This window comes from Triticum urartu, chromosome 2A (assembly GCF_056163025.1).
Source record: "Triticum urartu cultivar PI428250 chromosome 2A, HENAU_Tu73, whole genome shotgun sequence".
Lineage (NCBI taxonomy): Eukaryota > Viridiplantae > Streptophyta > Magnoliopsida > Poales > Poaceae > Triticum > Triticum urartu.
Genome location: NC_141874.1, coordinates 664,427,589 through 664,499,677, shown reverse-complemented (window position 1 = coordinate 664,499,677; position 72,089 = coordinate 664,427,589). Strand labels below are relative to the sequence as shown.

General features: G+C 45.2%; 2 pseudogenes; both read left to right on the top strand.

Moving 5' to 3' along the window:
* Positions 1-5,391: 5,391 nt before the first annotated feature.
* Positions 5,392-6,300, top strand: LOC125533950 (vacuolar iron transporter homolog 5-like; annotated as a pseudogene).
* A 52,518-nt stretch (positions 6,301-58,818) lies between these two features.
* Positions 58,819-59,505, top strand: LOC125533949 (vacuolar iron transporter homolog 5-like; annotated as a pseudogene).
* Positions 59,506-72,089: the final 12,584 nt, after the last annotated feature.

The window sequence follows — 72,089 nt, the reverse complement described above, 5'->3', positions numbered from 1 at the left end:
ATTCTTCTTCTAACACTTTGGCACAATTTTCCTTTCCATCATACTCATGAAAGATATTAAAAAGATGAAGCGTATGAGGCAAACTCAATTCCATATTTTTTTGTAGTTTTATTTTATAAACTAAACTAGTTCTAAAACATGAAACAAAAAGATTCGATTGCAAGATCTAAAGATATACCTTCAAGCGCTAACCTCCACCTCCCCGGCAACAGCGCCAGAAAAGAGCTTGATGTCTACTACACAACCTTCTTCTTGTAGACGTTGTTGGGCCTCCAAGTGCAGAGGTTTGTAGGACAGTAGCAAATTTCCCTCAAGTGGATGACCTAAGGTTTATCAATCCGTGGGAGGCGTAGAATGAAGATGGTCTCTCTCAAGCAACCCTGCAACCAAATAACAAAGAGTCTCTTGTGTCCCCAACACACCCAATACAATGGTAAATTGTATAGGTGCACTAGTTCGGCGAAGAGATGGTGATACAAGTGCAATATGGATAGTAGATAATGATTTTTGTAATCTAAAAATATAAAAACAACAAGGTAACTAATGATAAAAGTGAGCACGAACGGTATTGCCACGAACGGTATTGCAATGCATTGAAACAAGGCCTAGGGTTCATACTTTCACTAGTGCAAGTTCCCTCAACAATAATAACATAATTGGATTATATAACTATCCCTCAACATGCAACAAAGAGTCACTCCAAAGTCACTAATAGCGAAGAACAAACGAAGACATTATGGTAGGGTATGAAACCACCTCAAAGTTATCCTTTCTGATCGATCGATTCAAGAGTCCGTAGTAAAATAACATGAAGCTATTCTTTCCATTCAATCTATCATAGAGTTCGTACTAGAATAACACATTAAGACACAAATCAACCAAAACCCTAATGTCACTAGATACTCCAATGTCACCTCAAGTATCCATGGGTATGATTATACGATATGCATCACACAATCTCAGATTCATCTATTCAAACCAACACAAAGCACTTCAAAGAGTGCCCCAAAGATTCTACCAGAGTCAAGATGAAAACGTGTGCCAACCCCTATGCATAGGTTCATGGGCGGAACCCGCAAGTTGATGACCAAAACATACATCAAGTGGATCAATAGAATACCCCATTATCACCACGGGTATCCCATGCAAGACATACATCAAGTGTTCTCAAATCCTTAAAGACTCAATCCGATAAGATAACTTCAAAGGGAAAACTCAATCCATTACAAGAGAGTAGAGGGGGAGAAACATCATAAGATCCAACTATAATAGCAAAGCTCGTGATACATCAAGATCGTACCACCTCAAGAACACGAGAGAGAGAGAGAGGGATCAAACACATAGCTACTTGTACATACCCTCAGCCCCGAGGGAGGACTACTCCCTCCTCGTCATGGAGAGCACCGGGATGATGAAGATGGCCACCGGAGAGGGATTCCCCCTCTGGCAGGGTGCCGGAACGGGTCTAAATTGGCTTTGGGTGGCTACGGAGGCTTCTGGCGGCGGAACTCCCGATCTATTGTGCTCCCCGAAGTTTTTAGGGTATATGGATATATATAGGAGGAAGAAGTACGTCGGTTGATCTCCGGGCTGTCCACGAGGCAGGGGGGCGCACCCAGGGGGGTGGGCACGCCCGCCACCCTCGTGGGCAGCCCGGGACTCTCCTGGTCCATCTCCGATACTCCGTGGGCTTCTTTTGGTCCAAAAATAAGTTCCGTGAAGTTTCAGGTCAATTGGACTCCGTTTGATTTTCCTTTTCTGCGATACTCTAAAACAAGGAAAAAAACAGAAACTAGCACTGGGCTCTAGGTTAATAGGTTAGTCCCAAAAATAATATAAAAGTGTTTAGTAAAGTCCATAAACATCCAAAAGAGATAATATAATAGCATGAATACTTCATAAATTATAGATACGCTGGAGACGTATCAGCGGCCAGCCCTTGGCTGCTCCCTCTCTCTCTCCCTTAAGGCCCAATAAGGCCCATAACTTCCCCGGTGGTTCTGATAACACTTCCGGCACTCCGATAAATACCCGATACACCTCGGAACCATTTCGGTGTCCAAATATAATCATTCAATATATCAATCTTTATGTCTAGACCATTTCGAGACTCCTTGTCATGTTCGTGATCTAATCCGGGACTCCGATCTACCTTCGGTACATCAAAACACATAAACTCATAATACCGATCGTCATCGAACGTTAAGCGTGCGGACCCTATGGGTTCGAGAACTATGTAGACATGATCGAGACTCATCGCCGGCCAATAACCAATAGCAGAACCTCGATGCTCATATTGGTTCCTACATATTCTACGAAGATCTTTATCGGTCAAACCGCATAACAACATACGTTGTTCCCTTTGTCATCAATATGTTTACTTGCCCGAGATTCGATCGTCGGTATCATCATACCTAGTTCAATCTCATTACCGGCAAGTCTCTTTACTCGTTCTGTAATGCATCATCCCTTGACTAACTCATTAGTCACATTGCTTGCAAGGCTTATAGTGATGTGCATTACCGAGAGGGCCCAGAGATACCTCTCCGACAATTCGAGTGACATATCCTAATCTCGATCTATGCCAACTCAACAAATACCATCGGAGACACCTGTATAGCATCTTTATAATTACCAAATTACGTTGTAACGTTTGATAGCACACTAAGTGTTCCTACGGTATTCGGGAGTTGCATAATCTCATAGTCATAGGAACATGTATAAGTCATGAAGAAACCAATAGCAATAATCTAAACGATCATAGTGCTAAGCTAACGGATGGGTCCAGTCCATCACATCATTCTCTAATGATGTGATCCCGTTTATCAAATGACAACACATGTCCATGGCTAGGAAACTTAACCATCTTTGATTAACGAGCTAGTCAAGTAGAGGCATACTAGGGACACTCTGTTTGTCTATGTATTCACACATGTATTAAGTTTCCGGTTAATATAATTCTAGCATAAATAATAAAAATTTATCATGATATAAGGAAATATAAATAACAACTTTATTATTGCCTCTAGGACATATTTCCTTCAGAGAGGCACCGGTATACGACACCATGGGCTCCATTAGAAGGGTAGTTGGGAAGGTGGCAGAAAGCCATCAAGGGACGCTTTTTTACGCGGTTGCTGGCTTGCTCACATACCTCCTAGCCTCACCAACAATCTAGGAGATGGTGATGCGTGGTGACCATCTCACGGTCTGCCACGGGAACCCGAGGAGGCAGCCACGTCATTTATTTGCCATGCGGTTGATGGTCACCCCCCCCCCCCAGCCGATGGTGCATGGTTGGTCGTGTTGCTTCAAATCCTACATATAGCGTGAGGAGGAAGAGATGAAACTTCCCTCTCATACTGTCAGTTGGGTTTGGAGCGAGTTGCAAACATGGCTTCCACAACCTCCAAATTTGGAGGTTATGTGGTCGTTTTTGGAGCGAGATCCATAACACATGGCTATCGCGGCACATATGGTGACTTTCTAGAGTGCTATTTTGTGTGATGACCGACATACTAGCGGTTATTATAGTGATCGACCACATATGGAGCATCTGCTAGATTTACTCTTAATGCTTAGCTAGGTCCAATCTGGGTGGCCGCCCCTAGCCCTAGGAGATTTTATTTGACTACCTTTAATGGATGGCATGTATAACAAGTGAAAATCATCCCAAATCTTGATGGTCGCTCGCAGTCTATCATCCCTCCAAGATTTTGCCCATGCGCCGCCATTGTGCCTCTCTCCTTGGTCCCCGCCCTCCATGTTTCCATAAGTACATCAATGATTATCCAGTTGACACCCTATTTCATAGTACGCCTAGCATGTGTCTACTCCTTCGATAGCGTGATGTGGGAGGCTATATCTACCTCTTTTGTGTGGTGTTGTCGTGGCTGCCTCCGTATACAAAGTCGTCGGGTGTTGTGGATTACTCATGATGCGTTATAGGTGTGCCTGCCTCTGATCCTGGCCACCAGTGTCAATTGTTTCTGAAGCAACGAACATTCTCACCGGTTTTCGTGAAACAAACCACCCACAACATTAGTGTGGACAATACATGCACATTTTCATTATGTATTTTTATGGAAGCAGGTTTTGATTTAATTACTGGATTTTACTATTGGGTGGGTAAAATCTTGGATGGGATATATCCTGAAACTTTAGGCTAGATCCATTTTTGGATCACTTTTTTGGGTTAATCCGACCTTCTTTCACATGCATTTTTAATGGTTATAATGCGTAAGAAAGATAGAAAAAGATCAACATATAGCGAGTATGGAGTCCACATTTTATGAGAAGAGATTATCTCGAAGTCTCTACAAAGGTGTTTCTTTTTAACAATGTCAATTGTTTTCCTAGGAATCCGAGAAAAGTGTTTTCTCAGGAAGCGGTTTCACTGTTTCTAATGCAACTGGAAAGTAAATACTCCCTCAACCATAGTTCAAAACGGTGATGCTTATTTTGAATCGGAGGGAGTAGTATTTTTGAGTCCATACTAAGAACCACCTAATCTGAGCGTTAAAGTTCATGCAAGTTTAATTGAACGAACTAATCTTCATTGAATGACTATTGGGTTTCCCTTAAAATATTTCAGCAATTGCGGTAGTATACACAAATTATTTGGTAAGATCTCAATAAAATTCGAATAGAAAATTTGGTTCCATGACCGAAATGATAACCGAAATGGCTAAAATTCAACCCAGTGATTCGAATGTAGCTAAAAAAAAATTTGAAACTAAAATTTAAAACCATTTGTAGCATGTAGGAGCAAGCAAGCACATAGTTGAAAATATAGAATGAGATGAGAAATGAATAATTTTAACCTTTATCTTTTGTCAGTAGATGTGATAAATTAGTATATGACGCGCTTTCTCCCGCGACTTCGGTCAGTAGTCCTTTCACTTTTGACGAAAGGGTCGGAGCCAATTTCGCGGAGGGTGCCCTAAACCCCCAAACTGCTCGGATTCCATCTCTGTCAACGGATGAAATGATTCATATTTTTTTCATAATTTCTATCATTTGAATTCTTGTAATTATTATTGTTATATGTATATGCTTACTTTTCATAATTCCTTATTGTTAGCTGATTTTTCGTGGTCTATATCACATGCGAGTTAATGACTATAAGGAACCAACGACCAAATTATCGCTAGTCATTGTAAACGCCTTGCATATGATGTACACTCAGCAAGCACAATGCATCGATTTATGTAGGTGTGTGCTCGTGGTGGCCACGGGCGCGCAATACCAGAGGAAAAGATGTGGCGGCGTGTATGCACTAGCCATAGCGGCATGAAAGGTCAAAAAGGAAGACCGGCAATGCCCACAGCAACACACGAACACAAGGCACGACCCTCATGGCTCCTCAAATTCACTATAAAACCACGCCAGGGGAGCGTGTGTTCGCCACACTACCGCTACCACTACTACTACCACCCCGAACCCAACCATCTCCATCCATCTCGCTAGCTCCCAGTCGCCATGGCCGTGAACAACGCCAAGCTGGCCGCCGTGGTCGACGCCGAGAACCCGGCCGTGATGTGCGGCTACGTCGACAACTCCGAGTCGTCCATCGACTTTGCCGGGCGCGCCAACTGGCTGCGCGCGGCGGTGCTGGGCGCCAACGACGGGCTTGTCTCCACGGCCTCCCTCATGCTCGGCGTCAGCGCCGTCAAGCCCGACGCGCGGGCCATGGTCGTGTCCGGGTTCGCGGGACTACTGGCCGGGGCCTGCAGCATGGCCATCGGAGAGTAGGTGTCCGTCTGCTCCCAGCGCGACGTGGAGATCGCGGAGCTGGACCAGGCCGGCAAGCGTGGCGGCGACGAGGAGAAGGCACTGCCAAGCCCGGCACAGGCCGCCGCGGCCTCAGCGCTGGCTTTCTCCGTCGGGGCGCTCCTACCGCTGCTGGCCGCCGGGTTCATCGTGGGCTACAACCTGCGGGTGGCCGTGGTGGTCGTCGTGGCGACGTTGGCGCTGGCCGCGTTCGGATGCGTGGGCGCCGTGCTGGGGCGGGCCCCCGTGGCGAGGTCGTGCGCGCGGGAGGTGGTTGGCGGACTGGCCGCCATGACCGTCACCTTTGGGTTCATGAGGCTCTTCCGAGCCAGCGGCGTATGAGAAACTGACATGGACACGTGGTCTTGGTCGCCGTCCTCGCGTGCGTAGGTCATGTGCGGGCATCGTCCATACTCTTCTCGGAATAAAGTACCCAGTACTAGCCACCGTACTTGCACCTACGGCTGACTTATTTTCTTCCTTGTAATAGTAATCAAATGGCAAATGAAAACGTTTAAATTCGTACTATAGTACCAAGTGATTTTCATTCCTCTCCGTGCATGCCCTATTGTTTGAAAGGATGTGACACAACATATTCAATCGGCCAAAAGTTTGCCGCTCTACGGGGCTGTTTGGTTTTAGGATTAGTATTGCCATACTTTGCCATACATTTTTGCCAAACTTGCCTAAGGTTGGTTCATCAAAATAAGAACCACAAGTTAGCAAGCCTAAGGGAATCTTGCCACACTTTTTCTGTGTATGCCATGTGGGGCACAAGTGTGGCTTGCCTAAGGTGTGGCTTGAACCAAACACTCATCTAAGTTGGTCAAACTTGCCAAACCTTAGGTATGGCAATCTTTGGCAAAGTTAGTCACAAACCAAACAACCTCTATGTTCTTCGGTCAGGAACACCACTAGCCCCCCCCCCCCCCCCCCCCAACATGCGCCTCAACCGTCAAGCAACCACTAGTAGAAAAAGGACCATTTATCCCGGTTCATAAGGCCCATCTGTCCCGGTTGGGGAACCGGGACTAAATGGTCGTTACTAATACCTAGGCCTTTAGTCCCGGTTCTTATACTAACCGGGACAGATAGGCCTCCACGTGGCCGCTCCGGCGAGCCCAGGCACGAGGGCCTTTGGTCCCGGTTGGTAGCACCAACCGGGACCAATAAGCTTCCACGCGTCAGCATTTCAGGGGCTGTTTTTTTAAAGGAGGTGGTTTAGGGGTTTTGGGGGTTAATTTAGGTTGATATAGGTAGCTAATAGAGAGATGTGTCCTCTCTTATCTCCATGCTACTGCTATGTCTAAACATGACTTAGAATGAAGTGAGGCAACATGTGGTGCATGTCGAAAGTAATACTAATCCTAACTTGATCAAGTTTGGATTGTACTACTTTCGACATGCACCACATGCATGTTGCCTTCACTTCAATCCAATCCATGTTCATTTCACCCACAGATATATAATAACTCTTCATGCTCGCATCATGCATCATCATAATAACAAGTCCTACTAATCATCATCATACAACTTCTACTCGTTATTAATAACAAGTCATACGATCATCTTCCTGATAGTCATCGAACCAACCTTACTTAATTGTTCTTAGCACATGATCATCAGTATTAGGTAGAACCTAAATACCCTCTTTAAGGTAAAATAGCATAAAATAATATAGACCCTGACTCTCCATTATGGAGAATGGAGATCATCCTGTCTCCAATTCTTGCGCTTCACTTCCTTTTGCTTCCAAGAACCTCCTTACGACTGTCCATACATTTTTTCCATTTTTTGATTAGCATGTCTCCACTTCTTTGAGAAATCCGGTATGGACGGTTGAGATTCGCAGGATGACCTGGATATATGTTCAAAACACGAAGGCTGCCATTCTGAGACATCAAATGAGGCACACAATCCTCTGGGATTCTCTGTTGAAAAACATAGTAATAACTTCATAGTTAGCAATGATGTACTAGTTTTAGAAGTATGCAAAAGATGCACGGATGTCGTAATAGTAAAAAATCTTACCAGGGTATCTCCATGGTGGTTACCGTAGTTCAACACGTGCACTAGTGGCACGTATTGACCATAATGTTGAGGAGTTTGATTGTAGATATTGTAATTCTCAATATCAGTACAAAATCCGACCAGATGATTTTTCTCCTGATAAGTTGATTTGGAGTCATCGGTGTAGTGGATTTTGTCTTCCATCTCCCGCACATTCTTTGAAGAATGAAAATAAGCTGTCAATGGAAATAAGCTGTCAACTATTTTGAAATAAACAATATAAATTAGCTACTAACTATGTTTGAGAAACTCATATAGCGGTAGAATTGGAGGCGTATCAACAAGGACCCAAATGTCCATATTGTCTTGCTCGATTTCAGGATCACCAAGATCCATGGTGACAAGCATACCCTCATCAAAACCATACATCTTGCAAAGTGCTTCCCATTTTTTGCAACCAAAATAGGTTTCACTCTCAGAATTGTATAGCTTTACTTCAAAATCCACATCATGATGAGTCCTTAGGTGAATTTTCTTTGTTTCGAAACTTTCATGGTCTTCAAAATCCATCCTCTCCAAGACATAGCGTCTTGCATGGCATGAGATAAGCTACTCGAATTGTAAAAGATGAAAATTACACGTTGAAATAGTTGTAGTCATGCTTAATTACGAAAAAAACACTTGTCGTCATTGCGTACCGTTTCAACATCGAAGGTCTCCTCGAGCTTAATGCTGAAGCGCCGATCGTCGTCCAGGTGAGACCTGCCGCACAGACCTCGATCGTTGTGGCACCAGCTGCACTCCACCGGGAGACTTTCGTCGTCTGATGATGACATTTCCAACGTTCATAATTCAAATATTAAACTTGTACAATTAGATATATGTACTACAAAAACTAAGTTAGATCATTATTATTCATCACGGGTTGACTATCGGTCTGTCGAGTCTTTTTTTGAAAACTCTCAACTCACGTGGTGTATATATTCGACTCTCGGTGATGGTCGCTCCTCACTTCGTCCCCGAGTGCATTACACCAAAATGTCTAGCACACGGGAACGAAGGAGAAGCGACCCCCACGGCAACAGTCGGGATTCTTCGTCCTCTCATATATATATGGTGGAACTCTCCCTCACTGATTCCTCTCTGAAATTTGCAACCGTCAGTGATGGTCGTTACTCCTTCTTCCCCTAGTGCATAACAAAGGTCTAGCACCCGGAGAAGAAGGAGAAACGACCCCCACGACAACAGTCGGGCTTCTTCGTCCTCTCATATATGGTGGAGACTCGACAGACTTAAAGTCGACCCGAAATATCGTTTAATTATCTTTATAAAAAGGATTTGGCTGGTCTCACCTCGAGGTCGGAGGGGGTCGGTGACGGGGACGACGGCGGGGATGATGGAGGGGGGCTCCTAGATTTCCGTGAAAACAAAAACTTTATAAGCTATCACCCAATCATATGCATACGCCTTACATAGTGCTTTTCAATTTTAGCATTCAAAGTAGAAGTAGTTTTCCAATTTGAGCATTCAATAAGCAAAATCAAATCGCAAAATAAAGTAGTGTTCAAATTAGGATGCATTCAATTATAAGAAAAACTACATCATCTCTTGCGTCCGTACATCATTATCAATAATACACCTCGAATACTATCATACATATAACATCGCTAGTACATCTAGAACCGTAGCGCCCGATGGGTATCAGCACGGTGAGATCCCTGAAGAACCTGCCAGGTATTGTCGAACCTGCCCTCCAACGCAACCATGTAGTGACGGAAATGCTCGTCCTCCTCCCTGACACAGTGACGTACCACCTCCGCGGTGTCCGGAAGCCTCGGCACCGTCACTGGCCCACGCGACCGCCACCAAACAAGGATTGCGTCAACGACGAGCTGGCTCCTCACCAACCTACGCCCCCCCGGAAGGTAGCACATCCCAAAACCATCCCGACGGAGCCCAGTCCCGGACATGGCCCCTCTGATCAAGCCGGCCTCTGATACGTCTCCAACGTATCTATAATTTTTGATTGTTCCATGCTATTATATTATCAACCTTGGATGTTTTACATGCATTTATATGCTATTTTATATGATTTTCGGGACTAACCTATTAACCTAGAGCCCAGTGCCAGTTTCTGTTTTTTTCCTTGTTTTAGAGTATCGCAGAAAAGGAAAATCAAACGAAGTCCAATTAACCTGAAACTTCACGGAATTTATTTTTGGATCAGAAGAAGCTCAGAAGATTTGGAGTGCATGTTAGGGGATCTACGAGGAGGCCACGAGGCAGGGGGCGCGCCCTCCACCCTCGTAGGCCCCTCGTGGGCCCCTCGTGGCCCCCCTGACGTACTTCTTCCGCTTATATATCTCCATATACCCTAAAAACATCGGGGAACACAATAGATCGGGAGTTCCGCCGCCAGAAGCCTTCGTAGCCACCGAAAACCAATCTAGACCCGTTCTGGCACCCTGCCGGAGGTGGAATCCCTCTCCGGTGGCCATCTTCATCATCCCGGTGCTCTCCATGACGAGGAGGGAGTAGTTCTCCCTCAGGGCTGAGGGTATGTACCATTAGCTATGTGTTTGATCTCTCTCTCTCTATCTCTCTCTCTTTCTCTCTCTCTCTCTCTCTCGTGTTCTTGATTTGGCACGATCTTGATGTATCGCGAGCTTTGTTATTATAGTTGGATCTTATGGTTCTCCTCCCCCTCTACTCTCTTGTAATGGATTGAGTTTCCCCTTTGAAGTTATCTTATCGGATTGAGTCTTTAAAGATTTGAGAACACTTGATGTATGTCTTGCCGTGCATATCTGTGGTGACAATGGGATATCACGTGATTCACTTGATGTATGTTTTGGTGATCAACTTGTGGGTTCCGCCCATGAACCTATGCATAGGGGTTGGCACACGTTTTCGTCGTGATTCTCCGGTAGAAACTTTGGGGCACACTTTGAGGTTCTATGTGTTGGTTGAATATATGAATCTGAGATTGTGTGATGCATATCATATAATCATGCCCACGGATACTTGAGGTGACATTGGAGTATCTAGGTGACATTAGGGTTTTGATTGATTTGTGTCTTAAGGTGTTATTCTAGTACAAATTCTAGGGCTGTTTGTGACATCTATAGGAATAGCCCAACGAATTGATTGGAAAGAATAACTTTGAGGTGGTTTAGTACCCTACCATAATCTCTTCGTTTGTTCTCCGCTATTAGTGACTTTGGAGTGACTCTTTGTTGCATGTTGAGGGATAGTTATGTGATCCAATTATGTTATCATTGTTGAGGGAACTTGCACTAGCGAAAGTATGAACCCTAGGCATTGTTTCCTATCATTGCAATACCGTTTATGCTCACTTTTACCATTAGTTACCTTGCTGTTTTTATAATTTCAGATTACAAAAACCTTTATCTACTATCCATATACCACTTGTATCACCATCTCTTCGCCGAACTAGTGCACCTATACAATTTACCATTGTATTGGGTGTGTTGGGGACACAAGAGACTCTTTGTTATTTGGTTGCAGGGTTGCTTGAGAGAGACCATCTTCATCCTACGCCTCCTACGGATTGATAAACCTTAGGTCATCCACTTGAGGGAAATTTGCTACTGTCCTACAAACCTCTGCACTTGGAGGCCCAACAACATCTACAAGAAGAAGGTTGTGTAGTAGACATCAAGCTCTTTTCTGGCGCCGTTGCCGGGGAGGTGAGTGCTTGAAGGTATATCTTTAGATCTTGCAATCGAGTCTTTTAGTTTCTTATTTTATCACTAGTTTAGTTTATAAAAGAAAACTATAAAAAAATGGAATTGAGTTTGTCTCATACGCTTCATCTTTTTAATATCTTTCGTGAGTATGATGGAAAGGAAAATTGTGCCAAAGTGTTAGAAGAAGAATGCATTAAAATGTTTGGCACTAAATCTTTGAATGATGAGCATGATTGCAATGTTGTTAGTATGAACTCCTTGAATATCCATGGTACTAATGATGATTGCACTAGTTATGATGAAAATGTCTCCTATAAACATGTCAATTTTTGTGGAGTGCATTGGGTTTGTAAGTACACACCAAATAGGGAAGATAGATATTGCAAGAGGCATAAGCACTTAGAAACTAAATTGTTGCAAGAAAGGCTAGATGATTGTGCTGAAAATTTAAATTTTCTTTGCCGTACTTGTGGACTTTGCAATGAAAGTGGTCATTTAGCTATCTGATGCAAATTGTTTCATGATCTAATCGTGTCCAAAAATTGTGATGAGTTGATTTCCCTTGCACATTATAATGAACTTAGCTTGCTTATGGGTTGCGAAGAAATGAAACATATAACTAATCATCTTCCTGAATTTGCCCGTTATAAACTTCTTGGTTTTGATCTAGAGGAAATTTATATGTATTGTGCGGTGAATTGCATTGAAAATCCTTATATTGCCAATTACATAAAGAAAATAAAGCAAATAGAAGATGAAGAGAATACTAATGAAAGGGAAGAAACTTCCCAATACCCTCCTATTATTTCTTATGATGAGTCAGGTAACGAGGGGGAGTCTCCTATTCAACCAATCTCATTAATAAGGAGCTCCAAAAAGAGGATTTAACCCACACATGATGTGGTGAAGAAGAAGAAAAGAAAAAGGAAGAGAGGTAAAAAGATATCTCCCCCAAATAATGCTGCTCCTATTACTATTGTGCCTCATGAAAATATAATTGTGGAAGATAATGATACTTCTTATGATCTTGAAAATCTTTTTGGCACTTTCTTAGAAGAATATGATAATTGCTATACTATTGGTGCTATCCATACTATTAATTATGAGAGTGATTATGCTTATGATATGAAAAGGCCCAAGCTTGGGGATGCTATGTTTGATGAAGATGATGTTTTTGAGAATATATTTGCTGCAATTAATGTTTGTCCCAAGCTTAGGGATGCTATGTTTAATGAAGATGATATTTTTAGTCTCCCAAGTTTCGATATGCAAATTTATAATGATGATAGCATACCTCCTACTTATGATGATTATTGTGATGATACTTATGCTATAAAAAGTAGTGAAACTTGTCATGATTATGGTTACCCCTTTTCTGAACATTACTCTTTTAATGTGGAAACAATTTATAGTATTCGAGTTTCTTATGATACTCCCACTATTCCGAATGAGAAGAATTTTGCTTATGTGGAGAGTAGTAAATTTTCTATGCTTGTACATCATGAAAAGAATTCTTTAGGTGCTGGTTATATTGTTGAATTAATTCATGATGCTACTGAAAATTATTATGAGGGAGGAATGTATGCTTGTAGGAATTGCAATAATATCAAGTTTCCTCTCTCTGTGCTTAAAGTTTTGAAGTTATGCTTGTTTTGCCCTCCTATGCTAGTTGATTATTGTTCCCACAAGTTGTTTGATCACAAAATCCCTATGCATAGGAAGTGGGTTAGACTTAAATGTGCTAGTAATATTCTTCATAATGCTCTCTTTATCTTTCAATTCTTGTCTTTTATGTGAGCATCGTTGAAATCATCATGCCTAGCTAGGGGCGTTAAACGATAGCTCTTGTTGGGAGGCAACCCAACTTTATTTTTGTTCCTTGATTTTTGCTCCTTTTTAGTAATAAATAATTTATCTAGCCTCTGTTATTATTGAGTTTTTATGTTTTGAATAAGTGTTTGTGCCAAGTAGAACCTTTGGGAAGACTTGAGGAAAGTCTTTGCGATCATGCTGTAAAAAACATAAACTTTAGCGCTCACGAGAATTGCTGCCATTTTTTTATTGGAGAGCGATATTTAGTTAATTCTTTTTGCACATGATTAATAGACAAATTACTCAGTTCCACCAATTTATTTTAGAATTTTATGAGTTCCATAAGTATACGTTTGATCCAGATTACTACAGACTGTTCTGTTTTTGACAGATTCTGTTTTCTATGTGTTGTTTGCTTATTTTGATGAATCTATGAGTAGTATCGGAGGGTATAAACCATAGAGAAGTTGGAATACAGTAGTTTTAACACCAATATAAATAAATAATGAGTTCATTACAGTACCTTGAAGTGGTGTTTTGTTTTCTTTCGTTAACGGAGCTTACGAGTTTTCTGTTAAGTTTTGTGTTGTGAAGTTTTCAAGTTTTGGGTAAATATTCGATGGACTATGGAATAAGGAATGGCAAGAGCCTAAGCTTGGGGATTCCCAAGGCACCCCAAGGTAATATTCAAAGACATCCAAGAGCCTAAGCTTGGGGATGCCCCGGAAGGCATCCCCTCTTTCGTCTTCGTTCATCGGTAACTTTACTTGGAGCTATATTTTTATTTACCACATAATATGTGTTTTGCTTGGAGCGTCATTTTATTTTCTTTTGTTTTGCTTGCTGTTTGAATAAAATACCAAGATCTGAAATTATTAAATGTTAGAGAGTCTTCACATAGTTGCATAATTATTCAACTACTCATTGATCTTCACTTATATCTTTCGGAGTAGTTTGTCATTTGCTCTAGTACTTCACTTATATCTTTTTAGAGCACGGTGGTAGTCTTATTTTGTAGAAATAAATGAACTCTCATGCTTCACTTATATCATTTTGAGAGTCTTTATAACAGCATGGTAATTTGCTTTGGTTATGAAATTAGGCCTAATATGATGGGCATCCAAGAGGGATATAATAAAAACTTTCATATAAAGTGCATTGAATACTATGAGAAGTTTGATACTTGATGATTGTTTTGAGATATGAAGATGGTGATATTAGAGTCATGCTAGTTGAGTAGTTGTGAATTTGAGAGATACTTGTGTTGAAGTTTGTGATTCCCCTAGCATGCACGTATGGTGAACCGTTATGTGATGAAGTCGGAGCATGATTTATTTATTGATTGTCTTCCTTATGAGTGGCGGTCGGGAACGAGCGATGGTCTTTTCCTACCAATCTATCCCCCTAGGATCATGCATGTAGTACTTTGTTTCGATAACTAATAAATTTTTGCAATAAGTATGTGAGTTCTTTATGACTAATGTTGAGTCCATGGATTATACGCACTCCCACCCTTCCACCATTGCTAGCCTCTCTAATACCGCGCACCTTTCACCGGTATCATAAACCCACCATATACCTTCCTCAAAACAGCCACCATACCTACCTATTATGGCATTTCCATAGCCATTCCGAGATATATTGCCATGCAACTTTCCACCATTCCGTTTATTATGACACGCTTCACCATTGTCATATTGCTTTGCATGATCATGTAGTTGACATTGTATTTGTGGCAAAGCCACCGTTCATAATTCTTTCTTACATGTCACTCATGAGTCATTGCACATCCCGGTACACCGCCGGAGGCATTCATATAGAGTCATATCTTGTTCTAAGTATCGAGTTGTAATTCTTGAGTTGTAAGTAAATAAAAGTGTGATGATCATCATTATTAGAGCATTATCCCAGTGAGGAGAGGATGATGGAGACTATGATTCCCCCACAAGTCGGGATGAGACTTCGGACAAAAATAAATAAATAAAAGATTCCAAAGAAGCCCAAATAAAAAAAGAGAAAAGAGGCCATAAAAAAGGAGATGGCCCAAATAAAAAAAATGAGAGAAAAAGAGAGAAGGGGCAATGCTACTATCCTTTTACCACACTTGTGCTTCAAAGTAGCACCATGATCTTCATGATAGAGGGTCTCCTATGTTGTCACTTCCATATACTAGTGGGAATCTTTTATTATAGAACTTGGCTTGTATATTCCAATGATGGGCTTCCTCAAAATGCCCTAGGTCTTCGTGAGCAAGCAAGTTGGATGCACACCCACTAGTTTCTTTTGTTGAGCTTTCATATACTTATAGCTCTAGTGCATCCGTTGCATGGCAATCCCTACTCACTCACATTGATATCTATTGATGGGCATCTCCATAGCCTGTTGATATGCCTAGTTGATGTGAGACTATCTTCTCCTTTTTTTCTTCTCCACAACCACCATTCTATTCCACCTATAGTGCAATGTCCATGGCTCATGCTCATGTATTGCGTGAAGATTGAAAAAGATTGAGAACATCAAAAGTATGAAACAATTTCTTGTCTTGTCATCGGGGTTGTGCATGATTTAAATACTTTTTGTGGTGAAGATGGAGCATAGCCAGACTATATGATTTTGTAGGGATAGCTTTCTTTGGCCATGTTATTTTGAGGAGACATGATTGCTTAGTTAGTATGCTTGAAGTATTATTATTTTTATGTCAATATTAAACTTTTGTCTTGAATCTTATGGATCTGAATATTCTTGCCACAATAACGAGAATTACATGGATAAATATGTTAGGTAGCATTCCACATCAAAAATTCTGTTTTTATCATTTACCTACTCGAGGACGAGCAGGAATTAAGCTTGGGGATGCTAATACGTCTCCAATGTATCTATAATTTTTGTTTGTTCCATGCTATTATATTATCAACCTTGGATGTTTAATATGCATTTATATGCTATTTTATATGATTTTTGGGACTAACCTATTAACCAAGAGCCCAGTGCCAGTTTTTTGTTTTTTTCCTTGTTTTAGAGTATCGCAGAAAAGGAAAATCAAACGGAGTCCAATTGACCTGAAACTTCAAGGAACTTATTTTTGGATCAGAAGAAGCCCGGAAGACTTGGAGTGCATGTCAGGGGATCTACGAGGAGGCCACGAGGCAGGGGCCGCCCACCCCCCTGGGCGCGCCCTCCACTCTCGTGGGCCCCTCGTGGCCCCCCTGACGTACTTCTTCCGCCTATATATCTCCATATACCCTAAAAACATCAGGGAACACAATAGATTGGGAGTTCCGCCGGCAGAAGCCTCTGTAGCCACCGAAAACCAATCTAGACCCGTTCTGGCACCCTGCCGGAGGGGAATCCCTCTCCGGTGGCCATCTTCATCATCCCGGTGCTCTCCATGACGAGGAGGGAGTAGTTCTCCCTCGGGGCTCAGGGTATGTACCAGTAGCTATGTGTTTGATCTCTCTCTCTCTCTCTCTCTCTCTCTCTCTCGTGTTCTTGATTTGGCATGATCTTGTTGTATCGCGAGCTTTGCTATTATAGTTGGATCTTATGTTTCTTCTCCCCCTCTAATCTCTTGTAATGATTGAGTTTCCCCTTTGAAGTTATCTTATCAGATTGAGTCTTTAAAGATTTGAGAACACTTGATGTATGTCTTGCCGTGTGTATCTGTGGTGACAATGGGATATCACGTGATTCACTTGATGTATGTATTGGTGATCAACTTGCGGGTTCCTCCCATGAACCTATGCATAGGGGTTGGCACACCTTTTCATCGTGATTCTCCCATAGAAACTTTGGGGCACTCTTTGAGGTTCTATGTGTTGGTTGAATAGATGAATCTGAGATTGTGTGATGTATATCGTATAATCATGTCCACGGATACTTGAGGTGACATTGGAGTATCTAGGTGACATTAGGGTTTTGATTGATTTGCGCCTTAAGGTGTTATTATAGTACGAACTCTATGGCTGTTTGTGACATCTATAGGAATAGCCCAACGGATTGATTGGAAAGAATAACTTTGAGGTGGTTTCGTACCCTACCATAATCTCTTCGTTTGTTCTCCGCTATTAGTGACTTTGGAGTGACTCTTTGTTGCATCTTGAGGGATAGTTATGTGATCCAATTATGTTATCATTGTTGAGAGAACTTACACTAGCAAAAGTATGAACCCTAGGCCTTGTTTCCTATCATTGCAATATCGTTTATGCTCACTTTTACCATTAGTTACCTTGCTGTTTTTATAATTTCAGATTACAAAAACCTTTATCTACTATCCATATACCACTTGTATCACCATCTCTTCGCTGAACTAGTGCACCTATACAATTTACCATTGTATTGGGTGTGTTGGGGACACAAGAGACTCTTTGTTATTTGGTTGCAGGGTTGCTTGAGAGAGACCATCTTCATCCTACGCCTCCTACGGATTGATAAACCTTAGGTCATCCACTTGAGGGAAATTTGCTACTGTCCTACAAACCTCTGCACTTGGAGGCCCAACAACGTCTACAAGAAGAAGGTTGTGTAGTAGACATCAGCCTCCTCCGCCGAGTCGACGACGAGGATGCGGGATAGGCATCGTCGACATCGATGCAGGAATAATTGCTTTAACTAAAAAAATAAAGTAGTTCTATTAATTTTGTTGCTAAAAATAAACTACTTCTATAGTAAAATAAACTAGTTTTATTAAATCAAGTAGTCAACTACTAAGCACTTATTATAAATAGAATAAACTAGTACTTATTAAAAATAAACTACTTCTATATATAGTAAAATAAAGTAGTTTTATTAAATCAACTAGTTCAACTACTAATTAATTAAGCACTTACTATAAATAAAGTATTTTTTATTAAATCAACTAGTTCAACTACTAATTAAGCATTTACTATAAATAAACTAGTTTAACTAGTTCAACTACTAATTAACCACCTCCGCGGTGTCCGGAAGAAGAAAAAAAGGAGAAGAAGAAAGGATTAATACAGGAGAAGATCGAATAAAAAAAGAACAAAAAAATAGGAGAAGAAGAAAAAATTCTATTCCTTTCTTCTTCTCCTCTTTTTTCCTCTTCTTCCTCTCCTCTTCTTCTCCTTCTTCTTCTCCTTCTTCCTCTCATGCTTCTTTTTCTTCTTCTTCTTCCTTCTTTCCTTCTTCATCTTTTCTTCCTTTTCCTTATTTTACTTTTTCCTCTACACTAACCTAAAATGCACTAAACTAAAATCGCTATCTACTAACAATCTAAATAAAAAATTAATACATATATGAAAAAAGGGGCTCACATCGGGGGCGGCCGGCGAGGGCGACGACGGCGGGTGGCGGAGGGCAGAGGGCGACGACGACGGCGATGGGCGGCGGAGGGCGACGACGGGGGGTGTAGGGCGACGGCGGGGGCGGCGAAGGGCGACGGTGGCAGGGGCGGAGGGCGATGACGACGACGGGGGGGTGGCTCGGGGGCGCCGGAGGGCAACGACGACGAGGGGCGGCTCAGGTGCGGCGGAGGGTGGGGGGCAACTGATTGTGAAATTTTCACTAGCCCAGCTTATATACCCAGAGCATTGGTTCCAGTTCGTGGCAACAATCGGGACCAATGCCCCCCTTTAGTCCCGGTTGGTGCCACGAACCGGGACCAAAGGTCGGTTTTCAGCAACCCAAAAGGTGGGAAGGGGCGGCCTTTGGTCCCGGTTGGTGGCACCAACCGGTACCAAAGGGGGGCATTCGTACCGGTTGGTGCCATGAACCGGTTCCAATGCCCCCCTTTAGTCCCGGTTGGTGGCACCAACCGGGACCAAAGGCCTCGTTCTGCCCGTGCCCAAATGTTTAGTCCCACCTCGCTAGCTGAGAGGGGCGCGCTGTGGTTTATAAGCCCTACTGCCGCACCCCTCTCGAGCTCCTCTTCATTGCAGGCTTTCTGGCTTAATTGTCACTTGTATGCCTGATGGGCCTACTGGGCCTTCTGCGGGCCTGAATCCTGGCCCATGGATGGGTTTCTAGTCGTATTCAGGCTGTTGAGACCCAGTAGGTGGCATATTTTTTATTTTTCCCTATTTTTTTTCTTTATTTATTTTGTTTTGTTTCTACTTACAACAAAAAACATATTTATTTTATTTTGTTTCTAATTACTTATTATGTAATTTTGCTATTAAAGTTTCTATCAAAAAAAGTTCTTTATGAAAGTTCTTTTTGCTTTTAATGATTTTGAACACAAAATATTTTGATAATTTTAGTTGCATCAATTTTATATGTAATTTTAGTTTCAATAATACTAGAGGTTGCTTATAATGTTTTGAACAGAAAATACTTTGATAATTTTAGTTTCGTAAAGTTTATTTATGTTATTAAAATTTATTTTATTTTATTTTGTTTTGTTTCTACTTATATATTTTATTAAAATTTATATTATTTTGTTTCTTATTAATTATTTAATTTATTTTATGATAATTCTTTTTGCTATTAAAGTTTGTAACAAAAAAGTTCTTTATCAAAATTCTGTGAACTCGTGACTTTTTGTGTGTTCAAAATGCACCATTGAGCTATAAGCCACATCATCAATAAAATTCTTTTTGCTTTTAATGTTTTGAACAGAAAATACTGTGATAATTTTAGTTGCATAAATTCTATATAATTTTAGTTTCAATAATACTAGAGGTTTATAAAATGCAACATTCAAAGCATTTGAACAAAACATTCAAAGCATTTCAACAAAACGGACAATCTGTTTCGAGATATCAGGGTTTCATACGGAAACTCGTCTGTTACAACATGCATTTCAAATGAACTAGGAAAAGGTTGAAAGTTGGCGTGGTATCATCACAATAGTTGTGGAGAGAAAGTCTTCACTTTTCTTCGCTTGTGTGCTTTGCTTATTGCGCCGTAACCATGGATAATCTTCATCGTTTATCAGGATGCGTCTGTCTTGCCCTCCACTCCCACGATGTCCCTTTTTCCTGAAAGAACTATGTGGCGCTTTGGCTCATCATATGATGTATTCGCTTCCTTATCTTTTCTTTTTCTTGGTTTGGTAGACATGTCCTTCACATAGATAACTTGTGCCACATCATTGGCTAGGACGAACGGTTCGTCAGTGTACCCAAGATTGTTCAGATCCACTGTTGTCATTCCGTACTGTGGGTTTACCTGTACCCCGCCTCCTGACAGATTGACCCATTTGCACTTAAACAAAGGGACCTTAAAATCATGTCCGTAGTCAAGTTCCCATATGTCCACTATGTAACCATAATATGTGTCCTTTCCCCTCTTGGTTGCTGCATCAAAGCGGACACCACTGTTTTGGTTGGTGCTCTTTTGATCTTGGGCGGTCGTGTAAAATGTATTCCCTTTTATCTCGTATCCTTTGTAAGTCAATACAATCGAAGATGGTCCCCTGGACAACGAGTACAGCTCATCACAAACAGTGTTGTCACCTCTGAGACGTGTTTCCAACCAACTGCTGAAAGTCATGATGTGTTCACATGTAATCCAGTCGTCACACTGCTCCGGGTGTTTGGAGCGCAGACTATTCTTGGGTTCATCGACATACGGGGTCACCAAGGTAGAGTTCTGTAGAACTGTGTAGTGTGCTTGAGACCAAGAATGCCCATCCCTGCATATTATTGAGTCCACTCCTAGCGTGCCTTTTCCAGACAGTCTCCCATCATACCGTTATTTAGGGAGACCTATCTTCTTAAGGCCAGGAATGAAGTCAACACAAAACCCAATGACTTCCTCTATTTGATGGCCCATGGAGATGCTTCCTTCTGGCCTAGCACGGTTACAGACATATTTCTTTAGGACTCCTTTCAGTGTCAAAACCGGCGGATCTCGGGTAGGGGGTCCTGAATTGTGCGTCTAGGCCGGATGGTAACAGGAGGCAGGGGACACGATGTTTTACCCAGGTTCGGGCCCTCTTGATGGAGGTAAAACCCTACATCCTGCTTGATTAATATTGATGATGTGGGTAGTACAAGAGTAGATCTACCACGAGATCAGAGAGGCCAAACCCTAGAAGCTAGCCTATGGTATGATTGTATGTTGTCGTTGTTGTCCTACGGACTAAAACCCTTCGGTTTATATAGACACCGGAGAGGGTTAGGGTTACACAAGGTCGGTTACAAAGGGTTAGGGTTCCGCTATCCGGGCACGCAGCGAAGTCTTCAATCTTGTATCTTCATGGTCTAACTGTTGCGGAACGTAGTAATTTCAAAAATTTCCTACGCACATGCAAGATCATGGTGATGCATAGCAACGAGAGGGGAGAGGGTTGTCTACGTACCCTCGTAGACCGGAAGCGGAAGCATTTAGCACAACACGGTTCATGTAGTCATACGTCTTCACGGCCCGACCGATCAAGCACCGAAACTACGGCACCTCCGAGTTCTAGCACACGTTCAGCTCGATGACGATCCCCGGACTCCGATCAAGCAAAGTGTCGGGGAAGAGTTCCATCAGCACGACGGCGTGGTGACGATCTTGATGTTCTACCGTCGCAGGGCTTCGCCTAAGCACCGCTACAATATTATCGAGGATTATGGTGGAGGGGGGCATCGCACACGGCTAAGAGAACGATCACGAAGATCAACTTGTTGTGTCTTTGGGGTGCCCCCCTGCACCCATATATAAAGGAGCAAGGGAGGAGGTGGCCGGCCCTAGGAGGGGGCGCGCCAAGTGTGGAGTCCTACTAGGACTCCCTAGTCCGAGTAGGATTCCACCTCCATATGGAATAGGAAAAGAGGAAGGGAAAAGGAGAAGGAAGGAAGGGGGTGCCCCCCTTCCCTAGTCCAATTCGGACCAGACCAAGGGGAGGGGTGCGGCCACCCTTGAGGCCCTTTTTCTTCTTTCCCGTATGGCGCAATAAGGCCCAATACGTATTCCCGTAACTCTCTGGTACTCCAAAAAATACCCGAATCACTCGGAACCTTTCCGATGTCCGAATATATTCGTCCAATATATCGATCTTTACGTCTCGACCATTTCGAGACTCCTCGTCATGTCCCCGATCTCATCCGGGACTCCGAACTCCTTCGGTACATCAAAACTCATAAACTCATAATATAACTGTCATCGAAACCTTAAGCGTGCGGACCCTATGGGTTCGAGAACAATGTAGACATGACCGAGACACGTCTCCGGTCAATAACCAATAGCGGAACCTGGATGCTCACATTGGCTCCCACATATTCTACGAAGATCTTTATCGGTTAAACTTCATAACAACATACGTTGTTCCCTTTGTCATCGGTATGTTACTTGCCCGAGATTCGATCATCGGTATCTTAATACCTAGTTCATTATCGTTACCAGCAAGTCTCTTTACTCGTTCCGTAATACATCATCTCGCAACTAACTCATTAGTTGCAATGCTTGCAAGGCTTTAAGTGATGTGCATTACCGAGATGGCCCAGAGATACCTCTCCGACAATCGGAGTGACAAATCCTAATCTCGAAATACGCCAACCCAACAAGTACCTTTGGAGACACCTGTAGAGCACCTTTATAATCACCCAGTTACGTTGTGACGTTTGGTAGCACACAAAGTGTTCCTTCGATAAACGGGAGTTGCATAATCTCATAGTCATAGGAACATGTATAAGTCATGAAGAAAGCAATAGCAACAAACTAAACGATCAAGTGCTATGCTAACGGAGTGGGTCAAGTCAATCACATCATTCTCCTAATGATGTGATCCCGTTAATCAAATGACAACTCATGTCTATTGTTAGGAAACATAACCATCTTTGATCAACGAGCTAGTCAAGTAGAGGCATACTAGTGACACTCTGTTTGTCTATGTATTCACACATGTATTATGTTTCCGGTTAATACAATTTTAGCATGAATAATAAACATTTATCATGATATAAGGAAATAAATAATAACTTCATTATTGCCTCTAGGGCATATTTCCCTCACTAACAGTCAGGCCAATGGAGATAGTCCGGCTGTCCGGAGACCCCCTAATCCAGGACTCCCTCAGTAGCCCCTAAACCAGGCTTCAATGACGATGAGTCTGGCGCGCAGTATTGTCTTCGGCATTGCAAGGCGGGTTCCTTCTCCGAATACATCATAGAAAAATTTGAATATGAGGATAGTGTCCGACCCTACAAAATAAGTTCCACATACCACCGTAGAGAGAATAATATTTTCGCAAATCTAATTTGCTGACTTTTTTTATAGTATGACGTTATGCCAAGGCCCGGAGATTATTCGAACCGTTTCCTTTAACTTGCCCCGCACATAACGTGAGGCAGTTTTTCGACACGTCTTGTCAAAGCAGAGATCGTGTCCCCTTATTACGGGATTCTCATCAATACGGGCGTGGATAACCCAACCGTGCCATCGATTACGGCGCTTGGGGGATAAGCGAGTTTTACCAGGCTAGTGGGGACGCTTAGTTTCGTCCGCCGATATAAAGGGATAAGGATTCACCTTTCTATCCACGCCTTCTTCCTCCTTTGCTCATCCGGTTTCGCACACTCGAGCTCTAGCGCCCAAGTCCACACTTCCCACCTCAACCTTCTCCAACCATGTCCGGAGCGGGAGGCAGGTGGATGGTCTCCTCCGTCATGGAGGGAGACATCAAGAAGCTGCGGGGAGCCGGATACTTAGCCGCGAATATCGCGCATCGGCTGCCCGCTGCGGGGCAGATCGTCCCTACCCCGGAACCTCAAGAGAGGGTAGTTTTCCTCCACCACTTCCTCCGCGGACTGGGGTTTCCCCTCCATCCATTCGTCCGTGGTCTCAAGTTCTACTACGGGCTGGACTTTCATGATCTGGCCCCGAACTTCGTCCTCAACATTTCGGCGTTCATCGTCATGTGTGAGGCTTTCCTCCGCATCCGGCCCTACTTCGGCCTGTGGTTAAAGACCTTCAATATCAAGCCGAAGGTGGTACGAGGCCAACAAGCAGAATGCGGCGGAGCCATGGTGGGCAAGATGCCCAACGTTATACGGCTTGAAGGCTCCTTCGTGGAGACAATAAAGGGATGGCAATCGGTGTGGTTCTACATCACCGAGCCGCGCGATGCCAAGTGGGCGGCAGCCCCCGAGTTTCGATCCGGATTCCCTACATGGCTCACTTCCTGGAAAGAGAAGGGATTGTTGTGGGGTTCATCGGTGGAGCTGGATGGACTCCAGAAATGTATCCGGAGTATGGCGAGCAATAAGCTCAAGCTTGTCAACATAGTCCAAGTTATGCTCATCCGCCGGATCCTTCCGTGTCAACAACGGGATTTTACCTTGTGGGAGTTTGACCCGGCCCGGCACCAGACTCTGAGCGAGCTCTTTGATACGACGCACAAGGATGTCTGGAAGGTGCTGTTCAAGGGCGCCGAGGTCCCTCCTTCTGTCGCCGAGGACCGCGGACTAAGCGCAAAGCGCCTAGCGCGTTCGGTGAGTTCAATACGTCCTGTAGGACATTTATTTTCCCTAGCTTAATTATGTGCGGGGTCTAATCTCCATGCCTTTGACAGGACTGGGTGGAGATGTCGGGGCAGATTAACTATCCGGCCCCTTTGCCCGAAGATACTACGGGCGCTCTCCTGACGGAGATGCTGACTCCGGCTCCTTACAAGGTGCGGGAGAAGACCAAGAAGGCCAAGGGAACCCAAAAGAGTTCCCGGTGCCAGGTGTTATCGGACTCATCGTCCGATAACTCTGCGGCACACTCCTCCCCCGAAGACGAGGAGGAAGAAGAAGATGCTCCCCCTCCAGGCGGGGGAGACAAGAAAAGGAAGGCCTCCCCAACTGGGGAGGCCGAAGGGTCCAAGAAGGGGAGAACTCTCCTTCCGGACAACTCTACCACCGTCGCCGACGGTGAAGACGAGTGGCTGCCCAGGGCCAAGCCCGTGGGGAAGTCGTGAGTATTTGGATACCAGAGTAACTCATAGTATTCCTTTGTCGCACTACTTTCCCTAACGCCGGACATGATTATGCAGGCCACCACGAGCCAGCTGTTGACACCTGATTTTGGCAAGATACAGATTGCAACGAAGATGGTCTCGAGTGAATGAGTTTTCAGCATAAAAATATTCACGTCACCGAGTGGAACCACTTTGATGTTTCGGTTATATTCATTCGACTTTATCTTACGGACCGAAACTATACTCCGAGTGGCATAGTTCAATGCTCCGAGTGGTTGTTGGCCAATCACGTCTTCAAGATGACCTCGGATGAAGGAGCATTCTTAAGGAATTGTCTTCGTCTCGTCGAGGCAATCGATTCTGATATATAAATCATCTCAATCCGAGTTCATATGCAAAAGTTAGTGGCAATATACTGCAGACTGAACCTCAACGGAAATATGGCGAGGTGCCAGACACTTGTCTGATAGGTTGCGCGAGTAATTCGGCCATCAATACGGCCTTGAATCGAAAAACCTTCAACATGGAAAAGTTTCGCCTCGTCGAGCCGGTCGATTTTCATATATAATTCGTCTCAATCCGAGATCATATGAGGCCTGGAGAGACAAATCAAGATCGGGCTATGTTTTCAGTCGGAAATCCGAGTGAAAAGTTTACGGTCGAGTGAAAGTTTGCTGACCGGATGAACTTATTATTATCCAAGTGGAAATATAGTCATCCGAGTGAAAATATGATCATCCGAGTGAAATTGTCGTCCAGGTGAAAATATTCCGAGTGAAAAGATTACCATCGGGACGAAAACTTGTCCAGTGAATAAGATAGTGCCTTCCGAGTGGAAATATAGTCATCCGAGTGAAAGATTGTCTTCCGAGTGAAAAAGTCCAATCGGACGATCCGAGTGAAAGTATCTAATATCTGAGTGGATGAGCTCAAGTCCGAGTGAAATTGAACATGTGCTCGAAACTTTATCAAAATGACCTTGGATGAAGAAGTGTTCAATACAGAAGTTGTGCGTATCATCAAGACGGTACATTTTGATTTTGGAGTCATCATCATCATAGATAATATATAGCTTACAAATTCACTACGAGACTCGAATAATCCAGTCTACTGCAAAATCGAGTCCGACTGGAAGATAAAGATGACCTCGAAAAGTATTCAAGATGGCCTTATTTGAAAAGATGGTAAACATGAGAGTTGTTCGTATCGTCGAGGCGCACACGTTTGATATTTGGGCCATCTCGATCGGAGATCATATGCAAGCCCGGCGGCCCGCGCGAGAAGGAAGACAGAGTTTGGGCCAGATTCAGACCGAATCCGAGTTGGAATAGAATTAGGACTCTAGAACGTGAATTGATGTAATTTTTCTTGTAAGGAAAGCCTAGATGAATCCTTTACTTGTACGGGAAGTCCAGCCGCCTCTTATATATGTTGGGGGTGACGGCCGATTGAACAACACACAATCGAACAAATCAATATACTACTTTTTCATATACGTTTTATCTCTCCACCATTTTTCTATCTCGTTCTTCGCTGTTCTTCGTGTTTGAGAGCTGCGAATTCCGAGGCTCTAGGGGCGAGCGAATCGACCTAGGGCAGCCCATAGCCGCCGTACTCCCTGACGGGGTCCCTCCCGGGGGTGTGGGGTTTTCGGGTCTGCAAAAGCGCCCGTCGATTGTCTTGCGTATCGCGCTGTCGGTCGGGTCTCCTTCGACGTGAGCTGCGGTGCATCACCCCTGGCGTCGAGGGTACACGTGACGTGTTCGTGTGTCAACACACTTTTTGGCGACTCCGCTGGGGATCGAAGATCAATCATCATCATCCACCATGTCCGATCTTCCCAAGCCATCTGAGGTAGACGCCGATAACATCATTAAGCCCAGTCTTGATGAGATATCGGCTGATCATCGCCAAGTCTATGAGGAGTACAAGAAGGCGCGCGAGGAGAAGGACTTGCAGGAGTTCCTTGCATAGTTCAAGAAGGATCGCCAAGGCAACATCACTCCGATTGAAGAAATCAAGTTCCCTCCTCTTCAAGCCGAGCAGGTTAAACCCTCTGTAAGTATCGCCTTTTCTCCTGAGCAGTGGGCTGAGATTGAAAGTCGTATTGCTGATGGTAACAATCTAGTCTATCAAACTTTCATAGAAAATACTAATGCTCAGAAGAACATATCTCAATCGGCTAGTGGTAATGATGGTGTAGCTGCTAGTGTGCAAAACCCTAATCTGGCTTTACCTATTGCATCGGCGCCTCCCGTGCCGATGGCTTATTATCCTACTCATACAAATCAGATTCTGGCTGCACCCATTAGTCCTATCATGAGCATGCCAGGTTCGGTGGCAACGCCGAACCAAACCCTACCTACAGCTACAACCACTCGACCACTACCAAATTATGGGTCGACATACATGCCACAATTTTTACCTACAGCTAGTAACCCTACTCCTCCTATGCCACTGCCACAAGCTTTATCGTCCACTATGGATGATGGTCTAGCTAATCTTAGAGAGGAGATGGCTAAGATGCTTCGAGAGAAATTTGGAGTTGAGTTACCTCGGAATCGGATTTACCAAAAGCCATACCCCGAGTACTTTGATGCCATCCAGTGCCCTCCGGGATATAAGATTCCAGATTTTGTTAAGTTCAATGGAGAGGGCACAAAAACCACATGGGAGCATGTTAGTCAATACTTGGCACAATTGGGTGAGGCAGGCTCATTGAATGAATTGAAAGTGCGTTTATTTCCTTTATCATTAACTGGTACTGCATTTTCATGGTTTTCTTCTTTACCCCATGGTTCCATTCGGGTTTGGTCGCAGCTAGAGCAGAAGTTTCATGATCACTTTTATAGCGGTGACAATGAACTCAAGTTGTCACATCTAACATCGGTTAAACAGAAGCATGATGAATCGGTCTCCGATTACGTCAAGAGATTCAGAGAAACAAAAAACCGGTGTTTTAGTTTGGTGATAACCGAGAGGGACTTGGCAGACCTAGTGCTGAATGGTTTGAAAACTCCCATTAGAGAAAAGCTAGAAGGCTACGAGTTCTTAAATATCAACCAAGTCTTACAAAGGGCTTTGGCTCAGGAAAGCCGAAGCAAAGACCTCAAAGAAGTGCATAGATACAAAGCCGATCGTCCAAAGATGAATATGGTGGAATATGACAGTGATCACTCGGACGATGAGGGTGATGTTTTTGCTACTGAATTTGTTTGGCCATCTAAGGGCAAACCCTTTACTTGCAATGATCTGAAACCGATTCATAAGAATCGTGATGAAGAGATGAAATTTGCTTTTAACATTGCTAAGTGTGATAGAATATTTGATGCTTTGATGCAGGCTAAAATTATTAGAATATCTCATACTTTGCCGCTGTTTGAAGAGCTGAAACGGCGCGCTTATTGCAAGTATCATAATTCTTTTTCTCATGCTACTAATGATTGCAATGTTTTTCGACGACAGATACAATCGGCCATTAATGACGGACGATTGAACTTTTCTGAGATGCAAGTTGACAAACAACCTTTTCCAATGAATACCATGGATTTGGAGGGGAAGAAGCTACTCATTCGGCCGGAGGTAGCCGAATCTGCTAATAAAGCTAATGTCATTATTGGTGAGCCTAGGAAAGACAAGGAGGACAGCAAGGTCTTGGGGAGACAAGTTGTGCTTGATAAGCAACCCGATGGCAAGGAAGTGATCAAAATCACCATCAAGAACCCTACACTCGGGGGGCAACCGCAAGTGCAAGAAAATGCTCATGTTAAATTTGTCAAGCCCAAGAGTTCGGAAATTGGCAAGTGGAAGAAGAATGAAGCTAAAGTGCAGCGCAAGCGGATCAAGCCAACTTTTGATATGTTGCTGTCCAAGTATGCTAACCACTCGGCCGGTTCTAGTTTCAATCGACCGACTCATCTGAAACGACCAAGGTCACCATCAGCTGATATGTTCAGTCCGTATACAAAACCAAGTGGACCAAGGGCGCAGTTTTCAGAAGAGCCGAGGCAATCTGTGTGGGATCGACTTGATTACTCATATAATGGCCGACTCAACATCGGTGACTATCGGTCGGCTGGTCAAAATATGCGACCAAGTGGAAATTATCCGAGTGTAAGAATGCACCCAGGTGGAAGCTATCCGAGTGAAAAAATGTGGCCAAGTAGATTCCATCCGACTAACTTTCATCCGAGTGTATTCCATCCGAGTGAATTCCATCCGAGTGACGTCGATACGAGTGGATTCCATCACAGTAAAGAGCTGCGCCCGAGTGGAAATTTCATGCATCTGGAAAGTCGAAAAGAATGGCGTGTTAAGTCACCAAGTGTTGCAGCAGTTGAGTTGGGAAAAGGCAAGGAGAAAATGGATGCCGACTCACTTATCTTGGGCACCGAAACATTCGCCATACGGCAGCCGATTGTGCATGGCAATCCGACTGAGCCGATACTTACTATCGCGCCAAAGCACTCGGCTAACGACCATGAAGCAAGCACCAGTCAGGTAAAAACGAGAGATCCTAAATACACTCAGCCAAAGTGGTGTCCTCCAGGGCTAACAAAGACACAAAAGAGGAAACTACAAAGGTTAAGGAGTCAAGAGATGGCAGAACAAGAGGCTGAGAAGAAAATGGATAAGTTGTTCAATGACACTCGGTCTATGGTACCTACAAAACAAGTGTGGAGGCCCATACAAATACAAGATGCAGTGGCTTCTACACCTATCACAGCAGCACCTACACTACCAAAAGAGGATGATGAAATCATTGCATCGTCCACGTTACCTATTGCTTCCTCTTCACTCGAACAAATTTCAGAATCGGTGGATGCACTTGAGGAGGAGGTTGATATGTTGGACTATGAGTCTACGCCGGTTCATGAAGGTATGGATATCAATATGGTGTATTACTTACCTACTGAGTTTCGTGCTGTAGATGAGGAAGGGGAGGTGGCTCAGCTGGATTTTGGCCCTAAAAACGCAATATTCGAGAAGGCAAAAGAACCAGTAACGCATCTGAAACCATTATATCTCAGAGTTCATATCAATGGGTCGCCGCTCACTCGGATGCTTGTTGATGGTGGTGCTGTGGTAAATCTTATGCCCTATTCGGTCTTCAAGAAATTGGGTCTCCCCGATGAAGAGCTGATAAAGACGAATATGGTGCTCAATGGATTTGAAGGCAAAGAGAAAACTGAAGCCAAAGGTGTAATGTATGTGGAGCTTACAGTCGGAAGCAAAACTTTGGCTACTGCATTCTTTGTCGCTGAGGTGCAAGGTAACTACAATGTCATACTAGGTCGTGATTGGGTTCATGCAAACCAGTGCGTGCCGTCCACTATGCACCAGTTTTTGATTCAGTGGGTTGATGATGAAGTGGAAGTCATTCATGCGGATAACTCGGCCTGTGTTGCTTTGGCCGATGCATCGGTGGATTGGCAACATCCCAATGCTACTTGCTTGACGGGACGTGACTTATCAGAGTTTGATTTTCTCAGCGCGACCAAGAATGGTTTTGTGCCTGTCTCTTTAAAGCCGACTGAATGCAATCGGCTCCAAGGTATGATATGTTTAAATGGATCCTAATTCCGAGTGGTTACAAAAACGTCTTGTAAAGTATCGGTCGAGTGAGAGCGATATGTATGAGTCTATAGAGGAGTTGGATGATATGGATAAATTTGGACAAGGTTTTACATCAGCCGATCCGTTAGAAGAGGTAAATATTGGAGATGGTTCAGTCACTTGACCGACATTTATAAACAAAAATTTGAAAGTCGATTGTAAAGCTAAGTTAATCGGGCTATTGAAAGAATATGTTTGTTGCTTTTCATGGGAATATCATGAGATGCCAGGGTTAAGCCGAGAGCTAGTGGAGCATCGGTTGTCTATAAAGGCCGGTTTTAGACCTTATAAATAGTCGGCCAGAAAATTTAATCCGAAAACATATGACCGGATCAAGGAAGAGATCGGTCGACTGCTTGAAGCTAATTTCATTCGACCTTGCAGGTATGCCGAGTGGATTTCTAACATTGTCCCGGTAGAGAAGAAATGATCTGGCAAGTTGAGGGTGTGCATTGATTTCAGAGATTTGAATAGGGCTACACCCAAAGATGAGTATCCTATGCCAATAGCCGATATGCTTATTAATGATGCTTCTGGACATAAGGTTATTAGCTTTCTAGATGGTAATGCCGGATACAATCAAATTTTTATGGCCGAAGAGGACATGTACAAAACGGCTTTCTGATGTCCTGGTTTCCTTGGTTTATTCGAGTGGACAGTGATGACATTCGGATTAAAAAATGCTGGAGCCACGTATCAAAGGGCTATGAATTTAATTTTTCATGATTTACTCGGTGTCATACTTGAAGTTTATATTGATGATATTGTTGTCAAATCGGATGCTTTTGAATCTCACTTGGCCGATTTGCGTTTAGCTTTTGAAAGAATGAAAAAGTATGGACTGAATATGAATCCTTTGAAGTGTGCTTTCGGCGTGTCAGCTGGCATGTTTTTGGGTTTCATTATTCATGAAGATGGCATAGAGATTGATCCCAAAAAGATAGAGGCTATACAGAAGGTGGAGGCTCCAACATGCAAGAGAGATATGCAAAAGTTCCTTGGCAAGGTTAATTATTTGAGAAGGTTCATAGCTAATCTATCAGGGAAAGTTGATGCATTTACTCCTATCCTTCGATTAAAGAATGATGATGATTTCACTTGGGGGGAAAAACAGCAAGAAGCATTTGATATGATCAAGAATTATTTATGCACTCCTCTGGTGATGAAAGCACCCAAGCATAGGGAACCCTTCAGACTTTACATTGCAGCAGAGGAAGGAGTTATTGGTGCTGTTCTAACTCAAGAGACCGAAGGAAAAGAGCATGCCATCACTTATTTGAGCCGCCGTTTATTGGACGCAGAGACAAGGTATACATTTATTGAGAAATTATGTCTATGCTTATATTATGCTTGCACAAAACTGAGACATTATTTAGTGCCGAGTGTTTGTGTAGTAGCTTGTCAAATCGATGTCATTAAATACACCAATTCTTAGTGGTAGAATTGGCAAGTGGGCTTATGCTTTGATTGAATATGATTTGGCTTATGAATCTCTAAAATCCATGAAAGGCCAAATTGTTGCTAATTTCATTGTTGAACATCGGATTAATAACAAGCATGATGTTGATATGAACCTTGTTTCATTAGTACCATGGAGATTATACTTTGATGGTTCAGTTTGTAGCAATGGCCAAGGTGTTGGTATTGTTTATATATCTCCTCATGGTGCTGTTTTTGAAGCCTCATGCCGCTTAGAATATTTTTGCACAAATAATCAAGCTGAATATGAAGCATTGTTATTCGGCCTAGAGATGTTACTTGCTATAGGTGCTACACATATTGAGGCTTATGGTGATTCGTTACTAGTGGTGCAGCAAATATCCAAAGTCTTTCAGTGTTTGGACGAATCACTTAATGTTTATCTTGATAGATGTCTAGATATAATTTTTACTTTGGATTGCTTTAGCATTGCTCATATATCTAGACATGACAATTGGAAAGCAAATGAATTTGGCACAACAAGCATCCGGATATCATGTTGGTCATGGCATGTTTCATATCTCTCAAAGACCGATGTCTTGTCTTGCCAATATGGGAGAGGTCGAACCTGAACCCACTGATTCGGTCATTAACAAAAAATCTAGTGCAGGTGACAATTCCGACTGGAGGAAGCCCATTGTTGCTTACTTGCGTAATCCGAGTGAAAGGGTGGACAGGGCTGTTCGGCGTATGGCTTTTAAATATACTATGAGGGATGATGATCTTTATCGCCGAACAGTTGATGGTGTTCTTTTAAAGTGCTTGGATGAAGACCAAGCAAGAGTTGCTATGGGAGAAGTACATGAAGGCATTTGTGGTACTCACTAGTCGGCTCCCAATATGAAATGGTTATTACGACGTGCTGGGTTTTATTGGCCGACCATGATTAATGATTGCTTCAGATATTATAAAGGGTGCGAAGCTTGTCAAAAGTTTGGTGATATTCAATTGGCTCCTGCTGCTATGTTACATTCTATTATCAAGCCGTGGCCTTTCAGAGGTTGGGGTTTAGACTTCATTGGACAAATCCATCCGTCTTCCTCAAAAGGGCATCAGTTCGTATTGGTGTCAACTGATTATTTCACTAAATGGTCTGAAGCAGTACCTCTCAAGAACATGACACATACGGAGGTAATTCAATTCATAACTGAGCACATTATTCATAGATTCGGTATTCCTCAAACGTTAACTACAGATCAAGGTTCATCTTTTATGTCACATCAAGTCAGAGAGTTTGCTGAATCTTATAATATAAAGTTGCTCAATTCCTCTCCGTATTATGCCCAAGCTAATGGACAAGCCGAGTCTAGCAATAAAATTTTAATCAAGCTCATCAAGAAGAAGATTGAGGATAATCCGAGGAGATGGCATGAGTTGTTGTCTAAAGCTTTGTGGGCACACAGAATTTCAAGGCATGGTGTTACGAAGGTGACTCCATATGAGCTAGTATATGGTCAAGAGGCTGTTTTACCAGTGGAAGTAAATTTGAATGCTTTGAGAATAGCCAAACAAAATGATTTATCGGCAGTAGACTTTTATAACTTGATGATGGACAATATTGATGAGGTTGCCGATAAACGTTTGGCTTCTTTGAAGGCCATAGAGAGAGACAAGTTGAGGGTGGCAAGAGCTTACAATAAGAAAGTCAAGTTGAAGAATTTTCAGGTTGGTGATCTCGTCTGGAAAGTGATTCTGCCGATTGGTTCAAGAGATAGAAAATTCGGGAAGTGGTCTCCAAGTTGTGAAGGTCCTTTTAGAATTACAAGAGTTGTTCCCGGAAATTCATATTTGGTGGAATCAATACAAGGGGCATTGTTACCTCGAGCTCTCAATGGCAAATATTTGAAGAAGTACCACCCGAGTGTGTGGCAGGAAGCCTAAGTGGGCAATGGCCGATATACGATTATCGCCCTCAGCACAAACATGGCCGATACATAATTATCGCCCTGAGAAAAATAAATGGTCGATGGAGTGTTGTTATTGTCCTTGGAACAAACACTATGCATATTATTTTTCGGCATGCAAGCTTTGCCGAAAAACAGGGGGGCATGTGTTGACACCTGATTTTGGCAAGATACAGATTGCAACGAAGATGGTCTCGAGTGAATGAGTTTTCAGCATAAAAATATTCACATCACCGAGTGGAACCACTTTGATGTTTCGGTTATATTCATTCGACTTTATCTTACGGACCGAAACTATACTCCGAGTGGCATAGTTCAATGTTCCGAGTGGTTGTTGGCCAATCACGTCTTCAAGATGACCTCGGATGAAGGAGCATTCTTAAGGAATTGTCTTCGTCTCGTCGAGGCAATCGATTCTGATATATAAATCATCTCAATCCGAGTTCATATGCAAAAGTTAGAGGCAATATACTGCAGACTGAACCTCAACGGAAATATGGCGAGGTGCCAGACACTTGTCTGATAGGTTGCGCGAGTAATTCGGCCATCAATACGGCCTTGAATCAAAAAAACCTTCAACATGGAAAAGTTTCGTCTCATCGAGCCGATCGATTTTCATATATAATTCGTCTCAATCCGAGATCATATGAGGCCTGGAGAGACAAATCAAGATCGGGCTATGTTTTCAGTCGGAAATCCGAGTGAAAAGTTTACGGTCGAGTGAAAGTTTGCTGACCGAATGAACTTATTATTATCCAAGTGGAAATATAGTCATCCGAGTGAAAATATGATCATCCGAGTGAAATTGTCGTCCAGGTGAAAATATTCCGAGTGAAAAGATTACCATCGGGACGAAAACTTGCCGAGTGAATAAGATAGTGCCTTCCGAGTGGAAATATAGTCATCCGAGTGGAAATATAGTCATTCGAGTGAAAGATTGTCTTCCGAGTGAAAAAGTCCAATCGGACGATCCGAGTGAAAGTATCTAATATCCGAGTGGATGAGCTCAAGTCCGAGTGAAATTGAACATGTGCTCGAAACTTTATCAAAATGACCTTGGATGAAGAAGTGTTCAATACAGAAGTTGTGCGTATCATCAAGACGGTACATTTTGATTTTGGAGTCATCATCATCAGAGATAATATATATCTTACAAATTTACTACGAGACTCGGATAATCCAGTCTACTGCAAAACCGAGTCCGACTGGAAGATAAAGATGACCTCGAAAGGTATTCAAGATGGCCTTATTTGAAAAGATGATCAACATGAGAGTTGTTCGTATCGTCGAGGCGCACACGTTTGATATTTGGGCCGTCTCGATCGGAGATCATATGCAAGCCCGGCGGCCCGCGCGAGAAGGAAGACAGAGTTTGGGCCAGATTCAGACTGAATCCGAGTTGGAATAGAATTAGGACTCTAGAACGTGAATTGATGTAATTTTTCTTGTAAGGAAAGCCTAGATGAATCATTTACTTGTACGGGAAGTCCAGCCGCCTCTTATATATGTTGGGGGTGACGGCCGATTGAACAACACACAATCGAACAAATCAATATACTACTTTTTCATATACGTTTTATCTCTCGACCGTTTTTCTATCTCGTTCTTCGCTGTTCTTTGTGTTTGAGAGCTGCGAATTCCAAGGCTCTAGGGGCGAGCGAATCGACCTAGGGCAGCCCATAGCCGCCGTACTCCCTGACGGGGTCCCTCCCGGGGGTGTGGGGTTTTTGGGTCTGCAAAAGCGCCCGTCGACTGTCTTGCGTATCGCGCTGTCGGTCGGGTCTCCTTCGACGTGAGCTGCGGTGCATCACCCCCGGCGTCGAGGGTACACGTGACGTGTTCGTGTGTCAACACCAGCATTGATGTATCATCGGACGGCTCCCTGGGCTCGTCGGACATGGATAGCGATCCAGTCCCGACCGCCACCTCCCCTCATCCTACCAACGACCTCGAGGGGTCCAGGAAAGAGCTCGGCCTTGCCAAGAGGCAGCTGAAGGAGAACAAGGGTAAGTAATACCCTGTCTATAGATATGTATATATAAACGAAGACGTGATTGCAAAATGACAGGATCATCGTATATTTGCCAGGGGCCACGACCGAGGTGGCGACCCTGAAGCAAGCGCTAACCAAGGCCGGAGATAAAGCGGCCAAGGAGCGCACCGAGCGAGAGAAGCACGAGGCACGGGTGGGCGAGGTGCAGCAAGAGCTCCAGGCTCTCGTGGCGAAGTACGAGGCGTTGGAGCTTGACTCAAAGACGCGGGAGTTTGAGCTTGCCGCGGCCCTCGAGAGCACAAAAAGTGCCAAGGCCGAAGTCCAAAAGGCCCTCCAGGAGATCGACGCAATGAAGAAGATAGCGGCGGGTAAGGCTTTCTATATGCAAAGCAAGCATGTAAGAGTAAATTACCGATTACTTACCCGAATCCGGAGCTCTCCAGGAGCATTCGCAGATTTTCCCCGCAACGTGTCCGATGCCGCACAATTTTACCAGGTCGAGGATGGAAGCTCAAGGGAGAAGTTGTTCTGGTCTCAGTATGCTAAGGCCGAACACCCGGTGCCAATGAGCGACCAGCTGAAGCAAATGGTCGAGCTACACAAGGCGGTCGATCGGGCCATGAAGAGCTTTATAGTCCGGCTGTGGCCTGGCGACGCCCTTCCGAACAGCTTCTTCGGCCTGGTGAGGCGTCTTGTGGATGCATGTCCGCGGCTGGAGGTCGTCAAGCGATCTGTCTGCATTGAAGGTGCACGTCGGGCTTTCGCTCGTGTGAAATTGTAGTGGGTCAAGCTAGACGCCGTGAAGCTGATTAAGGAGGGGTCGCCGGAGGGCAAGGAGCACCGCCACCCCGAGATGTACTACGAGGGTGTTCTGCCGGGTGCCTGTCTCATAGCGGACAAGAGTTCGAAAGATGTAATATTTGAGTGAGAGTTGCTCGTTTTATCCTGTATTTATGAAAACTTGTTTCATATGCACTATGCAACGCTTGTTTGAATTTAAAATATTGCCTTCTGTTTGGCTGTTTATCCAATCTGAGAGATGGCTAGTCCTCGGCTTCTGCCCCCATGCCACGAGTGTTGGGGTGTTCGGGATAAACCTAAGCACTTTTGTTCCCATGTTTGGGTCCTTCGAGGGAGGTGCTCAGCACAGCGAATAAGGCAACCGGACTAATAATGCTTTATCACTCTCACTTAGCCATAGAATTCTATAATTTTAAATTTCGGCGAAGCCCCTGGTATTCAGAAGGCCGAATTCGGGGCGCGATACACGCCTTTAAGCCGGACAGGGCTGACCCCTCGCTCTAAGCGGCATAAGTCTTTAGGGACTTGAAAACCTCGCCGAACAGCGACCGGTCTCTCGCCTTATCATGACAGTCAGTTTTAGCTTTCTCTACTGAGGTGCTGAACCCAGCAGAACCGGGGCACAATCGCAGTAGTTCTCCTAGCGCTACCTTAGCCGATAGAGCGGAATGTAAGGTACCAAAACATAGGAGCCGGGCAAGCCCAACATTTGACCAAAGACATGATTCAGAGCTGATGCATATAATGCTACAAGTTCGGGGTGCCGCACTTGTGAAAGTGTTCGGACTTTTCACACCGCATTGTGGGGTACGTAAGCCCCTGGTGTATTGGCCGTACCAAGGTGTACGGTTGCAAGGCGTCATTAATGAACACATAGATATATATATATATATATAATAGGAATGCAATAATAGTCGTAATGTCATGCATTGTTTGGTCAAAAGATCGCGTTAAAGCAGAGTGATACAGGTAGTGAGATAAGCAAAGAGTAGGACTATGTCCCTTCCAAGGGCAAGCTGAGGAATGATATGAAATCGAATATTTCGCTCATTACTGTAATCCACCTGGGAATTCCGTGGTATGACGTAGCTGGTTGCCTCCTCGGTTGCTGCATCATGTGTTCGGCAATAGTGTTGCCGGAGAGTGTTTCCAGAGATTAAGGTCCTGAAAAAAGAGAAAATTACAACACGGGAAGCCCCTAGTGCGGTTTAAGCCGCGTCTTGGGGCGTGCCACAGTTTTGCCCCCCCCTCCCCACCTATGCCCATGATATTTTTAGTGCGTAATTATGTACGTGTGGCACGAGTTTTGCCATTGGGCTGGGATTTGGGTGGGCGCCGTATTGCTACGCGAGCTCAGATCATGCCAGGCGGTCCATTTGCCGATTGCTCCGAGCGCGCTTGAAGGTGTCCGGGCTTTGAAGCGCCGAACTGGTTGATTGCCTTGAGAGGCTGCTTTGCGTTTCTGCTGCGAGGGCCGTGGTGTGCTCCTCTGTTCGGAGAGAGGGATCTGTGTTTCCATTTACTGTAATAACTCCGCGAGGTCCTGGCATCTTGAGCTTGAGGTATGCATAATGTGGCACCGCATTGAATCTAGCGAATGCGGTTCGCCCGAGCAGCGCATGATAACCACTGTGGAACGGGACTATGTCGAAGATTAACTCTTCGCTTCGGAAGTTATCCGGGGATCCGAAGACCACTTCCAGTGTAATTGAGCCTGTGCAATGGGCCTTTACACCTGGAATGACGCCTTTAAAGGTCGTTTTTGTGGGTTTGATCCTTGAGGGTTCTATACCCATTTTGCGCACTTTGTCCTGATAAAGCAGGTTCAAGCTGCTATCGCCATCCATAAGGACTCAAGTGAGGTGAAATCCATCAATGATTGGGTCTAGGACCAGTGCGGCGGATACTAGTGGGGTGGTCCCTGCGATCGAAGGTGATCGGACAGGAGGACCAAGGGTTGAACTTTGGGGCGACCGGCTCCAATGCATATACGTCCCTGAGCGCACGCTTCCGCTCCCTCTTAGGGATGTGGGTTGCGTATATCATGTTCACCATCCGCACTTGTGGGGGAAACCTCTTTTTTCCTTTGGTGTGTGGCTGCCGCGATTCCCCCTCGCCATCGCTATGCGGCCCCTTGTCTTTGTTTTCGGCAAGCAACTTGCCGGCCTGCTTGAACACCCAACAATCCCTATTGGTGTGATTGGCTGGCTTGTCTGGGGTTCCGTGTATTTGACACGAGCGATCGAGTATACGGTCCAAGCTGGACGGACCCGGTGTACTTTGTTTGAATGGCTTTTTCCGCTGACCGGGTTTAGAGCCTTTGAATCCGGCATTGACTGCCGTATCCTCGGTATTTTCGCTGTTAATACGGCGCTTATGTTTGTTGTGACGTGACCTGCTATTACCGTCCTTGGTATCCGAGGTACCATGGTTCTTTGATATGTTATTACTGCGAGCCAGCCAGCTGTCTTCTCCCGCACAAAAGCGGGTCATGAGCGTCGTGAGAGCTGCCATAGATTTCGGCTTTTCCTGACCAAGGTGCCGGGCTAGCCACTCGTCTCGGATGTTGTGTTTGAAAGCCGCTAAGGCCTCTGCATTCGGACAGTCGACGATTTGATTTTTCTTTGTAAGGAACCGAGTCCAGAATTGCCTGGCCGACTCTTCTGGCTGCTGAATTATGTGGCTCAAGTCATCGGTGTCTGGTGGTCGCACATAAGTGCCCTGAAAGTTGTCAAGGAATGCGGCTTCCAGATCCTCCCAACAGCTAATGGAGTCCGCTGGCAAGCTGTTAAGCCAATGCCGCGCTGGTCCTTTGAGCTTTAGTGGGAGGTATTTGATGGCGTGTAAGTCATCACCGCGGGCCATGTGGATGTGGAGGAGGAAATCCTCAATCCATACTGCGGGATCTGTTGTGCCGTCGTATGATTCAATATTTACAGGTTTGAAACCTTCTGGGAATTGATGTTCCATTACTTCGTCTGTGAAGCATAAGGGGTGTGCAGCGCCTCTGTATTGGGCTATATCGCGCCGCAGCTCGAATGGGTCTTGCCCGCTGTGTTCGGCCCGGCCGGATTTGCTTTTACTGTATCCGGCATGACGTTTATCGTCTCACAGAGTGGTGCACCTTCGTGATCCGTAGATCGATCTTGCATGCTTTGCTTTTCCTCCAATATGTCCCACAGGTCTGGCGTATCTCCCCAGGCCTTTTTATGTGAATGGCATCGGGGTGGAGGCTGAGTTTTTGGCTGGAATGCCTCTCTATCGCGGCCACGGGGTGGCCGATCAGCCATATCATACGCTTCTTCCTCCAGTCGGGGTAGTAACCTACACTTTGGGTAATTTTTGGAGGGGTGCTCGAGTTTATATTCCTTGGCCGCGAGGACTTCAGTCCATCTCTCAGCTAGCAGATCTTGATCAGCTTGAAGCTGCTGCTGCTTTTTCTTGAGGCTATTTGTCGTGGCCATAAGCCGGCGCTTGAAGCGCTCTTGTTCGACGGGATCCTCTGGTACGGCGAATTCATCATCGTCGAGGCTTGCCTCGTCTTTGGAGGGGGGCATGTAATTGTCATCTTCCTCCTCTCCGTCTGCCGCTCTCTCGGGAGGGCTGGCTTCTCCATCCTCCTGCTCTAAATCTTGCTGGAGAGGATTGTTGTTGCCTTCGGCACTATCCAGAGTGTTATTATCTCCTGTGCCGGTATCACCACTTTTGCTTTGGCGGGACTTAGAGCGGCGCCACTGACGTCGACGCTTGGGTTGCTTCTTGGAGGGGTCATCCTCCGCTATCTCATCGCCATTGCCTTCATTGGGTGTATCCACCATGTATATGTCATATGACGAGGTGGCTTTCCAGTGCCCTATAGGCGCTGGTTCATGTTCGTCTCCTACATTGTCGTCCATACCGTCGATGTCTTCGGAGTCGAAGTCGAGCATGTCGGTTAAATCGATAGTGGCTACAAAGTGGGTGGTGGGTGGGCGTCGAATTTCTTCATCGTCCGCATCCCAATCCTGTTGGCCATAGTCCGGCCGGGGCTCTCCCGACAAAGAGAGAGACCTAAGTGAATTCAGAATGTCGCCGAAGGGCGAGTGTTGAAAGATATCCGTGGCGGTGAATCCCATGATCGGCGCCCAATCGGATTTGATTAGCAGGGGCACGGACGGTTCGGAGTCCGGAAAAGAGTCCGGCGCCTTGGAGTCATGGGCTTCGCAGAGGATTAGGCTGGTGTTCGGCTCGATCGCCGTTGAGACTGTAGCCCCTGAGGCGGTGTCTAGCCACCCGTCCTCGATAGGCGCAGTTGGCTCCGAGCTAAGGGTCGGAGCTTATGCGGGCGCGGCCTCTGGGGTACTGTTCGGCGGCAGAGCTAGGTCATACCCATCGTGACAGTGCGGCGCGCCCGGTTGCGGCTCGAATCCGTCGAAGATCAAGTCTCCACGGATGTCGGCCGTGTAGTTCAAACTTCCAAATCTGGCCTGATGGCCAGGGGCGTAGCTTTCAATCTGCTCCAGATGGCCAAGCGAATTAGCCCGCAGTGCAAAGCCGCCGAATACGAAGATCTGTCCGGGGAGAAAAGTCTCACCCTGGACTGCATTGTTGTTGATGATCGGAGGAGCCATCGACCCTAATGGCGACGACACAGAGGAACTCTCAATGAAAGCACCAATGTCAGTGTCAAAACCGGCGGATCTCCGGTAGGGGGTCCCGAACTGTGCGTCTATGCCGGATGGTAACAGGAGGCAGGGGACACGATGTTTTACCCAGGTTCGGGCCCTCTTGATGGAGGTAAAACCCTACATCCTGCTTGATTAATATTGACGATATGGGTAGTACAAGAGTAGATCTACCACGAGATCAGAGAGGCCAAACCCTAGAAGCTAGCCTATGGTATGATTGTATGTTGTCGTTGTTGTCCTACGGACTAAAACCCTTCGGTTTATCACTACTAGGGAAAACCTTATACACAGAAATTTAGCAACAGCGCGGGTTAAAAAAGGGCGCTATTGCTAGATAGCAGTAGCGGTTCAGAATAAACCGCGCTGAAGATACGATTCTAGCAGTAGCGTGTGTGCCCGTAAAAGCGCTACTACTAATATTCCCATTGCTGGAACGATGGGCTACGCATAGCAGTAGCGGCCTTGCAGGAAGCACGCTACCGCTAGGGCATGAGTAGCAGCGCGTTTCCCTGTAACAGCGCTACTGCTAATGGAAATAAAATAAAATGAAAAACAAATAGAAAAGTAAATGAAAATGAAAGAAACAGAAAAAGGAGAAAGAAAAAAAATAAAATGTAAAGCAAAATAAATGAAAAAGCAAAAAAACAGAGAAAGGCTTAGCTGTAGCGTGTGTTAGTAAGAGGCGTTGTAGCTAACGCAGCTGCAGCGCGTTTCGAGGACCCCCGCTATAGAAACAGAAAAGGAAATAAAAAAGAGAGAAACTTACATATGTATAGCAGTAGCGCGTTTTGGAAAAAGCGCTATAGCTACCTTAGCTATAGCGCGTTCTGCGAAACGCGCTACCGCTAGTTTTGACTTAACCAAAAAACCATTTCCCCCCTCCCCCCCCCCCCCGGCCACCACTTGCCCCCCAAATCTCTCGACCCACCCCGCCGCCGTCTCCCCGATTCGTCGTCGCCCCACTTCGCCGCCGTCTCCTGCCGGTGTCGACGCCCCCGGAGCCACCAGAGCCGTGCGCCGTCGACACCATCGGAGCCGCCCCCAACGCCACGGAGCCGCGCGGCCTCATCAACGCCACTGGAGCCGCCATCGATGCCACCGGATCCTCCCTCGCCAGAACTGCCTCCCTCACCGTCACCGGAGACGCCCCTGCCTTCCTCGCCACCACTGCCTCCCTCGCCACCACCGGAGCCATCCTCTGTAAGCCCCCACCCCTCCTCTCTCTCTCATGCATAGGTTAGCTAGTTTAATTATGTTAATTATCTAGGTTAGGGCAAAATTTTAGTTAGGGCTTTGACAGAGAAGTAGTTAGGTTAACTAGTTTAATTAGGTTAATTACCTAGGTTAGTGCAAAAATTTAGTTAGGGCTTTGACAGAGAACTAGTCAGGTTAACTAGTTTGATTAGGTTAATTATCTAGGTTATTTAGGCAAGTTTTATTTTAAAGATGATCCTTTCCTAGACTTTTATTGTTGATTATATCTTTTCATTGAAGTGGTCATGTTGTTTGTGCCCAAGTGGCTTTGTTGTTTCAATGAAGCTGAGTGGCCTATATATATTTTGCCGGAATGTTGATTTATTTTCGTTCCGGCAAATTTCAGGTTCTCGATTTGTCCACATTTTAGCAAAGGTCATGCCGAAATTTTCCGTGAATTTCAGCTTGACTTGTGCTACAAACTAGGACATATCGAGTGCCCGTGTGATTTGCCGCACCAGGAAGGAGTCAACGTTCCTGCAAAACAATAGGCCTTTTTTATGTCATTATTCATTTAATTAGGTCTAGAATTAATTGACTAGATTTAATCATAGGAAACATGGCTAGCAACGATGAAGGACAGGGTTCTGGTGATTGCGACGACGCCTACCGGGCGGCAGACGAATTTTTTAGCCTTATCGATGATCAACCGATGTTATTGCTGGGCCCACCGGTGGCATCGGGGACTGAGACCGACACGCAGACCGGTGCTGAGACTGAGACAGGTGCTCAGACTCAGACAGGCATCGAGACCGGCGCTGAGACTGAGACCGGCGCTGCCTCGGGGAGCGGAGCCGGTGTAGAACCAAAAGAAAAGAGGCAACGGGTTCCTAACAAACTCAGGACTACTAGAGTGGTGGTCACGGAGGTGGACGACGGCAATTTTGAGCCAACGGCGCCCGAGGAAGCGCGTCGATGCTACGGCAATCAAATAGGCTGCATCGTACGGACAACCGCCACCATCAACGATGAGAAACTACAGAAGATAGAAAATATGAGGAGCTCCCTCCTAAAGAAGTTTCACCAGATATTCTTGTTCCCGGGCCGGAATGAGAAGGATTATAAAGATCCAGATGAGGACCCGGCAATGAAGGAGATAATCAAACACGCCATGACCAAGTTTAGCGACGCGTTGGCCGCCTGGAAAAATCGAGTGAAAGCAAGGATCATCGACAAGAAGGATCCCTACTCCGAGATTGTAAAGGATAATCCGACAATCACGGACGAGTAGTTTCAAATATTCAAGGAGGCTTGCAAGGCCGAAGATGCCAAAAAAAGTCTAAGTACATGAAGGGGCTTCAAGAGAGGAACATTGGGAGCCACCACCTCGGAAGCCGTGGTTACGGCGGAAAGAGGTCCAAATGGGCCAAGGAGGATGCGAAAGCCGCGAGTCTGGGCATCCCAGACCCCTTGGCGGAGTTCACCGTCCTGCGGGAGCGTGACGTCCTCAGGGCCCGGCACCGTTGGGACCCAGTGAAAAAGGTTTACGAGACAACACCGGTCATTACGGAGTTCATGAGACTGCTGGTAATTTTAGTTTCTGATCAATTCGACTGCACATGTTAGTCATATTTGTAAACGATCGTTGTGCCTTTTGCAGAGAGAGCAACACAGGATTGCGGCCGAAAGCGACTCGCCGTCTAAGGCATTGGCGAGGCCCAAGTGGGACACTCCATTCAACCGGGCGTTGAACATATTGAAACAACAACCAGTGGATACTCGACCGTCGTATGGACGCGTGCACGGTGTCGGAGACGGCGCCATGTGGAAGAAGTACTACCGTGAGACCACGGAGGAGAGAAAGGAAAGACGGAAGTTAAATGAAGAAAACATCGACAAGAGGGTTGAGATTGCGGTTGAGAAGAAATCAACTGAGACAGTCACAACAGCGGTAGCTGCCGCAAAACAGGTGGCTTTAGATATTTTTACTACCTTGGTTCCGGCCGTTTTCAATTGGACCAGGCAAAATCCAAAAAAAGATGCAGCGGACTTTCCCCTTGCTGACTTCTTGGCGGGGAGCAGCTCGACTAGCGTTGCACCAGCACCTGCAGCTGCACCTGCTCCCGCACCGGTTCCCGCACCGGACGTGCTAGGTGGTGCTTCGTCTTTGGCTGAGCTCGACGCCCTCACGGTATCTGTCACACCGGCCCCCTTCAATATAAATGTATAATCTCCCGTTTTCGTTGCCTTTCGGATGTCTCACATCACAGACTTTTCTTTGCAGGCCAACGAAACCCCGTGCACCATATTGTACACCATCGGCGACCAGAAGGTGGACGTGGGGAAGGCGACGATAATGGAGCCGAAGGAACCATTGTTCCACAGCCGGCCGATCCCCCCGAACGTCTTCATGGTTTCCGTGGCCAGTGTCAAACTGGGCCACGAGAATTTGCCTCCTCTAGTACTACTGGGGGATGACGACGAGACACCGCGGCGGCTTGGTGATTGTTGCAATGCTGGGTGGGTCCTGTTGTGGCCAAAGAGTCTGCTTCGTCTGGAGGCGGCCGGGAGCACACCCACGAGCACGCAGCCTCAGCAAGGTATGAACATCAACACCCCACCTACCCAATTATCGTCGGGTGTCGGGTTGGGTGATAGCGGACGGGGTAAGGAGGAGGCTCCGTTAGTTGCTGATGACATCGCCATGGATGAGGATGAGGACGACGATGGCGCTGTTGAATAGTATGTATATACTGGCGCCTCCTCAGGGTTTGAGCGTCATGAGTCGGTGCCTGAATTGCCGTCTCAACATATTATGGACGACCTTCCGGTAGTATAGAAGTTTAGGAAGAGAGCGAGGAAAGGCAAAAAAAGTTGTTTCTATGATCCAGCTGCCTCAGCAGCCTCGGCTTCAGGACCGTATAGATATCCCGGTGCGGATAAATGGCATATCCCCGGTCAACCAATCCTACCTGCAACAGCGCTACGGGCCAGATTCGGCGATCTAAAGAGACTTCATGACAATGTGTTGCGGGTAGAGAAAGACCTCATCGCCTCGAAAGATCCAGGATACCCACTCTACGTGGTTAACGTTCCGCGGCAAATGTCGTACGTCGATTGCTTCCCCGCGGATAAGTTCTTCCTCCGATTCGATTACATATTCGACATGTTTCACGTGAAGAAGCTGGATTTTACGTTTGTCCGCCTTTATGCCTTGCACATGAACTACATCATCGAGGTTGAGCAGATATCTCATATCTGTGTCGCTGACCCGTACTACATGCACGGGGGCTTCTTGGGAGTCTGCGCAAATCACTGTGAATACGCGAGGGATTACATCGTCAATTTCATGCTCGCCAATAAGGACAAGGAGGCGATTCTCGTGCCTTATCATCCTGTGTAAGTCATCCGCGCTGCTATCCTTCCTTCGATTTCAATCATTCATTTGCATGGTGGAGGCTAATTAATTTGAGGACTTATTTTGCGCAGCGGCGGGCGCGCCGTCCTCATCATCCTCTACCCCCGATTCTCCCACGCTCTTTGTAAGTGCATCTAGTGCCACCCCTAGTTGGTTTTGGAGTATTGACGACAAACCTAGTTGAGGGACTAATGTGTTTGTGAGAATTGCAGGATAACACAGGTAGAAGTCCCTCATTGATTCGGTTTTACTACCAGAGATGACCCCTAAAAATGTACGAAGACATTGAAGTCAATGGTGGTATATGAAGATATTCACATTGAAGACTATGACAAGAGAAGACACCACGTGAAGCCTATGGAACTCGAAGACTTAGATCTTTCGTAGTTCTCTTTCATTTGTGTTGAGTCATAGGAACCACCGTACTGTTAAGTGGGGTCCAAGAGAACCAGTCAGAACGACTGAAGTGATGCCTAATTAAAAACCTATGTCTTCAAGTGAAGACTATGAGTGCAAATCTTGTCCAGAGTCAGACAAGTCAGCTTTGCTTGTAGCCCAAGTAAAGTTGCCGTGTGAGTTTTAAATCCGACCTTTGGAGCACGTGTCAGTTCCTTAGTGACCCAGGGTCATTTCGGACAAATCAGGTCGGGTTGCCTAGTGGCTATAAATAGCCCACCCCCTACAACCATAAACGGTTGGCTGCTCAGATTCAGTGCACGGCTTTTGTCGTTTGAGAGCAACCCACCTCGAAGCCTGTGAGAGAGAGAATACCTAGCGAGGATAAAGCCCTAACCACCCAGAGCCAGAGAGAATTGGGCATCACTTAAGTCTTCTTGTCTGAGTGATCTGAAGACTTATTACACTTGAGGACTGTGCATCCTCCAGCCGGTTAGGCGTCGCATTTTGAGCATCCAAGAGACATTGTGGATTGCTGGTGAACGAAGTCTGTGAAGGTTTGGGAGTCTACCTTGAAGACTTACCAGAGTGATTGGGCGAGGTCTGTGTGACCTTAGCTCAAGGAGAATACGGTGAGGACTGGGTGTCCTGAGCTGCGTGTTCAGGACTGGGTGTCCGGGACTATGTGTCCTAAGGTTTAAATACCTAGCCGCTCCAACCAGACATACAGTTGTCACAGCAACTGGAACTGGTCCAACAAATCATTGTCTTCAACGAGTCACTGGTTTCATCTTCACTTCCTTTTACTTACTGTTACTCATTGTGAAGTCATTGCATGCTTGTTCTATCTTCTGTCTTCACAACGTGACTGTATGATCTGTTTGGCTTCATAATATCTTCCTACCTGATCCTTATTACACTGCAGCCATTTGTCATTGTGCTTTCACTCTACTGAATACTTGACCATGGCTTGCCTAGTGTAGTCTACCTTCCGCTGCATAGTAATAGGCATATCTCTACTGTTTGTCTTCATAACTTCCACGTTTTGAAGACTTTCATAAAAATCGCCTATTCACCCCCCCCCCTCTAGTCAATATAACGCACTTTCAATTGGTATCAGAGCAAGGTGCTCCCTTGTTCTGTGTGATTCGGTTTAACCACATGGAGTTTTAGCTATGTCGACTGCAGGGATAATTAAATTCTCCGCTGCGTGCCCCGTCTTCGATGGAACTGAATATCCCTAATGGAAGAATAAGATGCGCATGCATCTTGAAGCCATTGACGTCGACCTATGGTATGTCGTCGAGAACGGCGTTCCCAAAGCTGGAGAAGGTGTCACTGCTGCTGATGTCAAGAAATTCACTCAACTGGACTCTACTGCCAAGAATATCATCTGTGGTCATCTGACCAAAGGACAGTATGGCCGTGTGAGTGCTTCGAAGACATCCAAGCTGGTCTGGGACTGGCTCTCCAAGGTCAATGAAGGCATCTCAACCCAGAGAGATCAGAGAATAAGTGTTCTTCGCAACCTCTTCAACCGCTTCAAGCGAAATGACAATGAGAATGTCCAGCACACATTTGACCGACTCACTGACATCACAAATGAGCTTCAAGCCCTCGGCGCCACTGAGATCACCAAACATGAAGTCGTCAAGACGCTGCTGAGATCACTTGATAGTTCGTTTGACATCCTAGCCCTGATGATACAAGAACGTCCTGATTTCAAGACACTCGATCCGTCTGACATACTTGAGAGGCTCAACACACATGAGTTTCAGCTTTCTGAGAAAAGAGATATCTACGGTCCAAACTATGGGCGAACTCGTGCCTTGAAGGCAAAAGCTGTTTCCTCATCTGAAGAAGAATCTGACAGCAGTTCTGATGATCTTGAAGACATTGGAAGGGAACTTGCAATGCTAGTGAAGAAGTTCCAAAAATTCACCAAGAAGAAAGGCTTCAGAAAGTCTTCACGATCAAGCTCAAAGAATGATGAAGCTTCTGCTCATGACTACAAGAAGAAAACATGCCACAAGTGCAAGAAAACTAGACACTTCATCTCTGAGTGTCCATAGTGGGACAATGAGAACAGAAAGAAGAAGAAGAGCAAGGAATATGACTCTGACGACAAGAAGAAGAAGAAATACTCAAAGTCTTCTTCCAAGTCTTCCTCAAAGTCTTCATCACACAAGAAGAGCTCATCTGGCAAGGCACGTGCGTTTGTTGGCAAGGAAATGGATTCAGAGGAAGAGTCCGCTTCTAAGGAGGCAGAGGTGGAGTCTGAGGAGGAGTCTGATTCTGGCATTGCAAGTCTGGCTACAGCATATGTCGCCAAGTCCATCTTCAACACTGAAGACAATGACTTCATCACCGACACCGATGCAAATGACAAGGAATACTCCACTCCTACCTACTGCTTCATGGCACGCGGTGCCAAGGTAAACACACGCACTACTCACTATCAAACATCTAGTGACGATGACTCTGATTGTGGTTCAAAACCCAGCTACAAAACACTTGCTAAAATTGCAACTGAACAACAGAAAACTATGGAACATATTCAAAAACTGTTAGACAGAAGCGATGATCTGTTGGGTGCTGAAATGACTCGGTCTGAATCCTTAATTGAAGACATAAAAAATCTTCACGTTAAGTATCAGGAACTTGAAAGTCGTCATGATACTCTCTCAACAACTCATGAAAAGCTTTCCTATGATTATCTTCAAAGGAAGCAAGAACTTGAGAAATTGAGAGCGGCTCATGAAGATCTTCAAAAGGAAAACGAGTCACTTCGCGCCGAACAGATCAGTTCCGCTCAGAAAGGATTTGAACCACCATGTCTTAAATGCATTGAGCGTGATAATGCTACTTCTGTTGCTGAATGTTCCACTGCTACTGCTGTTGCAATATCTTCAACTGTTGATGTGGTAACTAACCCCTCTAATGAGGATACCACCGCTATTGCTGATGAGAATGCTAGGTTGAAGACATTGCTTGAAACAGGGATGTACAAAAGTCTTAAAGGGCATCAGACATTATGTGATGTCCTCAAGAAGCAGATTCTGAACCGAAACCCTAGGAAAGAGGGTGTTGGGTTCGTAAGGAAAATAAATGCAGATGGCTCTTTCTGGAAACCTGAGTAGTACCCCAAAACCAAGTGGGTTGCTGCAAAGGAACCTTCAGCAGATCCATCCAATTTATCTGGCTTCACTTGTGCTAACCCCATTATCATTGATGAATCCTTTGATGCAAACTATGTACTGTTTAAGAATTAGAATGGTGAAGTGTTTGCCAGGTACATTGGTACTAACTGCAGGAATGGACCGCCTATGAAGAAGATCTGGGTTCCGAAAAGGTGTCTTGAAAAACTTCCTGTGAATATCTTCATGACACCTCACATGAAGAAGACAAACCTCAGACCAAAGGCTTCATACGGTCCAAAGGCTTCATACAGACCGAGGACTCACCTGAGTCGCACTAACGCAAATGTTTTGCAGGGAAATCACACTCGGTCATATGAATATGAGAACGGTTCATCAAACCGCCATGTTCATATGACCAAGAATTATTCTGCCTATTCTTATGAGTACTATTGTCCACCTGCTAGACTGTTTGCTAGGGCTCCAAAGCCAAAATTCTCAGACGCTGCACTTAGACTTATTGCTTCTAAGCCACCCTTGAAGATGTGGGTGGCTAAGAAAGCTTAACTCTCTTTTGCAGGGAAAGGTCTCCAGCAGAAAACCAAAATCTTCTGACGCTATTGCTGGGGACCTTAAACATCTTGTAGGGCGCAAGATAAAATGCCCGAATGGCATCATTATGTACTTCGTTCCTGAATCGCATGCTACTCTCCCTATTAGTCCTAATCTGGATCTAAGTTTTCATAACCCACTGGTTCGTCAAATTTTTTTGCTTCACAATTCTCTTCGTGAAGCCTATCCCCCTAACTGCACTGTAGGGTACGACACCAGCGTCTTCAGAATGGATTATTGACAGTAGGTGTACAAATCACATGACTGGCAAAAGAAGCCTTCTTATGGACTCACCCTTACGTCCATCCGACAAGAGCCACATCACATTCGCTGACACTGGTAAAAGTAAGGTATTGGGTCTAGGTAGAGTTCCAATCTCAAAGGATCAACACATGGATAAAGTCATGCTTGTTGAATCCCTTGGCTTCAACTTAATGTCTGTCTCAATGCTTTGCGATTTGAACATGATCGTAATATTTGGAAAATATCGTTGCCTGGTACTAATGGAATCTGACAATGTGTCCGTTTAGTCCATACTTTCTGTATGAAAAAACTTTGAGTTATGCACGGTGAAACTTTATTTGTGATGTAATTAAACCGTCTCCTCCTCGACTAGCGAAAATCACTCTAGTTAGGGCATTTTGGGGTACGATGAACTTTGTTATTTATCCTTATGATATGTTGTTTTTATTTTTGCCAAGTCAGTCTCTTTCTGTTGCTCAACTATATATGTTGCATATCATCGACTCATGTGATGATGCAGGTGCATAGATCATAAATGGCGAAGAAGTGCTATGCCAGGAGTATATATACGACAAGTGGCCGGAGTGTCAGGCCCTTCCGGTTTCCGAGCGACAGGCAGTAGTTAGTTTAGAGGTTCACGCTAATGCGAAAGAGGGATACGAACTCATGTTCTCAAAGTGATAGCTCTTCTCGCGTATATCATTGTTTAGATGGATGATGATGTATTTGCATATCATTCGAGACTTGTATCGCTATTTTCGAGATGATGACGAGAGACCACTTTGTGTTGGATGATGATTATGATGATGACATGATTTGATGAGACTAATTGTATGTATATGCTATGATTACATTTGTATGTGTATGATATGCTAAAGATTATTGTATAAAGCCTATTCAAATACAAAACAAATAAAAAAACAAATATGCAGGAAAAAAACTAATAAATAAACTAGTAGTAGCGAGGGGGGAAATTTAGCAGTAGCGCCGCATTGTCAGTAGCGCGTCCCAGCAAACAGCGCTGCAGATAATATCAGTAGCGCCCTTTCCCAAAGAGCGTTACAGCTATTCATGTATAGCAGTAGCGTGGGACAACCGGCGCTACTGCTATACATTAGCAGTAGCGCCTTATTAGTAGCGCCGGTGCCCGCGCTACTGAGAGGCCCAAAACCCTCGCTGCTGGTAGGCTTTTCCCTAGTAGTGTATATAGACACCGGAGAGGGTTAGGGTTACACAAGGTCGGTTACAAAGGAGGAGATATCCATATCCGTATTGCCTAGCTTGCCTTCCACGCCAAGTAGAGTCCTATCCGGACACGAGACGAAGTATTCAATCTTGTATCTTCATGGTCTAACAGTCCGGCCAATGGAGATAGTCCGGCTGTCCGGAGACCCCCTAATCCAGGACTCCCTCAACTCCCATGAACCTCTCAAAGGGGAACATATTGTGTAGAAATACGGGGCCCAGAATGACAATCTCGTCGACTAGATGAAGTAGGACGTGTGTCATGATATTGAAGAAGGATGGTGGGAACACCGGCTCGAAACTGACAAGACATTGCGCCACATCACTCCTTAGACTTGGTATGATTTCTGGATCGATCACCTTCTGAGAGATTGCATTGAGGAATGCACATGGCTTCACAATGGCTAATCGGGCGTTTTCTGGTAGAAGCCCCCTCAATGCAACCGGAAGCAGTTGTGTCATAATCACGTGGCAGTCATGAGACTTTAGGTTCTGGAACTTTTTCTCTGAAATATTTATTATTCCCTTTATATTCGACGAGAAGCCAGTCGGGACCTTCATACTGAGCAGGCATTCAAAAAAGATTTCCTTCTCTTCTTTCGTAAGAGCGTAGCTGGCAGGACCTTCATACTACTTTGGAGGCATGCTGTCTTTTTCGTGCAAATGTTGCAGGTCCTCCCATGTCTCAGGTGTATCTTTTGTCTTCCCATACACGACAAACAAGCCTAACAGGTTCACGCAAAGGTTCTTCGTCACGTGCATCATGTCGATTGAAGAGCGTACATCTAGCTCCTTGCAGTAGGGTAGGTCCCAAAATATAGATTTCTTCTTCCACATGGGTGCGCGTCCCTCAGCGTCATTCGGAACAGCTAGTCCGCCGGGACCCTTTCCAAATATTACGTGTAAATCAGAGACCATATCAAGTACGTGATCACCGGTATGCATGGCGGGCTTCTTCTGGTGATCTGCCTCGCCTTTGAAATGATTGCCTTTCTTTCGACATTGATGGTTGGTCAGGAGAAATCGACAATGGCCCAGGTACACATTCTTCCAGCATCTTTCCAGGTATATACTTTCGGTGTCAGCTAAACAGTGCGTGCATGCGTGGTATCCCTTGTTTGTCTGTCCTAAAAGGTTACTGAGAGCGGGCCAATCGTTGATGGTTACAAACAGCAACGCATGCAGGTTAAATTCCACCTGTTTGTGCTCATCCCACGCACATACACCGTTTCCATTCCACGGTTGTAAAAGTTCTTCAACTAATGGCCTTAGGTACACATCAATGTCGTTGCTGGGTTGCTTAGGGCCTTGGATGAGAATTGGCATCATAATGAACTTCCGCTTCATGCACATCCAAGGGGGAAGGTTATACATACATAGAGTCACGGGCCAGGTGCCATGATTGCTGCTCTGCTCCCCGAAAGGATTAATGCCATCTGCACTTAAAGCAAACCATACGTTCCTTGGGTCACTTGCAAACTGTGCCCAGTACTTTCTCTCGATTTTTCTCCACTGCGACCCGTCAGCAGGTGCTCTCAACTTCCCGTCTTTCTTACGGTCCTCACTGTGCCATCGCATCAACTTGGCATGCTCTTTGTTTCTGAACAGTCGTTTCAACCGTGGTATTATAGGAGCATACCACATCACCTTCGCAGGAACCCTCTTCCTGTGGGGCTCGCCCTCAACATCACCAGGGTCATCTCGTCTGATCTTATACTGCAATGCACCGCATACCAGGCATGTGTTCAAATCCTTGTACGCACCGCGGTAGAGGATGCAATCATTAGGGCATGCATGTATCTTCTCCACCTCCAATCCTAGAGGGCATACGACCTTCTTTGCTACGTACGTACTGTCGGGCAATTTGTTATCCTTTGGAAGCTTCTTCTTTAATATTTTCAGTAGCTTCTCAAACCCTTTGTCAGGCACAGCATTCTCTGCTTTCCACTGCAGCAATTCCAGTACGGTACCGAGCATTGTGTTGCCATCTTCGCAATTGGGGTACAACCCTTTTTGTGATCCTCTAACATGCGATCGAACTTCAGCTTCTCCTTTTCACTTTCACACTTTTCCCTTGCATCAACAATGACCCAGCGGAGATCATCATCGGGCACATCGTCTGGTTCCTCTTGATCTTCAGCTTCCCTCGTTGCAGCATCACCGTATTCAGGGGGCACATAGTTGTCATCGTCCTCTTCTTCTACGCTGTCTTCCATCATAACCCCTATTTCTCCGTGCTTCGTCCAAACATTATAGTGTGGCATGAAACCCTTATAAAGCAGGTGGGTGTGAAGGATTTTCTTGTCAGAGTAAGACCTCGTATTCCCACAATCAGGGCATGGACAACACATAAAACCATTCTGCTTGTTTGCCTCAGCCACTTCGAGAAATTTATGCACGCCCTTAATGTACTCAGAGGTGTGTCTATCACCGTACATCCATTGCCGGTTCATCTGCGTGCATTATATATAATTATGTGTGTCAAAAGTAAGAAAATTAGACAAGTATCTATCTAAAGTAAGATTTTTTTTCTTTCAGAAAGAAGATAAGAACAAGAGGCTCACCACGGTGGTGCGGGCGATCGACGGCGGTGAAGACGAGGACGGGGCGTGACGGACCGCTAAACCTAGACAAATCTCGGAAAAAATGGAGCTCGGAGGTCGAGCTTCGAGAGGAGAAAGCTTAACTAGTGTGGCTCGGACATTTCATCGAACACCTCACATGCATAAGAGGTGAGCTAGAGCACCCAAATGCCCTTCCTCGCCGGCCAGCAAAAAACAGAGCACTGTGGAGTGCTCTGCTCGCCGGAGATGGGGTATATATAGGCAACTCATTTGTCCCGGTTCGTGGCTGGAACCGGGACTAAAGCCCAGCCTTTTGTCCCGGTTTGAGCCAAGAACCGGGACCAATGTTTGTGGGCCAGGAGCGAGGCCCATTGGTACCAGTTCATGCCTAGAACCGGGACAAATGGGTCCATACGAACCGGGACCAATGCCCGCGAGGCCCCGGCCGGCCCCCTGGGCTAAAGAACCGGGACGAATGCGTCCATTGGTCCCGGTTCGTGGCAGAACCGGGACTAATGGGCTGGCCAGGCCCGAACGAAAGCCCCTTTTTCTACTAGTGAACCTACCTCATGGTATCGGCCTCGCCGTCACTTGGCGTACTTCCCGCAACAGTGAAGCTCTGGCGTCTTGTGGTGGAGCTTAGAGTAACTCTAGTAGAGATACCATACTAGCAGTCTTTGTAACATGTAGAGCGCATTGCAAAAAAAATATAAAGGTTGTTGAGGCGATGCGCAAACTCGGAATCATCAATACCAATCTACGTAAATTTCTTCAAATAGGACACATCTCTCATTGGATCATAGCTACATTTGTCCTCAATTATCCCTAATTCAAAAGAACACACTTGGTTCATAGAACACATTAAAAAACACCGATCTCATTCCTATAATAGTAGCGCAAAAATAGTCACATCGCGGCTTACATTCATAGAATAGCTAACTAATTAAACTAATAAAATACCCTAGCACTAAGCTCCTCCACCACCACATCGTACAAGTCCGAAAAGGGGACCAACGGGTCCAGCTTCTTCTTCTCGTCCTCGAAACTGAAGATGACCCGGCGCTCCTTCCATTGTGCCATGGATGATGAAGTGGTGGATTGGAGGTGGACAGGACGGGATTGAGAGGCACTTGAGGGAGGAACGGATAAGGGAGAGAGGAGAGGCATCGGTATAAGACACCATGGGCTCCATTAGAAGGGTAGTTGGGAAGGTGTCAAACAACCATCAAGGGGCGCTTTTATACGCGGTTGCTGGCCTGCTCACACGCCTCCTAGCCTCACAAACAATCTAGGAGATGATGGTGATGCGTGGTGACCATATGATGGGCTGCCACTGGAATCTGAGGAGGCAGTCGCGTCTTTTATTTGCCATGTGGTTGACGGTCACCCCCTTGCCGATGGTGGATGGGTGGTCATGTTGATTCTCATCCTACATATAGCGTTAGGAGAAAGAGATGAAACTTGCCTCCCATGCCGGCAGTTGGGTTTGGAGCGAGCTGCAAACATGGCTTCCACAACCTCCATATTTAGAGGCTATGCGGTCGTTTTTGGAGCGAGGTCCATAACATATGGCTATCGCGACGCATATGGCGACTTTCTAGAGTGCCATTTTGTGTGATGACCGACATACTAGCGGTTATTATAGTGATCGACCACATATGGAGCATCTGCTAGAGTTAATCTTAATGCTTAACAAGGTCCAATCTAGGAGGCTGCCCCTAGCCCTAGGGGATTTTATTTGACTATCTTTAATGGATGGCATGTATAACAAATGAAAATCAGCTCAAATCTTGACGGTCACTCACAGTCTATCATCCCTCCAAGATTTTGCCCATGCGCCGCCATTGCGCCTCTCTCCTTGGCCCCGCCGTTCATGTTTCCATAAGCCAATGATTATCCAGTTGACACCCTATTTCATAGTATGCCTAGCATGTGTCTACTCCTTTGATAGCGTGTTGCAGGAAGCTATATCTACCTGCTTTGTGTGGTGTTGTCCTGGCTGCCTTCGTGTACAAGGCCGTCGAGTGTTGTGGATTACTCATGATGCGATATAGGTGTGCCTGCCTCTGATCCTGGCCACCAGTGTCAATTCTTTTTGAAGCAAGGACATTCTCATCAGTTTTTGTGAAACAAACCACCCAAAACATTAGTGTGGATAATACACGCACATTTCTATTATGTATATTTATGGAAGCCGCTTTTGATTTAATTACTGGATTTTACTATTGGTTGGGTAAAATCTTGGATGGGATATATCCTGAAATTTTAGGCTAGATCCAATTTTGGATCACTTTTTAGGGTTAATCCGGCCTTCTTTCACATGCATTTTTAATGGCTATAATGTGTAAGAAAGATAGAAAAAGATCAACATATAGCGAGTCTGAAGTCCACATTTTATGCGAAGAGATTATCTAAAAGTCTCTACAAAGGAATTTCCTTTTTACAATGTCAATTGTTTTCTTAGGAACCGGAAAAAAAATGTTTTCTTAGGAAGCGGTTTCACTATTTCTAATGCAACTGGAAAGTAAATACTCTCTCAACCTCAGATCAAAACGGTGACACTTATTTAGAATCGGGGCAAGCAAGCGTGGAGCAGAAAATATAGAATGAGACGAGAAATGAATAATCTTAACCTTTATCCACTAGTAGATAACAGGGCTTTGGTCACAACGCAATATACACATTAGTCCCAGTTGCATTACGAACCAGGACTAATGTGAGCATTAGTCGCGGTTCGAGCGGCTAAATGCATTAGTCCCGGTTCAAATGGGCCCTTTAGTCCCGGTTTGAGACACGAACCGGGACAAAAGGGCATCACACCATTTAGTCCCGGTTCGTGTCTCAAACCGGGACTAAAGTTTAGACATTTAGTCCCGGTTTGAGATATGAACCGGGACTAAAGGGTGCGATGCCCTTTAGTCCCGGTTCGTGTCTCAAACCGGGACTAAAGGGCCCATTTCTCAAACTCTACCCACCCCCCTGTATCGCCATTTCAGTTTTGAAAAAAACAAAAGAAAATGATAAAAACTTCAAAATATACAATCCTTCGAGATATAGTTATATTACTACATCTACTAGTTAGGAAAATTAAAAACCTTAAATTTAGACATGTTTTGCAAAAAAAGTGTCATGAAAAGTAAAATGGCTATAACTTTTGCATACGATGTCGGAAAAAAACGTATAATATATCAAAATGTTCAGCACAAAAATCCGCATCCGATTTTGACGGCCATATGCCTGTTTGCAAATTTTTAGAATCCTCAAATTCTAAAAGGAAAAAAGACATGCTCAAATTTCGGTTTTTTAATTTTGGTTAAATCTGGTCAAACTATGGTCAAATTACTTAATCAAGAAGTATTAGTGTTACTGCATAATTATTAAAGAATATTAGTATTACTAAATAATTATTTCATTTTTTTTGAATTTTGGTCAAATCTGGTCAAACTACTTACTCAAGAAATATTAGTGTTACTAAATAATTATTGTTTTTTAGAATAATAGTTTCAAACTCAAACAGTGAAACGTGTGACTTCATGCTCAAGCTAAACTCATGAGGGTTAGTAGGATTGACATCTTACTATTGTCGGGAAAACAACAAGTGCAGACTTGGAAACGAGGGAGAATAGAACCCGGAAGTTAAGCGTGCTCAGGCTGGAGTAGTGAGAGGATAGGTTACTGGCTGGGAAGTTAGATGATTTAGAATGATGAGGGGTGATTAGAGGTTAAATTGAACAGTGGTGAGGGGTGATTAGAAATTAAATTGTAGAATAATTTAGAAATTTGAAAATCAGAAGAAAAAAATTCAAAAAAATCGTACAATTTCACGATTTTTTTTGAATTTTTTTGTTTGAACTCCAGAACCGGGACAAATGGCCCTTTTTCTACTAGTGATCTTTCGTCAGTAGATGGGATAAATTAGTATATGACACGCTTTCTCCCGCGAGTTCGATTAGTAGTCCTTTCACTTTTGACGAAAGTGTCGGAGCCAATTTCACGGAGGGTGCTCTAAACCCCCAAACTGCTCGGATTCCATCTTTATCTACAGATGAAATGTTTCATATTTTTTGTCATAATTTCTATTATTATTATTATTATTATTATTATATGTATATGCTTTTTTTTTCTTTATATATGGATATTTACCGTTCCTTTTCTATTTTTAGCTGATTTTTCGTGATCCATATCATATGCGAGTTAATGACTATAAGGAACCAACGACCAAATTATCGCTAGTCATTGTAAACGCCTTGGATATGATGTACACTCAGCAAGCACAATGCATCGATTAATGTAGGTGTGTGCTCGTGGCGGCCACGGGCGCGCAATACCAGAGGAAAAATATTTGGCGGCGTGTACGCACTAGCCATAGCGGCATGAAAGGTGAAAATCCCAACACCGAGGGTGAAAAAGAAGACCGGCAATGCCCACAGCAACACACGAACGCAACTGGCCGTAAACAGCACCAAGCTGGCCGCCGTGGCGGACGCAGAGAACCCGGCCGTGATGTGTGGCGATGTGGACGACTCCGTCTCCGAGTCATCCATCGACTTCGCCGGGCGCGCCAACTGGCTACGCGCGGCGGTGCTGGGCGCCAACGACGGGCTGGTCTCCACAGCCCCCCTCATGCTCGGCGTCAGCGCCGTCAAGCCCGACGCCCGGGCCATGGTCGTGTCCGGGTTCGCGGGACTACTGGCCGGGGCGTGCGGCATGGCCATCGGAGAGTACGTGTCCGTCTGCTCCCAGCGCGACGTGGAGATCGCGGAGCTGGACCAGGCCGGAAAGCGAGGGGGCGACGACGAGAAGGCGCTGCCAAGCCCAGCACATGCCGCTGCGGCCTCAGCGCTGGCTTTCTCCGTCGGGGCGCTCCTACCGCTGCTTTCATCGTGGGTTACAACCTGCGGGTCGCCGTGGTGGTGGTCGTCGCGACGTTGGCGCTGGCCGCATTCGGATGCGTGGGCGCCGTGCTCGGGCGGGCCCCCGTGGCGAGGTCGTGCGCGCGGGTGGTGGTGGGCGGACTGGCCGCCATGGCCGTCACCTTTGGGTTCATGAGGCTCTTCCGAACCAGCGGCGTATGAGAAACTGACATGGACTAGCCACCGTACTTGCACCTACGGCTGACTTATTTTCTTCCTTGTAATAGTAATCAAACGGCAAATGAAAACGTTTAAACTCGTACTATAGATAACAGTTTCGTAGGTGTAGTATTATTCCTCTTCGGCCCCCCTGATTTCAACCGGGGGTGGGGCCCTCCCCTTATTTTCTCTAATGAAAACGTGACACCTAATCAGTTACGTTAATTACGTAGAAATCCTTTAGTATGTGTAGCATTACCACCCCCCCCCCCCCCCCCCCAAATGCCAAGAACATGCGCCTCAAGCAATCCACCTCGTGTATCGGCCTCACCGTCACTTGGCGTGCTTCCCGCAACAATGAAGCTATGACGTCTTGTGGTGGAGGTTAGAGCAACTCTAATAGAGATGTCATACTGACAGCCTTTGTAACATGTATAGAGCGCATTGCAAAATAATATAAAGGTTGTCGAGGCGATGCGCAAACTCAGAACCATCACTACCAATCTACGTAAATTCCTTTCAAATAGGATGCATCTCTCACTGGATCTATAGATTCTTCCTCAATTATCCCTAATTCAAAAGAACACACTTGGTTCATAGTACACATTCAAAAACATCGATCTCATTCCTATAATAGTAGCGCAAAATTAGTCACATCGCAGCTTACGTTCATAGAATTGCTAATTAATTAAACTAATAAAATAACCTAGCACTAAGTTTCTCCACCACCACATCATACAAGTCCCAAAAGGGGACCAACGGTCCAGCCGCTTCTCCTCGTCCCCGAAACTGAAGATGACCGGGCACTCCTTCCACTGTGCCATGGACGATGAAGTGGTGGATTGGAGGTGGACAGGACGGGAATGGGAGGCACTTGAGGGAGGAACGGATAAGGGAGAGAAGAGAGGCACCGGTATAAGACACCATGGGCTCCATTAGAAGGGTAGTTGGGAAGGTGGCAGACAACCATCAAGGGACGCTTTTATATGCGATTGCTGGCCTGCTCACATGCCACCTAGCCTCACAAACAAGCTAGGAGATGGTGATGCGTGGTGACCATCTGACGGGCTGCCACGGGAATCCGAGGAGGCAGCCGCGTCATTTATTTGCCATGCGGTTGAAGGTCCCCCCCCCCCCCCCCCCCCGCGCGCAGCCGATGGTGCATGCTTGGTCGTGTTGCTTCAAATCCTACATATAGCCCGAGGAGGAAGAGATGAAACTTCCCTCCCATACTGTCAGTTGGGTTTGGAGCGAGCTGCAAACATGGCTTCCACAACCTCCATATTTGGAGGCTATGTGGTCGTTTTAGGAGTGAGATCCATAACATATGGCTATCGTGGCAACATATGGCGACTTTTTAGAGTGCCATTTTGTGTGACGACCGACATACTAGCGGTTATTATAGTGATCGACCACATATGAAGCATCTGCTAGAGTTACTTTTAATGCTTATCTAGGTCCAATCTGGGAGGCCGCCCTAGCCCTAGGAGATTTTATTTGACTACCTTTAATTGATGGCATGTATAACAAGTGAAAATCATCCCAAATCTTGACGGTCGCTCGCAGTCTATCATCCCTCCAAGATTTTGCCCATGCGCCGCCATTGCGCCTCTCTCCTTGCCCCCCCCCCTCGCGCCCTCCATGTTCCCATAAGTACATCAATGATTATCCAGTTGGCACCCTATCTCATAGTATGCCTAGCATGTATCTAGTCATTCGATAGCGTGATGCGGGAGGCTATATCTACCTCCTTTTGGTGGTGTTGTCGTGGCTGCCTCTGTATACAAGACCGTCGAGTGTTGTGGATTACTCATGATGCGTTATAGGTGTGCCTGCCTCTGATCCTGGCCACCAGTGTCAATTGTTTGTGAAGCAACGGACATTCTCATCGGTTTTCGTGAAACAAACCACCCACAACATTAGTGTGGACAATACATGCACATTTCCATTATGTATTTTTATGGAAGCCGGTTTTGATTTAATTACTAGATTTTACTATTGGGTGGGTAAAATCTAGGATGGGATATATCCTGAAACTTTAGGCCAGATCCATTTTTGGATCACTTTTTTGGGTTAATCCGACCTTCTTTCACATGCATTTTTAATGGCTATAATGCGTAAGAAAGATGAGATTATCTCGAAGTCTCTACAAAGGTGTTTCTTTTTAACAATGTCAATTGTTTTCTTAGGAATCCGAAAAAAAGTGTTTCCTTAGGAAGCGGTTTCACCGTTTCTAATGCAATTGGAAATTAAATACTCTCTCAACCTTAGTTCAAAACGGTGACACTTATTTTGAATCGGAGGGAGTAGTATTTTTGAGTCCATACTAAGAACCACCTAATCTGAGCGTTAAAGTTCATGCAAGTTTAATTGAACGAACTAATCTTTTTTTTTGAAAGAAAACATCCACTTTATTAATTGGAAATTATAGTTACATCGTCTATAAGAAAAGATACAATATTCTCCATAGGCTCCTCAAACCAATCTCTAGTTACAGAAACTTTCGCTAGCCTAGCAAGTTCATGAGCAACCTTATTAGCTTCCCTATTACAATGTTCAAATCTAGTCAACGGAAAATCGCATGCCATGAAGTAGCAATCCTCGAATACTGCCGCCGCAACTCCCGCCGATTGTCCTCCATTTTTCATTGTGTCGATGACTTCCATATTATCAGAGTTAATAATAAGACGATTGCATCCCACCTTTTGTGCAAGAATTAAACCAAACCTAAGAGCCATCGCTTCTGCTGTTAGTACAAACGCCCTCGATGCGGCTATATCTCCTACGTGTCGAAGCACGACTTAGAGGCATAACCGCATTGAAAGCAATGTCGCAAGTAAGGTAATCTTCACAACAACCATCAGGCCTGACGTTACTGCACTCGAAATGCTTGCATATGTCCACGAGCCAATCATCAGCGTTAGTTGCCTCAACACAATTGCTGAAGGTCTTTGGCTGGTTAGCAAGGAACTGGTTGAGTGTAGCGAAGTGATTCTGATTGTTGCCTTGGCCCTGGTTCGCTTGGTTGCGCTCTTGAAGAAGTTGCATGATCAGCTGCGTGTTTGCATTGGTAGCAGCCATCACAGCTTGCCATGCCTCCGGAGGTGGAGGTGGTGGTGGCGAATCAGGATTCGAAGTCGTGCGCGTTGGAGGAACCATCCTGAAGAGGTTGACATCCATTAGCACATTGACAGACAAATACTGAAGTTGAATCAAACGGGTTGAAATTGCAACATATAGTCTTCACATCCGAACAAAATGAACGAATGCATTCCAATAGAAATGGTCACATATCCATAAATTGAGAAGCCACTTAGAATTTAGGTAGAAGAAAAAACAACAAGGTATGGAACAAGAACGAATACTCGGTAAGGATCACCCAATCTCAAACCAAATATCCGTGGAAGAAGAACTAGAGCTACAAGAATTCCCACCTATGAAACTCCCGAACCTTTCCGGTTATGCAATCAGGTGTTGGGGATACAGGGGAAGCATAATATCTCACCCAAATCTAGCAAATCCTACATCCAGCTGTATCCATCCTTCAACACATAACCGAGAAAAACTTCGGAAATCGTCTACCTCAACCTTCGAAAAGCATCCGTTATACAAGTTATGGCAATACTCCCAAACTCCCGCCCCAGTACTAGGTGGCGTCGAGGTTATCTCACCAACAACTGCATAAAAGAGATTTTCGATGTCGGCAAAACTAAACTCAGGTATTCCAGAACTGCAACGATAAAATTGTGACGACAACACCTCGGAGCTCAACTCCTCGGGACACTGCCACAACCCCTAAATGACAGGAGGCACCAAGAACAATGTTCTCGTCACAAATCGATCGGAACGATTCCAAGATACCCGCGTGATCCTAAAATTTTTTTTAGTAAATTTGAGAAGAGAAGAGTCAAAACTCTACGTCAGGATGCCTTACCAGAGCGATGAAGGGACTGGGGAGTAAAAAGAATTCCTAAACTCTCCGATATATATAATCCTAATTGACTCAAAACATTTTTCTAGACTCAACAACGCCAACTATTCGATCAAGCAGGGGGGCTCCTAAGGTCGGGGAAGGCTCTGATTACCAACTTGTAACGCCCTCGATGCGGCTATATCTCCTACGTGTCGAAGCACGACATAGAGGCATAACCGCATTGAAAGCAATGTCGCAAGTAAGGTAATCTTCACAACAACCCATGTAAAATAGATAATAGGGGAAAAGGTACATAGTTTGCTTATGTTGGAAATATGCCCTAGAGGCAATAATAAAAGGATTATTATTATATTTCCTTGTTCATGATAATTGTCTTTTATTCATGCTATAATTGTGTTATCCAGAAATCGTAATACATGTGTGAATACTTAGACACCAACATGTCCCTAGTAAGCCTCTAGTTAACTAGCTCGTTGATCAACAGATAGTCATGGTTTCCTGACTATGGACATTGGGTGTCATTGATAATGAGATCACATCATTAGGAGAATGATGTGATGGACAAGACCCGATCCTAAACATAGCACAAGATCGTATAGTTCGTTTGCTAGAGTTTTTCCAAATGTCAAGTATCTTTTCCTTAGACCATGAGATCGTGTAACTCCCGGATACCGTAGGAATACTTTGGGTGTACCAAACGTCACAACGTAACTGGATGACTATAAAGGTATACTACGGGTATCTCCGAAAGTGTCTGTTGGGTTGACACGGATCAAGACTGGGATTTGTCACTCCGTATGACGGAGAGGTATCTCTGGGCCCACTCGGTAATGCATCATCATAATGAGCTCAAAGTGACCAAGTGTCTGGTCACGGGATCACGCCTTACGGTACGAGTAAAGTGACTTGCCGGTAACGAGATTGAACGAGGTATTGGGATACCGACGATTCAATCTCGGGCAAGTAACATACCGATTGACAAAGGGAATTGTATACGGGGTTGCTTGAATCCTCGACATCGTGGTTCATACGATGAGATCATCGAGGAGCATGTGGGAGGCAACATGGGTATCCAGATCCCGCTGTTGGTTATTGACCGGAGAGCCATCTCGGTCATGTCTACATGCCTCCCGAACCCGTAGGGTCTACACACTTAAGGTTCGGTGACGCTAGGGTTGTAGAGATATGAATATGCAGTAACCCGAAAGTTGTTCGGAGTCCCGGATGAGACCCCGGACGTCACGAGGAGTTCCGGAATGGTCCGGAGGTGAAGAATTATATATATGAAGTGCAGTTACGGCCATCGGGAGAGTTTCGGGGGTCACCGGTATTGTACCGGGACCACCGGAAGGGTCCCGGGGGTCCACCGGGTGGGGCCACCCATCCCGGAGGGCCCCATGGGCTGAAGTGGGGAGGGGAACCAGCCCATAGTGGGCTGGTGCGCCCCCCTTGGCCCACCCCCTGTGCCTAGGGTTGGAAACCCTAGGGTGGGGGGGCCCACTTGCCTTGGGGGCCACTCCACCCTTGGCCGCCGCCCCCCTAGGAGATCCCATCTCCTAGGGCCGGCGCCCCCCTAGGAGAGCCTATATAAAGGGGGGGAGGGAGGGGCAGCCGCACCCTTGAGTCTTGGCGCCTCCCTCTCCCCTGCTACACCTCTCCCTCTCGCAGTAGAACGGCGAAGCCCTGCTGCGGTGACCCCTGCATCCACCACCACGCCGTCGTGCTGCTGGATCTTCATCAACCTCTCCTCCCCCCTTGCTGGATCAAGAAGGAGGAGACGTCACGCTGACCGTACGTGTGTTGAACGCGGAGGTGCTGTCCGTTCGGCGCTAGGATCTCCGGTGATTTGGATCACGTCGAGTACGACTTCCTCATCCTCGTTCTTTGAATGCTTCCGTGCGTGATCTACAAAGGTATGTAGATGCAATCCGATCACTCGTTGCTAGATGAACTCATAGATGGATCTTGGTGAAACCGTAGGAAAATTTTTGTTTTCTGCAACGTTCCCCAACAGTGGCGTCATGAGCTAGGTTTATGCGTAGTTCTCTTTGCACGAGTAGAACACAATTTGTTGTGGGCGTAGATGTTGTCAACTTTCTTGCCTCTACTAGTCTTATTTTGCTTCAGCAGTATTGTGGGATGAAGCAGCCCGGACCAACCTTACACGTACGCTTACGTGAGACCGGTTCCACCGACTGACATGCACTAGTTGCATAAGGTGGCTGGCGGGTGTCTGTCTCTCCCACTTTAGTTGGAGCGGATTCCATGAAAAGGGTCCTTATGAAGGGTAAATAGAAGTTGGCAAATCACGTTGTGGCTTTCACGTAGGTAAGAAAACGTTCTTGCTAGAACCCTATTGCAGCCACGTAAAACTTGCAACAACAATTAGAGGACGTCTAACTTGTTTTTGCAGCAAGTGTTTTGTGATGTGATATGGCCAAAGTTGTGATGAATGATGAATGATATATATGTGATGTATGAGATGTTCATGCTATTGTAATAGGAATCATGACTTGCATGTTGATGAGTATGACAACCGGCAGGAGCCATAGGAGTTGTCTTTATTTTTTGTATGACCTGCGTGTCATTAAGAAACGCCATGTAAATTACTTTACTTTATTGCTAAACGTGTTAGCCATAGTAGTAGAAGTAATAGTTGGCGAGCAACTTCATGGAGACACGATGATGGAGATCATGATGATGGAAATCATGGTGTCATGCCGGTGATGAGATGATCATGGAGCCCCAAGATGGAGATCAAAGGAGCTATGTGATATTGTCCATATCATGTCACTATTATTATTTGATTGCATGTGATGTTTATCATCTTTTTGCATCTTGTTTACTCTGAACGACGGTAGTAAATAAGATGATCCCTCATAATAATTTCAAGAAAGTGTTCCCCCTAACTGTGCACCGTTGCGACAGTTCGTTGTTTCGAAGCACCACGTGATGATCGGGTGTGATAGATTCCAACGTTCACATACAACGGGTGTAAGACAGATTTACACATGCAAATACTTAGGTTGACTTGACGAGCCTAACATGTACAGACATGGCCTCGGAACACAGTAGACCGAAAGGTCGAGCATGAGTCGTATAGAAGATACGATCAACATGAAGATGTTCACCGATGTTGACTAGTCCGTCTCACGTGATGATCGGACATGGCCTAGTTAACTCGGATCATGTTATACTTAGATGACTGGAGAGATGTCTATCTGAGTGGGAGTTCATTGAATAATTTGATTTAGATGAACTTAATTATTATGAACTTAGTCTAAAAATTTACAATATGTCTTGTAGATCAAATGGCCAGGTTGTCCTCAACTTCAACGCGTTCCTAGAGAAAACCAAGCTGAAAGACGATGGCATCAATTATACGGACTGGGTCCGGAACCTGAGGATCATCCTCATAGCTGCCAAGAAAGATTATGTCCTACAAGCACCGCTAGGTGAAGCACCTGTTCTCCCTGCAGAACAAGACGTTATGAACGCTTGGCAGACACGTACCGATGATTACTCCCTCGTTCAGTGCGCCATGCTTTATAGCTTAGAGCCGGGGCTCCAAAAGCATTTTGAGAGACACGGAGCATATGAGATGTTCGAAGAGCTGAAAATGGTTTTTCAAGCTCATGCCCGGGTCGAGAGATATGAAGTCTCCGACAAGTTCTTCAGCTGTAAGATGGAGGAAAACAATTCTGTCAGTGAGCACATACTCACTATGTCTGGGTTACATAACCGCTTGACTCAGCTGGGAGTTAATCTCCCGGATGACGCGGTCATTGACAGAATCCTTCAGTCGCTTCCACCGAGCTACAAGAGCTTTGTGATGAACTTCAATATGCAGGGGATGGAAAAGACCATTCCTGAAGTATTTGCAATGCTGAAATCAGCAGAGGTAGAAGTCAAAAAGGAACATCAAGTGTTGATGGTGAATAAAACCACTAAGTTCAAGAAAGGCAAGGGTAAGAAGAACTTCAAGAAGGACGGCAAGGGAGTTGCCGCGCCCGGCAAGCAAGCTGCCGGGAAGAAGCCAAAGAATGGACCCAAGCCCGAGACTGAGTGCTTTTATTGCAAGGAAAGTGGTCACTGGAAGTGGAACTGCCCCAAATACTTAGCAGACAAGAAGGCCGGCAAAACGAAAGGTATATGTGATATACATGTAATTGATGTGTACCTTACCAGTACTCGTAGTAGCTCCTGGGTATTTGATACCGGTGCAGTTGCTCACATTTGTAACTCAAAGCAGGAGCTGCGGAATAAGCGGAGACTGGCGAAGGACGAGGTGACGATGCGCGTCGGGAATGGTTCCAAGGTCGATGTGATCGCCGTCGGCACGCTACCTCTACATTTACCTACGGTATTAGTTTTGAACCTCAATAATTGTTATTTAGTGCCAAGTTTGAGCATGAACATTGTATCAGGATCTTGTTTAATACGAGATGGCTACTCATTTAAATCCGAGAATAATGGTTGTTCTATTTATATGAGAGATATGTTTTATGGTCATGCTCCGATGGTGAATGGTTTATTCTTAATGAATCTCGAGCGTAATGCTACACATATTCATAGTGTGAATACCAAAAGATGTAAGGTTGATAATGATAGTCCCACATACTTGTGGCATTGCCGCCTTGGTCACATAGGTGTCAAACGCATGAAGAAGCTCCATGCAGATGGACTTTCAGAGTCTCTTGATTACGAATCATTTGACACGTGCGAACCATGCCTCATGGGTAAGATGACCAAGACTCCGTTCTCAGGAACAATGGAGCGAGCAACCAACTTAATGGAAATCATACATACTGATGTGTGCGGTCCAATGAGTGTTGAGGCTCGCGGTGGCTATTGTTATGTTCTCACCCTCACTGATGACTTGAGTATATATGGGTATGTCTACTTAATGAAACACAAGTCTGAGACCTTTGAAAAGTTCAAGGAATTTCAGAGTGAGGTTGAGAATCAACATAACAGGAAAATCAAGTTCTTGTGATCAGATCGTGGGGGAGAATACTTGAGTCACGAATTTGGCACACACTTAAGAAAATGTGGAATAGTTTCACAACTCACGCCGCCTGGAACACCTCAGCGTAATGGTGTGTCCAAACGTCGTAATCGCACTCTATTAGATATGGTGCGATCCATGATGTCTCTTACCGATTTACCGCTATCATTTTGGGGCTATGCTTTGGAGACTATCGCATTCACTTTAAATAGGGCTCCGTCGAAATCCGTTGAGATGACACCGTATGAATTATGGTTTGGGAAGAAACCTAAGCTGTCGTTTCTAAAAGTTTGGGATGCGATGCTTATGTCAAGAAACTTCAACCTGAAAAGCTCGAACCCAAGTCAGAAAAATGTGTCTTCATAGGATACCCTAAAGAAACTATTGGGTATACCTTCTACCTCAGATCCGAAGGCAAGATCTTTGTTGCCAAGAATGGATCATTTCTAGAGAAAGAGTTTCTCTCGAAAGAAGTAAGTGGAAGGAAAGTAGAACTTGATGAAGTATTACCTCTTGAACCGGAAAGTGGTGCAACTCAAGAAAATGTTCCTGAGGTGCCTGCACCGACTAGAGAGGAAGTTAATGATGATGATCGTGAAACTTCAGATCAAGTTGCTACTGAACTTCGTAGGTCCACAAGGACACGTTCCGCACCAGAGTGGTACAGCAACCCTGTCTTGGAAATCATGTTGTTAGACAACGGTGAACCTTCGAACTATGAAGAAGCGATGGCGGGCCCGGATTCCGACAAATGGCTGGAAGCCATGAAATCCGAGATAGGATCCATGTATGAAAACGAAGTATGGACTTTGACTGACTTGCCCGTTGAGCGGCGAGCCATAGAAAATAAATGGATCTTTAAGAAGAAGACAGACGCGGATGGTAATGTGACCATCTATAAAGCTCGGTGTGTCGCTAAGGGTTATCGACAAGTTCAAGGGGTTGACTACGATGAGACTTTCTCACCGGTAGCGAAGCTAAAGTCCGTCTGAATCATGTTAGCAATTGCCGCATTCTATGATTATGAGATATGGCAAATGGACGTCAAAACGGCATTCCTTAATGGTTTCCTTAAGGAAGAATTGTATATGATGCAGGCGGAAGGTTTTGTTGATCCTAAGAATGCTGACAAGGTGTGCAGGCTCCAACGCTCGATATATGGGCTGGTGCAAGCATCTCGGAGTTGGAACATTCGCTTTGATGAGATGATCAAAGCGTTTGGGCTTATGCAGACTTATGGAGAAGCCTGCGTTTACAAGAAAGTGAGTGGGAGCTCTGTAGCATTTCTCATATTATATGTAGATGACATACTTTTGATGGGAAATGATATAGAGCTTTTGGACAGCATTAAGGCCTTCTTGAATAAGAGTTTTTCAATGAAGGACCTTGGAGAAGCTGCTTATATTTTAGGCATCAAGATCTATAGAGATAGATCAAGACGCCTCATAGGTCTTTCACAAAGGACATACCTTGATAAGATATTGAAGAAGTTCAATATGGATCAGCCTAAGAAGGGTTCTTGCCTGTGTTGCAAGGTGTGAAATTGAGCTCAGCTCAATGTCCGACCACGGCAGAAGATATAGAAGAGATGAGTGTCATCCCCTATGCCTCAGCCATAGGTTCAATTATGTATGCCATGCTGTGTACCAGACCTGATGTAAACCTTGCCGTAAGTTTGGTAGGTAGGTACCAAAGTAATCCCGGCAAGGAACACTGGACAGCGGTCAAGAATATCCTGAAGTACCTGAAAAGGACTAAGGAAATGTTTCTCATTTATGGAGGTGACGAAGAGCTCGTCGTAAAAGGTTACGTCGACGCTAGCTTCGACACAGATCTGGATGACTCTAAGTCACAAACCGGATACGTGTATATTTTGAATGGTGGGGCAGTAAGCTGGTGCAGTTGCAAGCAGAGCGTCGTGGCGGGATCTACATGTGAAGCGGAGTACATGGCAGCCTCGGAGGCAGCGCATGAAGCAATTTGGGTGAAGGAGTCCATCACCGACCTAGGAGTCATACCCAATGCGTCGGGGCCGATCAAACTCTTCTGTGACAACACTGGAGCTATTACACTTGACAAGGAGCCCAGGTTTCACAAGAAGACCAGGCACATCAAGTGTCGCTTCAACTCCATTCGTGAAAATGTTCAAGATGGAGACATAGATATTTGTAAAGTACATACGGACCTGAATGTAGCAGATCCATTGACTAAACCTCTCCCTAGAGCAAAACATGATCAACACCAGAATTCCATGGGTGTTCGATTCATCACAATGTAACTAGATTATTGACTCTAGTGCAAGTGGGAGACTGTTGGAAATATGCCCTAGAGGCAATAATAAAAGGATTATTATTATATTTCCTTGTTCATGATAATTGTCTTTTATTCATGCTATAATTTTGTTATCCGGAAATCGTAATACATGTGTGAATACTTAGACACCAACATGTCCCTAGTAAGCCTCTAGTTAACTAGCTCGTTGATCAACAGATAGTCATGGTTTCCTGACTATGGACATTGGATGTCATTGATAACGAGATCACATCATTAGGAGAATGATGTGATGGACAAGACCTGATCCTAAACATAGCACAAGATCGTATAGTTCGTTTGCTAGAGTTTTTCCAAATGTCAAGTATCTTTTCCTTAGACCATGAGATCGTGTAACTCCCGGATACCGTAGGAATACTTTGGGTGTACCAAACGTCACAACGTAACTGGGTGACTATAAAGGTATACTACGGGTATCTCCGAAAGTGTCTGTTGGGTTGACACGGATCAAGACTGGGATTTGTCACTCCGTATGACGGAGAGGTATCTCTGGGCCCACTCGGTAATGCATCATCATAATGAGCTCAAAGTGACCAAGTGTCTGGTCACGGGATCATGCCTTACGGTACGAGTAAAGTGACTTGCCGGTAACGAGATTGAACGAGGTATTGGGATACCGACGATCGAATCTCGGGCAAGTAACATACCGATTGACAAAGGGAATTGTATACGGGGTTGCTTGAATCCTCGACATCGTGGTTCATCCGATGAGATCATCGAGGAGCATGTGGGAGGCAACATGGGTATCTAGATCCCGCTGTTGGTTATTGACTGGAGAGCCATCTCGGTCATGTCTACATGCCTCCCGAACCCGTAGGGTCTACACACTTAAGGTTCGGTGACGCTAGGGTTGTAGAGATATGAATACGCAGTAACCCGAAAGTTGTTCGGAGTCCCGGATGAGATCCCGGACGTCACGAGGAGTTCCGGAATGGTCCGGAGGTGAAGAATTATATATAGGATGTGCAGTTACGGCCATCGGGAGAGTTTCGGGGGTCACCGGTATTGTACCGGGACCACCGGAAGGGTCCCGGGGGTCCACCGGGTGGGGCCACCCATCCCGGAGGGCCCCATGGGCTGAAGTGGGGAGGGGAACCAGCCCATAGTGGGCTGGTGCACCCCCCTTGGCCCACCCCCTGCGCCTAGGGTTGGAAACCCTAGGGTGGGGGGGCGCCCCACTTGCCTTGGGGGGCACTCCACCCTTGGCCGCCGCCCCCCTAGGAGATCCCATCTCCTAGGGCCGGTGCCCCCCCCCTAGGGGAGCCTATATAAAGGGGGGAGGGAGGGGCAGCCGCACCCTTGAGTCTTGGCGCCTCCCTCTCC